The 72089-nt window shown below is 32.8% G+C and overlaps 1 protein-coding gene across 1 annotated transcript; it reads right to left on the reverse strand.

The window, feature by feature from the left end:
• Positions 1 to 7773: 7773 nt before the first annotated feature.
• On the reverse strand, positions 7774 to 10353 carry LOC112784113 (uncharacterized). The gene is made up of 9 exons (XM_025827232.3): positions 10098 to 10353; positions 9871 to 9969; positions 9258 to 9721; positions 9047 to 9113; positions 8896 to 8949; positions 8562 to 8630; positions 8424 to 8489; positions 8260 to 8328; positions 7774 to 8080 (listed from the first exon to the last, which is right to left on the reverse strand). Exons 1-9 carry the CDS (start codon positions 10206 to 10208, stop codon positions 7994 to 7996), a joined length of 1086 nt encoding a protein of 361 aa, XP_025683017.1. The 5' UTR covers positions 10209 to 10353; the 3' UTR covers positions 7774 to 7993.
• Between the last annotated feature and the right edge of the window lie 61736 nt (positions 10354 to 72089).

Raw genomic sequence — 72089 nt, forward strand, 5'->3', positions numbered from 1 at the left:
TCAGATTTGCCGATTTTTGTCTTAGTGACCATGTCGTTGACGTAAACCTCAATATTCTAACCTATTTGTCGGTAAAAAATCTTGTTCATGAGTCTTTGGTACGTTGCCCCTTCATTTTTTAAACTAAAAGACATAATATTATAGCAATAATTACCATATTCAGTTATAAAGGCTGTTTTGTCTTGGTCTGATGGATGCATAAGGATCTGGTTATAACCAGAGTATGCATCCATGAAACTCAAAGTGCCATAACCACAAGAGTTATCAACTAAAGTGTCAATGCAAGGTAAGGGGTAAGCATCTTTAGGGGAAGCCTTGTTTAGGTCAGTAAAGTCGACGCACATGCACCATTTACCATTATTTTTTTTACCATGACCACATTGGCTAACCATGTTGTGAACCTGATCTCTCGGATGAAATTTGCATTGATGAGCTTCTTAGCTTCTGTCATGGATTCTAAGCGCTTCTCAGTGCCGAGGTTTTGTTTCTTCTAAGATATTGGTCGGGCTCCTGGACTAATTGCCAGCTTATGAGTGATCATAGACGAGTCTATGCCTGGTATATCACCTGAAGTCCAGGCAAATAGGTCGGCGTTCTGGCGTAAGAAACTGAGGAACTGCTCCTTTTCTTCATCTTTGGTGGACGTTCCTACAAAGTTAAACTTCGTCGGATCATCAGTCAAGAGGACCTTTGTCAGTTCTTCATTTGGCATAGGGCGTTCTTAAAAGTCAGCTCTGGGATCTAGCTCGGCTAATGTTGGTTGTTCGGCATGTATGGAATTAACTCGTGCTTCTCTGTTTCTCTTGATGGGCTTTAAGCTTGTGTTATAGCATTGCCGAGCATCTTGAAGATCACCGTGAACTGTGGCCACTACATTATCCTGTACAGAAAACTTGACACAAAGGTGAATGGTGGAGACAATTGCAGCAAATTTATTTAAAAAAGGTCTACCTAATATCAGGTTATAAGGACTAAAACAGTCGACTACAAGATATTAAATATCTTGTGTCCTAGATAAAGGCTGCTCACCGAGTGTGGTTTGCAACCACACTGAACCCAAAACGGGAACCCGTTCTCCTAAAAATCCGACTAAGTCTCTAACAGATGGTTGTAGAATGTTAGTGCTCAACTTCATTTTCTCAAATGTAGCGAAGAATAGGACATCGACGCTACTTCCCGGGTCAAGCAAAACTTTCCGGACTATTAAGTCGCCCAACTGGATGGAGATGACTACAGGGTCATCTAGGTTGGTGTCAATGCAATTGAAGTCAGACGGATGAAATGTCATTTCCAGAATGTTCTGAACAGATTTAGTATTGGAAGTGGTGTCCCCAACTGCCAGCATAGCCCTGTAAGTATGCTTTCTAGCCGAGCTTGTATGTCCACCCCCAGCGTAACCTCTCGAGATACAGTTGATCATGCCTCTGGGTTGAGCAGGAGCCTTGTCCTTCTCCTTTGATGAGGGACCTGCTGTAGATAGGTCGGAGCTAGGGATTGTCCTCTTCTGGATATGTCCCGCAATGAATTTGTCGAGATGCCCTTATCTTGCTAGGCGTTACAGGAGATCTTTAGCAATCACACATTCATCGGTTGTGTGGCCATGTTTCTGATGAAAAGTGCAATACTTGGATTTATCAGTGTTCTTTGGTTCAGGAGGGCCTTACGGGGGAGGGTTGATCAGCTTGAAATTGAGAATTTCCTTAATAATGTCATCCTTTTTTGTGTTGAACTGGGTGTATGACTCGTAACGTGGAACTGGTTTAAAGGTATTCTTGGTGTCCCGAGGTTTATCGTCGTCCTTGCTTGTTGACGACTTATCTGCCTTTCGTACCTGGCGAAGTTCTTCAATGTCTATCTGGCCTTTGGCCTTCTCACAAAACTCGGCCAAAGTCTTCGGCTTAGCCATAGCGATGGTCTCCTGGAATTTACCTAAAGGCCACTTTTGATGGCGTGCAAGTGGACTTCAGGGTGAAGATCGGGAATTCTCATAGCCACCTTCGTGAAACGGGTGATGTAATCCTTCAGGCTCTCTTGGGGACCTTGCTTGATGGTAGTCAAATAATCGGAATCATGCAAGTATATTGCAGATGCTGCAAAGTGGTCCTCGAATTGCTTTGCCAACTCCTAAAAGCGTGAGATAGAATCTGCAGGCAAAGAGCAAAACCAGTCAAGTGCAGGACCATCTAAAAAAGACGGAAAACAACGACACAAAATAGGGTCAGATGCACCATTGACGATCATTATAGATCGGAATTTTCTGATGTGTTGCTTTGGATCCCCTAACCCATCATATGGGGTTAGAGTCATCGGAAGGGTGAACTGCCGAGGAAGTTGGAAATTCATAATGTCAGTCGTAAACGGTCTTGCAGAGTTGTCGGGTTCTGCTTCCTCGGCTTCAGGTCAGGCTCCATCATTCTGAGGACCCTTGTTGTCATCATTCCGAGGTGTCTTGGAGACATGGGTTGGCTCCGATTGATGCTCGTCATTCACTGGTCGTTCCTGATGGTCATTATTGTGTTCAAGGCGAGCGTTAGCTAATTGCGCAATTTGGTGCTGCATCCTTTGGTTCTCCTCCGCCATGCGTTGGTTTGCCTCAGCAATGCACTGGTTTGCCTCAGCAATGCGCTGGTTTGCCTGCTGAAGCTCGGTTACCATCCGAAGGAGCTCGGGCAGAGTGGGAGGAGGTGCATCAGCCATGGGCGAACACAGGGGTATTTGGGGTCTATAAAGAGAGGTATCTCAAGTTTCGAGCCCCACGGTGGGCGCCAAATGTTCTTGCCTGATCAGCCGATGTATAGCTCGTTCTCTGGTAGGTGTTTATTAACTTCCTGGTTGGATCACGATATACGTCGGGCACAGATGGAACAAGGGGGAGAGTACCTACAAAGAGTACTCTAACGCTCAAGTCAGCAAATTAGAATATTAATAAAAGCTTAATCTTGGAAAGATAGCATACCTTCAAAACTCTGATTGTTTCCCTTTACAACCAGGAGACGAGGACGACCGTTTTCTCCTGAGTTAATGACGTTCAGAAGAGATTAATTACCTTTCTGACATTACCGAATAAAGGTCATTTATAACCATAAATCGACAGAATTAGTACGTCGGTTACAATAAAGCCTGCCGAACTATAATTCGTAACTGACATATAACGGTCATATCAATAATAATAATATATCTGCAAAAGTGAAATACTAAGATAGCTTCAAAAAATTAGTTTCTTCACAAATTTACATATTCTTTGAATGTAAAAGTGAAAACATCAAAAATAAAAAATTATGAAGCATATGGATATATCGTTAAATTACTATATCCGTGGGTTTAATATATTTTGAATGCATTTTAATAAAAGGAAAAGTCTAGGCCAGCAACTTTATTAAATTTTGGCCAACATGTAACCAGTAAAAAAAAATGAGTAATCTCACACTATTGGATAAAATCTCACACCATTAAAAACATTATTGATGGTTACTTGATATCTTTTTATACACGTATTTGGATAAACCTAATTACTTGATGTGTATATGTTCAACCTTATGTTTCACTTATATTTTTAACATAAATTTAGAAATGGTATATTTATTAAAATAAAAAATATTTTAAATATTTTATATAATTAAAAAATATTTAAAAAGTTTAGAAAAATTTGTTTTACTTGAATTAAAATATTAAAATATTATTATAATTCTCTAAAAAATATTTTATGTTATATGTATATACGATATGATATCGCGTGTGTATCCATGCTTTATAGAAGGGAAAAAAAAAAAAAAAGAAAAGTACTTATTGTTACAACTCAATAACCCATTAAAGGTACTTTTATATTAACTACAAAAATTGAAGTCATATTCTTATAGAAATTAAAATAAGATTGTTGCATACTAAATTACTAATTGTGTTTAGCCATCTTGCAACCACATTTGCCAGAAATTAAAACGTTTAAAATTGAGTAAATTATTTTCTGGTGGTCGGTATATGGAAGCATGTGCTAAATTTACCAAAATGACACACATAATAGATTAAATAAAGTTGTTATATAGGAATTAGTAAATTTTTAGGCAGAAGGAGTCCTCACTTTTTTCTTTTCCCAATAAGTGGAGGATATATAGGAATGGAGGCAATAACGAGTCATGGAAAGTGTTATGTAAAATGCAATTACAGTAAAACAAGGATGAATAAACCTCTCTCTACTTGGCACTTGCACATGAATCTGAAAAGATAAAAACGAAGGAAAATGTATAGCTTAGCTTGTTCACGAAGACACATATACTAGTGCTTGAATAATTTTGGGACTTTATGGAGTCTAAAAATATATACTTTGGAGAGCTACTTAATTTTACTTTATTCTGTTTCTTTTGTGTTGGCCAACATGCTCATTAACATGAACCAGTCTCGGATTCCAATCTTATAAGTCACACAGATCTATTTACTTCAAGCCGTTTACATGAACATACACTACCTACATCTCGTACCTAGCGACCTTTTAGCTTTCGGTTGTTCTACTATGGAGTTTGTTATGAGAATTTGATTCATTGAGATGCATATTTTCTTGTACATACTTACACTTTTTTCGTATGTAGTTTCATAACTAGAAAATAAGATGGGATTATTTACTTTTTACAAAAAGGAAAAAAAGATATTACTTGACACCATTGATAAACATAAATTTACAAAACTCCTAGTGTTTCTTTGGAGTAGTCACGAAAACAGGGTTAATAGTGAAAGAAATTTGTCTCGAAAGATTATTCATTTTTTAAATTAGTCCTCTAATAAATTTTTAGTCATATTAGTTTCTAAAAGATAAAACATAAGTCAAATTAGTTCTTCTGTTAATTAAATGATAACGTGTCACGTTAAGTACTGCATAGCATGATGATATGATAGGTTAATATCACGTGTTATAAGATAATTGGTTGATATGTCAAGTCAGTGACATTTGGTATGTCACGTATCATTTGACATGTCATAAATTTATTTATAATTAAATTAGTTCTTGAAAGTACACATATAAATCATTTTTATCTCTAAAATTTTAAAAATTGATCAAATTAATTCTTATATAAATTTTTCTTATTTTTTTATAATATTAAATTTTTAATATTTTTTAATCCTACCCATTTTAAGCTTAATTATTTTTACACCATAATAAACAAAATTTTTTTCAAATAAAATAATAAAAATAATTAAATTGTTACAAAATTATTTTCTCATATGTATTTTTATTTTCAAATTCTAATTTTTTTGTAGTAAATTTTTTTATATAAATAATTTTATCAAACTATTATTAATTATATACTAAAAATTTTAATCTTTTGGATCTCATTAAATAAATATAGTAGTTATTTTAAATATTTTAATATTTTAGATTTCACTAAATAAATATAATAATTATTTTTAAAAAAACTATATTAAAATATTAAGATTCAATGAGTGATCCCACAAATAGATTTTTCAATTATTGAGTTTTACCATATAAATTAAATAATAATAAAAATTATAATTTTAAAAAATCTAAAAATTTTAAATTTTAAAATAACTATTATATTATTTAGTGAGATTCAAAATATTAAATTTTTAAATATATAATTAATAATAATTTGATAAACTCATTTAAATAAAAAAATTTATTATAAAAAAAACTACAATTTAAAAATATAAAATTTTAAAATACAAATGACACAATAATTTTTTAATAATTTAATTATTTATATAATTTTTATATAGATAGAATTTTATTTATTAAGGGCTAAAAAGTAATATTATAATTAGTAATATCAAAAAATATTTTAAATTTAATATTATGAAGAAAAATAAAAGAAATTCATATAAGGACTAATTTGATTAATTTTTAAGATTTTAGGAATAAAAATGATTTACGTGTGTATTTTTAGAGACTATTTTAAGTATAAATAAATTTTTTACATATCAAATGATACGTAACATGTCAAGTATTACTGACTTAACATGTCAATCAATCATTTTGTGACACGTGGCATTAACATATTATGTTATCATGCCATGTGACACTAAACTAACACGTCATCATCTAATTAACAGAATGATCAATTTAATTTATGTTTTATCTTTTAAAAACTAATATGACTAAAAAAATTATTTGATAATCATTTTAAAGAATGAATAATCATTCGGGACGAATTTGACGACTACGAAAACAATTGATAAAACACCACAGCATGTTAACATGCATATCTTTTGAAATTTTCAACTTAATAAAAACAATTAACATGATGCTTAATAGTTGAATTGAAATTTTATCAAGTACCACCATCACCAACACCGTAAAAGAGTTATCTACTTATTTACTTTTATTGGATTTTCCTTTTTCTGTTTTTGGTTTAATAGTTGTCCATTAGTTAAGCAGGTTTTATACGAATTATGTTTAAACCATCTAATTATAAATAATATAGTTATGTTAAATGCAACAAATTGAAATATATGATGACAAGAAGCAATATATCAGTATTTAACCTATTTCATGAGAAGTAAAGAAAATAAATTAACAGAGACGAAATAGACTATTCACAAATTTTATTGGAAGAAAATGAAAAGAAAAATTTTACAAGTAATAAGATATTTTATAAGAAACAAAAATTTATTTAAACCAAAATAGTAAAGAGGCTTTCCAAACTTCATATTAACAAGCTTTAATTGTAAGCCATGAATGAATGAATTTATTTTTTCGATTTTTTACGATATTTTCTAATTTGATAGAGACTAATTTGTCGTAAATTAGAGTTTTATTTAAAGATTTGTTATTAGCAAATAAATTGTTGCATATATAAGTTTAGTTTTAAATTATTAGTGTTTAAACGAATTAGTAAGCTAATTCCTAACCCCTAAACCAACTCAAGTATAGACAAAATAAAGAACAAAGATATACCAAAAAAAGTTGAAATAGCGCTAATGGTAGAAAAAATGGTAGAATCTCATCTTTGATACTTTGAACATGTATAAAAAAATGGTAGATGAGATAAAAAGTACACAGATAACATATAATAGAAGAGCCAAAAACACCATACATGAGATGGTAAAAAAATATCTGTGTCAACAATTTCACTGTAATCATAATACATGATAGAATGCAATGATTTTTTTTTTTTTTTGTCAAGGACTGGGTCGGAATAGTCCGACCCGACCGGGAACAAACCCAGAAGAAAGCAAATTGAAAACGACAACCACCATCATCTCCCATATAATTTGACCTTTCCCCCCTAATCCTAATACAGGTGACGCGCAAGAGAAGACCCTCTGCGGCGCGACGCTTGCTTCTGCCAACTTGGGAAGAGATGACACCGCTAGAGGATGCCAGAGAGAAGACCGATGTTGGACCGTTCTCACATGAGCTCTGATTCTGAGCTAATCGAAGAACGCTGAAACACGAGGATAACTTCCTGAAACAGAGGTGCCGCCTAACTCTAACGCCGCTTCATGGCACACGGGCTTCGAGGGATCCATTTTCGATAATCAAATTGAGCTTTTACACCTTGGAATCACCTACAGCCTCTCTTCACCGTGGCGCAATGATGTCGTTTCATCCATGTAACCCATCTCACATAGATAGATAAGGCTTTTTTGTTGTTGTTGTTGATATTTTTCTTCGATTTTTAGTTATGTTTTTGGATCAATCCAATCCACTAGAGCAGACAGGCCCAGTCCAATAACAGCTCACATTGCATCCGACCCATTTAACAATACCATGCGACCAAGAAATGAAAAACACCAAGCCCAAAAAAAAAATGAAAAACACACAAAAAAAAAGAACAAAGTATACTATTTGGTAAAGACAGTAGAGTTACAAATGAAAACTGCTCCATTTTTTCAATTAAATACGAGAAAACTGTAATCTATCTCGAGTCCTGATGACCCCCAATTTTTTTCCCTCTATATCCACTATAAATAAATTCATAATAAAGGGATGCATTGTTATGAGCTATATCAATCCCAAACTGAACCTCAAATGATAAATTACAATTTAGTATCTGCCATTTGCGAGTTGTCCATCCTGAAAGCCAACACCATCACCATCATTCTCTAACATTGATGATGCATCCACTATAGCCTGAAAAACAAAAGAATTTACTCAACATTATATTGTTGTAAACGTGAGATAGTGTGTGCTAGGCTTATTCCCTAACATTAACCAGAAAATGTCATATTTCATTAAAGCACATGCAGAAAACACAGGATATAATTTGCAGTTCATATATAGTTCGGAATCTATGGTGCTACAACACAAACCTTAAGTTCTTTTTCGCTGGTTTTAAGCCTTTCGGTGCACTCTTTTACTTGTACAAAACATTTATGCAGCTGAAATCATTTGCCCAAACCCAACATTAGAGACAGTATTCATAGATTTTGTTAGAAATGAGATTCCAAGTATTCTAAGATAAACTAGTTATTACATTGGTCAACTGCTTTTGACGATATGAAGTGTGTTTCTTTGCGTTAGTCAGTGCCTCCTCCAATTTCTGTAGGAAAATATCGTGTCAAAACATACAACAGATTTTATGATCAAAGACAGACAATTAGAAGAGATGTACCCTAGACTTCTTCTGTAAGTCCATAACAAGAAGTCTTTTCTCTTCCAATCTCTCTCCCATTTGCGACACCTGAAAACCAAGCAATTCCATTTTCCAGCATCATCAATCAATGGCATGTAAAACGGAGAAAAAGCTTTGTTGGAAGACTTTTAAAGTATATGATATCCTAACTCAGTATATAGTGATCTATGGAGTGCCCTTGTATGCATAAGCATGCACCTCCAGAAATGCAATAGTTCACAAAACAAGATTTGACTTTATCATTAGACAAATTTCAATGATCCCCCCCCCCCCCCTTCTTCTCTTTACTTTTTGTTCTAACAAGATTACAAACCTCCTTTTTCAGTTGATCGAGTTGTTCAGTTGATTGCTTTAATTCATCTTCTACCTGAAGTCCACATAAACAAGAAAAAGTTGGATAACAGAAACACGTATCGCAACAGGGCATCAGTCTATCTAAACAATTTATAGAATGCTCAAGTTACCTGATCACTATGATTGCCATTTGAATCTGATGAAAGATGCATGTGATGATGGTTATTAACATTCAAACTGCAGGAAAACCATCAATAAGTCAGGAGACAGGAAGGTGCATACAACATAAATAAATTAAGGCTATCTCTCATCAATCTGTCGACCACTAGATTAGTAAAAAAATCAAATGATGTCACTGGAAAAGGGTGGAGAACATCATACTCGTTGTTTCTCCTTGACTGTTCATTTTTATCTTCGTCAAAAATCTTATCACGATCACTGGTATCCATCCTCCTGTCTGTATTCAAATCAAAGCTGTGGTCTCCATCCATATCTTCACTATATGCCCTGCCATTATCTTGTCCGTTTCCTGCACGGTCATCCCCTCGACTCCAACCTTTATCTAAGGAAGGTTCTCCGGCATGATCATCATGATGACGATCATGCATATGCTCAACTCTTCTATCCCTATCCTGGTCAGGGTCTCGAGACCTATCACGTTCTCGAGGCCAATGGCCGTTCCTATTCCTGTATCCATCCCTATCATGATCATAGCCTCGGTCTCTATCTCTATCCCAGTCGACATCCCTCTCAGCAGCATGATGATATCGCTCTCTACTACCGAAATTTGATCTCCCACCACGAGTCCTCACCCCATTCACTTTAATGACACGCCCATCAATGGTCTGATACAGAGCATCACAGTATCAAAGGTCTACAACTCTAGAACACAACAATATAACCAGTACTGCTGCAGTTTCCTTTCACATTGGTACACTAGAAAACACTGAGAACGAAACATAGAAGGTGCATTTATTTAAGAGAAAGTGCATACCCTGCCATTCATGTCGTTGATGGCATTAATTGCTGACCTAGTATTCGTGAAAGTAACAAAGCAATAGCACTTGCCCCTAGTGCGATGCTCGTTGATAATCTGGTGAAAGGAAAAAAAAAATAACTTGAGCGTGAAAACGGGAACCGAATTGGCGCAATTTGCTACTGGTGAATGGAATCAGAAAAATATGAAGGTGAAAGAAACCCTAAAAATTGAGGGAGAGAGACCTTAACATCAAGGATGGCGCCATATAAATGAAAGACAGAGCGGATAGTTTGTTCGGAAGCGTCGTAGGGAAGACCCCCAACGTAGATGGAACTATCATCGTCCAGCGTCATCTTCCTCTTCCTCTTTCTCTTAATGGGTTCGCCTTTTTTGGAACCGGCTCTTAGCTGGGAAAAGATTGGGAGAAAGAATTCAAGAATAAGACTCGAGAGTAATCCTGGAAATTCACCTGTTTAAAGTTGGACACTTTATTGTTTTAAATTTTAAAATATAACAAATAATTCTTAATACAATTTGAATAAAATAAGAAATCTATTATATTCTATTATCTATTTAGTTAATATACTAAAATTAAATTTTCTCTCAACTAATAATGAAAAGGTGTCATTTTTTTTATGAATCTATTTTTTTTTTTAAATGATTGTACTATTTTTCTCTTTTAAATTTATTTTTAAAAAATATCTTTAAGTGATATAATTATATTATAATTAGTATTTAATGAATGATACATAATCTCTTTTAAATTAATTAATAATTAATATATTATTAACCTAATTATCAATCAAAAATATTTTTAACTATTTTAATTATATTGATTTCAATTATATTGATATAATTTTATTTCTTATTTATTATTTTATAATTTTATTAGTGACAAGTTATTATCTTAATGGTGACCTATATAATAATAATAATAATAATAATAATAATAATAATAATAATAATTGATAAAAAATTATATTTTAGAGAAATATAAATTGGTTAATAACCGATTATTAATAATGATAATTATATGATTAATTTTTAATAATTATTAAATATATTTAATATAAATAACCAAGTTTAATTAGCTAACAAATGAAAGGAAAGATTATTGCACGATTGTATAAGCAACAATATATATATATATATATATATATATATATATATATATATATATATATAGAATTATCATTAATATTAATAATGATAATTATCGTTATTATTCAATAATAATAATAATAATAATAATAATAATAATAATAATAATTTTTTCTTTTATTAAAACACTTATCCAACTGAATTAATATAAATATTTAATGAAAATAAAGGATAGATTTTTGGCTTGTAAGAGAATATAATTGAATACTTTTGAAGATTTTAAAGTTATGAGTAAATAAGTGATATAATAGAGAAATGCTTCTCAGCATATATTCTTCTTATATTAATATACGCATGCATGTTATCTCATTTTTTCTATAAATGAAAAATAACGTTTACCCGTTAAATTTGTTAGTTGTTCAACCGATTCATCTTATTTATTATGATTCATATATAATCGTAAAGATTTTTTTCCTCCATTAATTTTAGTAAAGAAGTTTATGACGTAAAATAAAATAAAATAAAGTCAGTATTTACTTTTTTTCTCAATATATTTATATTTACAGTAAATATTAAATGTAAAAAAAAGTAATATTAATTATTATCTTACAATTATAATTAAATTTAATATAATTATAGTAAGTCTCTATAATTATAGGAATTTATATATGTTACATATATAGCAACTATATTATATATATTTATATATCTCCTCTTTTATATATACTTAGCAAGTATATATATATATATATATTTTTTTTCTAATTGTGGCAAGTATTTCCATTAAAAATTCGTACCGTGTATAATTAGCGTGTGTGTGTGTATATATATAAGTCGTAATAGTGAATAGTTACAATTATTTATCATTTAAGAAATTCGTCTCTTTCTTTTTATTATTTTTCATACCTAATGGCTACTAACTATGATTCTATCAACAGTATTACCTACGGTAGATTATGTAATGAAAATGTATGGAAAATAAAGGCAAGGATTATAAGGTTATGGAAAGTTCCATCCAAATTTAACAAGAGTAAGATGGCTTACCTAGAAATGATTCTCATGGATGATAAGATAAGTTGATTATCCTCCATAATTTTTTCAAGTGATGCTAGGTCCAGTTTATAAATATGTTTTGTTCATATTTTAAGTTTATTTGATAAGTAAATTGTTGGACGGATCAAAGACAATATTTGATAAGTAAATTCTTGGACAATTTAATAGAGTTATAAGTGCTAATAGTCTTTATTTTTAATTTATTTTACAGTGTGATAAAATTCATTGTTCAATCAAGTATTATTTGGCAAAGATGTTTGAGAATGATCTGATCGAGGGAAAAGTTTATATCTTCTCAAATTTTCTGATTGAGGAATCAAGGAGAATTTATCTTTCGACTGCACATGTGTGTAGAATATCTTTTAAGAAAGAGTCACGTATAGTAAATACCGTCGATGGTCGTAAAATTTCCGACAATTATTTCAATTTTCTCAATCATGCTGATATATTGAGACAAACAAATGAAAAATCTAACTCATTTGGTACGTAGTTAATTTGTATTGTTATTATTGTGTTGTTCATTTATTTGTCCTTAATTTCATATTTTTAATTCATTTTTTTTCAATTAGATGTTATTGGATTCTTGACCGGAAAAAGAGAACTTATATCATGGTCAAAAATAGGAAAAAGTGGCCATTACATTGTGGTTAATCTCCATAATTTGTAGTATGTAAAGATTTAAAATTTTACTATTAGAATTTATTTTGTAACAATTGTCTATTCATATGCAAAATCTTTTATTTATTTTTTATATATTATTATTTAATTTTCTTAATCTTCGCTTTTATTTAGAAATGAAGAAAAAATAAGATGCACACTGTGAGATCAATTTGTAACTCAATTACTCAATTATCTACGTTATCACCAAGCAACTGAATACATACTTATTATCCAATTTACAAAATAAAACAAGGGCATTGGTAAGCATATTGATTTAACCTTTTATTTAACATATTTATTTATATTATATTTATAATCATGTTATAATTATTTTTATGAATATTCTTATAAAAAATGCTATTAATATTAACATATGATGTATTAAATAAAATATTTAATAAATAACTGTAACCTATAAAAAAAATAAAAATTAACGTAAATAGATATTACAAAAAATATATCTATAGAGTTTTTTTTTTTTTGGGATACAGTCGAAATTGACTCTATTTAGCCCAAAAACTCCCTAACCCATCCAAGCCCAATTATAAACAGAGCAAACACTCCCTAACATAACCATTAAGTGATTCAACTCCCTCACCTATCCTCATAATTCTACCTTCCCCTCTTCCCTTAAAAAGTCACGTTGTTGGGGTAGTAATTCCCCTCACTTACTCTTAGAGATTTAGCGGTCCATTTTTCCTCCAAAATGATTGCACTATTTCTCTCTTTTAAATTTATTTTTAAAAAAATATCTTTAAGTGATATAATTATATAATAATTAGTATTTAATGAATGATACATAAATATACTAATTTAAGATAATATCTTTGTTATAATTATTCTAATCTCTTTTAAAAAAATTAATAATTAATGCATTATTAACCTAATTATCAATCAAAAATATTTTTAACTATTTTGATTATATTGATTTCAATTATATTGATATAATTCTATTTTTTATTCATTATTTTATAATTTTATTAGTGACAAGTTATTATCTTAATGGTGACCTATTTAATAATAATAATAATAATAATAATAATAATAATAATAATAATAATAATAATAATAATAATAATAAAAGGATAGAAAGTTATATTTTAAAAAAATATAAATTGATTAATAATAATCGGTTATTAATAATGATAATTATATGACTAATTTTTAATAATTATTAAAATATTTAATATAAATAATCAAGTTTAATTAACTAACAAATGAAAAGAAAGATTATTGCAGGATTGTATAAGTAACAATAAATATATATATATATATATATATATATATATATATATATATATATATAGAATTATTGTAACACCCTAACTTTTAGCACATCATGATCGTACCAAAAGTAAGGCGTTACGGACCTGATTTTCTTTATTATAAATTTACTATTGAGCCTTTACGTCGATATCGTGTTTCAGTTTTTAAAAAAATTTCAGAAAAAGATTTTAGTAAATAAATTCACATAACAAAAGATCTTCAAATAATAATAATCACATAATTATTAATAATAATAGATGCTATACAATTAGATTCAATGTAAAACTCAAATACAATACCTATCCCTCTGGATAAAAATAAAAACTCTAAAGCAACAAGGACGAGAGAACTCTATAAAAACAACAGGAATCACAAGTAAATCTACTAATCGTCTGCAGCTTCTTACTGAATCTCCAAACCTGTGTCACTGAAAGGGTGGAAGATTTGGGGTGAGAACAAACCACACGTTCTCAGTAGGGAATGGGAATGCCGTAAAAGTAATGGAATAAAATGCAAATAATTAACTTTACTCAATAAAACTTTATTTTTATCGAACCCTTTGAAAATACTCTTGTTCTACTTTAACTAACAAATTACCTCTTTTTAAAAAAAATCTCTAAACTCAAATCAAATTTTAAATATAAAAACTAGTCACATTTTCTGTCTCTCAGTCACATAGTTAATCCTCAGTCAAATGTCAACTCGTAATCATTTTAATACACTCACAAACAAGTAGTGCAAGCAAGAGATTCAATTCAATGTACAAGTAAGTCACAACAAGACAAACACTACAATCACAAAGTAATAAGACAAGCAAGCGCAATCAAATGCAAATGTGCAAACAACATGATGCATGTCTATCCCTAACGCAGGCCATGAGCTCATGTGTCGGTTGCCTACCCGCTCCCGACATTATCCAGGCACAAGTCCCAGGTATGGCTTTCCAGATGCATCAGTGTGCTTACAAGTCGTACGGCCAGGCCGCATACAGTGTGACTTTCCAAATCAATAAGCGTACATCTGGAAAACAGTTCTCAGTGTGTGGGCGTCCCCACTTTACATTTGGCACTAAGGCCCAAACAATATCACATCTGTTCTCCTGTGACAGACATTTCATTAATTAATATATTCTTTAAATCCTTGTTCTCTGCTCTCCTGTGGCAGAGATTCCTTTTCTTAATAAACCAAGCTCAAATCTTTACTTAAAACAAAATCTCTCCTTAAAATATTGGGTTTAAAACATTATATTTTTCTTAATAAATCAAACTTTAAAATAGAGTAAATTTTTTCTTAACTAAATATATTTTAAATAATTTAATTTTCTAAAACCAAATCTTTTAAAATAACTTTTCAAATAAAACCTCAGATTTTATAAAATTTCGACGGCATTTTCTCTAAAATTCGGTCTAAACCACCCTTACGGGTTCCCTATTCCTCAACAATTCACCAGCCTTTTTCTCAACAATTCTCAAATCAGCGAAATTCTTAATAATCAGAAAACAGTCACATTCACAGCAATAATCCATACTCAATAACATTACTATTATATATATATATATATTTGCAATTATTCAATTAATTTTGTAGGCATTCTAAATTAAAAACGTTTATCTTTAAAAATAAATCCCCTACCTTCGTACGTAATCGAAATACTCGAAATTTCGGAGAAACTTTCTGACCGAGCTGCTGAAAAGAAAAACGTCTGGAATCCTCCGTGCCTCGTAGAACTCCAGTTGGCCAAGCTCAAGGGGTAGGAGAGCTACGTCACCGTCGACTTCCACCGGACAAAAGTAACGCCAACACGTAAAGGAGGAAGTTACAAACACTTTTACCGGATTAGATTTTTTTATTGGAGTTATGGATCGCAAGAAATCGAGGCAGGAAAGTTAGAGGGTTTTACGGTTCTCTCATAAAGCTTCGGTCAATCTTTTCTTTTTTTTTTTTTAAAAACTTTAATAATAATAATAATAATAATAATAATAATAATAATAACTAAATTAAATTTTATTTTATTAAATTAATTTTTGAAAACTTGGGGTCTTACATCCTACCCCACTTATAAAAATTTTCGTCCTCGAAAATTGATATAAGATAGAAAAGGTTTGCATCAACTTCACTTTCAAAACGTCAAAAAAAGAAAGAAAAAGATTTGGCATGTCCAGTTCGTGTGAAGGAAATCATATCTTATAAATGACAAGATATGGTCAGGAGTTATTCAAAACATATCTCAAGAAAGAAGTTCGAAACAAAATTTCTCTGCAAGCAAGCAAGGAAGAGATGACTTCAAACTACTTTAGCACGAATAAGGAGTATACGTTTTCCTAAAACTTTACTTCTAACGTTCTCAAACCCCATGATTCACGTTACCTATTACTTCTATCTCGTCTATGATAATCCATTAGTGTTTCCATATACATGAATCATTAGTATTAAGTTGGCTAGACCTAATACCATGAGAGATGCAATAGTTGACTAACAGAATTAATCAATAGACAATCATGCATTTGAAACTCAAACTCTTGTCAGTGGGACAAGTCCTACTGCATGACAGACACTCAGAGTATGTAGTAAAGCATAGTCAATCCATTCCCAAGGCTCTAACGGAAACGAACTGCTCTGATACCATAATGTAACACCCTAACTTTTAGCACATCATGATCGTACCAAAAGTAAGGCATTACGGACCTGATTTCCTTTATTATAAATTTACTATTGAGCCTTTACGTCGATATCATGTTTCAGTTTTTAAGAAAATTTCAAAAAAAGATTTTAGTAAATAAATTCACATAACAAAAGATCTTCAAATAATAATAATCACATCATTATTAATAATAATAGATGCTATACAATTAGATTCAATGTAAAACTCAAATACAATACCTATCCCTCTGGATAAAAATAAAAACCCTAAAGCAACAAGGACGAGGGAACTCTATAAAAACAACAGGAATTACAAGTAAATCTACTAATCGTCTGCAGCTTCTTACTGAATCTCCGAACCTGTGTCACTGAAAGGGTGGAAGATTTGGGGTGAGAACAAACCACACGTTCTCAGTAGGGAATGGGAATGCCGTAAAAGTAATGGAATAAAATGCAAATAATTAATTTTACTCAATAAAACTTTATTTTTATCGAACCCTTTGAAAATACTCTTGTTCTACTTTAGCTAACAAATTACCTCTTTTTAAAAAAATCTCTAAACTCAAATCAAATTTTAAATATAAAAACTAGTCACATTTTCTGTCTCTCAGCCACATAGTTAATCCTCAGTCAAATGTCAACTCGTAATCACTTTAATACACTCACAAACAAGTAGTGCAAGCAAGAGATTCAATTCAATGTACAAGCAAGTCACAACAAGACAAACAGTACAATCACAAAGTAATAAGACAAGCAAGCGCAATCAAATGCAAATGTGCAAACAACATGATGCATGTCTATCCCTAACGTAGGCCATGAGCTCATGTGTCAGTTGCCTACCCGCTCCCGACATTACCCAGGCACAAGTCCCAGGTATGGCTTTTCAGATGCATCAGTGTGCTTACAAGTCGTACGGCCAGGCCGCATACAGTGTGACTTCAAGTCGTACGGCTAGGCCGCATACAGTGTGACTTTCCAAATCAATAAGCGTACATCTGGAAAACAGTTCTCAGTGTGTGGGCGTCACCACTTTACATTGGCACTAAGGCCCAAACAATATCACATCTGTTCTCCTGTGACAGACATTTCATTAATTAATATATTCTTTAAATCCTTGTTCTCTGCTCTCCTGTGGCAGAGATTCATTTTCTTAATAAACCGAGCTCAAATCTTTACTTAAAACAAAATCTCTCCTTAAAAGATTGGGTTTAAAACATTATATTTTTCTTAATAAATCAAACTTTAAAATAGAGTAAATCTTTTCTTAACTAAATATATTTTAAATAATTTAATTTTCTAAAACCAAATCTTTTAAAATAACTTTTCAAATAAAACCTCAGATTTTATAAAATTTCGACGGCATTTTCTCTAAAATTCAGTCTAAACCACCCTTACGGGTTCCCTATTCCTCAACAATTCACCAGCCTTTTTCTCAACAATTCTTAAATCAGCGAAATTCTTAATAATCAGAAAACAGTCACATTCACAGCAATAATCCATACTCAATAACATTACTATTATTAATATATATATATATATATATTTGCAATTATTCAATTAATTTTGTAGGCATTCTAAATTAAAAACGTTTATCTTTAAAAATAAATCCCCTACCTTCGTACGTAATCGAAATACTCAAAATTTCGGAGAAACTTTCTGACCGAGCTGCTGAAAGGAAAAACGTCTGGAATCCTCCGTGCCTCGTAGAACTCCAGTTGGCCAAGCTCAAGGGGTAGGAGAGCTACGTCACCGTCGACTTCCACCGGACAAAAGTAACGCCAACACGTAAAGGAGGAAGATACGAACACTTTTACCGGATTAGATTTTTTTATTGAAGTTACAGATCGCAAGAAATCGAGGCCGGAAAGTTAGAGGGTTTTACGGTTCTCTCAATTGGTGTTAGAAATTTAATTGGGTGATTATTTTCTTCTATATTTTGCTTGTGAGTTATTGTGGAATTGTTTGACAATTAATATTACTTCTTAAAGGGTTGCTTGCATGTTCACTTTAATACTTTCAATAACATATTCACCATGCATGCTATGTGTTTGTGAAAAAGTCCGTATCGCATTATGCATTATTTTTATATTACTCTATTCTACTACTCTAATGCCTGTTTTTCACAAAACCCCTTTTATATTTTATTGATTAAATATAATTGTCAATGCAAATAAATTATTAGTTTGAAAGAGTTGATAATCTAACTTGCACATTTAATGCTTGATCTATGCTACTCATGGATTTGCCGGCATGCCAATAAACATCTTGCATTTAATAGCCATCACATGCACTTGCTATATTTCCATTGATGAACTTTTCACATGTAGTCATGATCATGTGTTAACGACATCCTTCTTTATCGTGCATTGATTATCACATATACCATCCTCTTCCTTGCTCAAACCCTTAGCTTTACTTATTACTTTCTTTTTCCCTTTTCAGGATGGCCACCAAGAAGGATAAAGAGAAAGCTACTCCCAAACCACCAGCAAGGAAAGGAACAAAAAGAGCACTAGTGGCAGAGCCATCTTCAACAGCAGTAAAGCCCTCAACAAAGCGAATCAAGAGGATCATCAAGGTCGATGAAAAAGAGAAAGCCTTTCCAGAAAAGGACACTGTGCGGTTCACTAACCGCTACTGTAAGCAGATGTTCCCTATCTTGGTAGAGAGGAATTATAATAATGAATACCTTCTCGTCCTCCCGACCAACATTGTTGAATTTGTTGAGCTCCGCATTGAGCGAAGACAATGAGGATTCCTACGGAGACATCCACAGCAGGTTAATCTATCATGGGTAGTTGAATTCTACTTCAATTTTTACATGCCAACCATGCAGTCTGTCTATGTCCGTCAGAAGCAAGTTCCCATAACAGAAGAGGCCATTCAATGAGCTTTAGATCTTCCCCCTGCTCCAGAAGGATTGGACGCATTCTAAGAAGCCTCATTCAAACGCCAGACATACCAATTTGACTGGGACGCCGTTCTCAGAGTTATAGCACAACCTGGCAGCAGATGGATCTATGGATACCATCGATCTCGACCTATGAGCATATTGGCTTCAGCACTCACCTTGGAGGCTCGAGTATGGGCACAGATTATGTCCCATTACGTCTTTCTAAGCACTCACGTGTCCTCCTTCACTGCAGACATGGCTGTTCTACTCTGGTGTATCCTTACAGACCAGCACCTCAATTTACCAAAACACATTCGGCATGCTATGGGACACGTACAGATTGCAGGCAACCTACCTTTTTTCGTCTTGGTTTCAGATCTAGTCTCAGCAGTCGGAGTCTCCTACAGAGCTGGGAATACCAAGGCCATGATTCTACGAGATGATCAAATAGTCCCTAACGGAAAATATATCAGACCTCCAGCAGCCACTACTAGCCGGCCTGCAAACCTAGTCGAAGACATTCCTTCTCATTCCACATCACAAGCACCTTCAACAAACCAACTGCTCCATCAGATACATGAGAGATTAGATCGGCTTGACCGGAAAGGAAAGTAAAGGGAGCGCCGTAACAAGCACCGATTTACATACCTCAAAGAGCTGCTTGTTGGTCACCACCCACCTAAAGAAGACCCAGACACCCCGGACTCCACTTCATTTACCAGCACAGGGAGTCATGACGGTCCCGATTGTGGAGATGCTGCTACCAGCCCCCTTTGTTCCTGACTAATGGCACTGAGGACAGTGCCAAGCTTTAAGTGTGGGGAGGTCGGTCAGTACCTGACTTCCGGAGGTAATTTCTCTTCCTTAACACCAATAGACTAGGATATTTATTTAATTTTTCTTTTGTTAGGATAGAATAAAATTGCATAGTAATAAGTTATTTGCATGCATGTTCTATTTGGTTAAAAAATAATAAGTTTTTTTTTAAGACCCCCTATTTTTGAAAAATTTCACTGATTTAAATCAAAACTTTTGTGTTAAACTTATTTGGAAGTTATATTTGGAACATAGTTAAAAGCTAGAACACACAACCTGTGAGACTTGAGCCTAATGACATGGTTACATTATTTAACCATAAAATTTTATTCTTGTGTATTTGCTTCTCTATGATTGTGATCTATATTTTGTTCCATTCTATATGTCCAATATTTAATATGTTATATGCATGCATATGATTGAGGTCATTATTTTATTAACTCACTTATCCCAAATAGCCTACCCTTTCAATCACCTTTGTTAGCCAATTTGAGCCTTTTAATCCAATTTGTTCTATATTTTACCATATTACTAGTCTTAAGCAGAAAAACAAGTAATACCCCAAATTGAATCTTTGGTTAGCTTAAGATAGAAATTGTGTGTCAATTAAGTGTGGGAAAATTGTGGGAACATGGGTTAACAATGGAATATGTTATGCTAAAATAATTGGAAAGTTGGGTACCTACTCATGCGAAACTAGAAAAAATTATAAATCCATGTGAATTGATAAGCTACGTTTATTTTATTTAAAAAAATATTCAAATAAATAAGTAATTAACTAAATGAATAAGGGGACAAAATTACCCAAATGCTAAGTTAGGTTTAATAAAAAAATCAATGCATATGTGATACAAGTTAAGAGAAAAGTTGATGCATGAGTATGTAAAACAAAAGTGGAAAAATTTTGGGTAGTTAAGGATGAATTAAGAAGAAAATAGAGTATGTATGTTAGGTAAAAGCTTAGGATAATCAAGAATTTAATTTATAGCTCACTTAGCCATATATATACCCTCACCTTTACCTTGGCCCATTACAACCTTGAAAAGACCCCATGATGTTTGCATTGGTACATTAATTACTTGTTGATTGGTTAGGTGAAGAACAAGGTTTAGAAAGCATGATTAGAGAAGAGTAGAATGATTATCCTATACAATAGAGAGACTAGAGTGCACATACACCATCAGTGATGGTTCAAATGCTTAATTCTATGTCCCTTGCTTTCATGAGCTGTCTTCCTACAAGTTCACTTGTTTTTACTGTACAATTTAAATTGTGAAATTTGAGTTTTTTTTTTTTGTCTTGAAGAACTTATTTATTTTTTTAACTAAGTAGACAAAATCATCTTATCATATAGTTGCATTCATATACATAGGTTGCATTGCATTGCATGAGTCTTACTTTTCCCTACTCATTTGTTTTATCTCCTTAAGCTAAGCATGAGGACATGCTAATGTTTAAGTGTGGGGAGGTTGATAAACCACTATTTTATGGTTTATCTTGTGTTTAATTGAGTGGTTTCATCAAGTCTTCACCCACTTATTCATACTAATTGCATGATTTTACATTTTCCTTCCTAGTATTGTTCTATGGTTGAAAACTTACTTCCTAGAGATCTTTAGTTAGTATATTTTAATTCTCTTTTATACCATTCGATGCCGTGATCTGTGTGTTAAGTGTTTCAGGCTTTATAGGGCAGGAATGGCTTAGAAAATAGAGAGGAAGCTTACAAAAATGGAAGGAACACAAGAAACTAAGGAGATGACCAGCGAACACCGACGTGCGCGCATGGCTCACGCGAGCGCGCGGAATGGAGAAAATTGCAGCAACGTGTGCGCGTGCCTGACGCGTACGCGTGGATTGGAGTCTGCACGAATGACGCGAACGCATGGACGACGCGTTCGCGTGACAAGAAAAATCGCTGAAGGACGCGAACGCATGGACGACGCGTACGCGTGACCTGCGCGATCTGCAGAATTAACAAAAAATATTGGGGGCGATTTCGGGCCGTGTTTTGACCCAGTTTTCGGCCTAGAAACACAGAATAAAGCCAGGGAACATGCAGAGACTCAACACACCTTTTTACACAACTTTAGACACATTGATACATTCTCATTAGGATAGTTTTATGTTTTTATATCTGAATTTAGAGAGGATTACTCTCCCTCTAGGTTCTCTTTACATTCCCAGTTTATTGCTTTTGCTTTTGGATATTGAAGAGTCATTACCTCCGTTGAAGATACTGTTCTAGTTTGTTTCTTTACTTACTCTTTTATTTATTCCATATTCTTAATTCTTGTTTAAAGTAGTAATTGGATTATTTTCATAGATTGTTAATGCAAAGGATTTTTTTATTTTTAATTAATTTTGAATCCCTATTTTATTTAATTCATCATGTCTTCTTCTTATATTTTTATGAGCGTTATATTCATGTCAATGGAGTAGATTCCATACTTGACATGGGGGTTGATTAAAAGGAGACACTTGAGTTGGAAGGCTTAAGTGTTGATTAAACTGGAAGTTGTTGGTTAGTTCTGTATTTACTAACGCTAGACCTTCCCAAGGGAGAGGACTAGGATTTGCGAATAAGAGTTAGCTCAATCACTTGACTTTTCTTTATTTAGTAAGGGTTAACTAAGTGAAAACAACAATCTTTTTAATGCTACACTTAAGAGACACCAACAAGGATAGAACTTTCCAATTAATCATTCCCCCAGTCAAGGCCTTTTATCTAGAATATTAATAATCATTCTTAGTTTTTATTACTTTAATTTACAATTATTTAATTACTCGTTACCCAAACTCAAACTCTCTTGAAAATTTCTAATTAATAAAATAGCATCCTTTCTCGCAACTCGTTGGGAGACGACCTGGGACTCATACTCTCAGTATTTTTCTATTCTAAATTTTTGTGACACTCTTCTAAATTGGTGAGGCGGATTTTAGCTAGTTAAGAGCTATACTCGCACGCTGTTCTATTATACTATAATCTCTTAATTGGCCTAACTTCTGCCACGCACCAAACTACAACTTATTACTCGGGAGAACAAGTTTTGATCCATTACCTATGACTCGACCAATAAAACTTATACCTTGGTCCAAAGAAATTATAACTCGGCCCATAATTCAAAAACATGATAACACTCAGTACAATGGCATAATGACTTCATCATACATCATCACCAGCAACTCAATGAAATAGTCAAAACAGATCACAAGAATATCACGGTAACCACAGTTCTCACCACAATCGAAGCTTTTGATTCGCTATCTGAGTATATTCAAAATGCTTAGTCTCTGTTTAGTCTATATAAGGTAACATTTGATTAAGATAAAGGACATATATGAAAATCTAATACTCACTTAAGTCACTCTCATTATTTCTTTTTTGAATTATTACTGACTTGAGTATCAGAATACCTTTTGCAGGTACCTACCCTGCCTAGTGTTCTTTGGATTCCAGTGTATAACTCATCTATAGAGATGACAGGACGACATTCCCCTTCTGTGATGAGCTATACCAAATATATATAGATCTTTGGTGATATCTCTCTCTATTTATTATAGACAAACAAGTAAACTTAGGTACCTCCATTCAATTCAAACAAATGATAAAGCACAGAATTCAATAAATTCCATAACATTAAAAAAAAAAGTTAGTAATTTTTTCAAAAGTTGCTTGGTGCACATGAGAAAGTGGATACATAGAAAACTCAAGGACAGAGAAGAACTCATCGAAAGAGCTCCAACAGTAGTAAAGGCAAAATATAGCCACCTAAGCATGGTAATAAAGGTATCTGTGTACAAGAAGATGAAACCGATAAAAATAAAAAAATATATGTCAAGAAAGAGGAAGAGGAAGTACAACATCGACGGAGATGATGTAGGGAAAAAAACACGGAACAAGGTGTTTTGTTCATGTTTCTTAGAAAATTTTGAGATTCACTAGTTATAATATTCCACAAAATATACTTGCTATTAAAATTATTTGTGCTACTATAATTAGCAATATGTCAAAAAAAAGTTTTTTTTTCACTTAGGAATATTTTTCTAAGTTTATTCGATGTTAATATCTTAGGATTTTAGGTATATAAATAATTACTTTCATAATGCAACGACTTCTTAAATTTAGTTGCTATTATATATTATGATTTCTACGTCACCTCAATGTAGGTATTATAGATTAATGATTAAATAATATTATTTTTTATGATATTTTAGTGTTAATTAATAAAATTATTTTTTAGTATATATTTTGTATTTTTATTTATTATATATTTTTAATAATATTTTATTATTTTGATAAATAAAAATATTATAAAATATTGACTTTTGAAAAAATAAAAAATATTTAAAATGACTGTTTTAAAATTTTCAAAATCTTAGGGACTGATTTGTTCATGTCGCACACGTGAACATTTAACAGCCATGTGTGCAAGTTAACGTTCCACATCAGCAGTCATTGTTAGTGACTAATAGGGGACTGTATTATCTACGGAAGTAAACGTTAAAAACTGTTTTGTATATTTTAAAATCTTAGGGACTAAAGTGTATTATTTTAAAAATTTCAGGGACTGACTTAGGTAATTACTTAAAATTCAATTTTACTTATGGACAATATTACATGGTCAGCAAATATTATTTTTTTTTGTCAGCACTTAGCCAGCAATAATTTACATCCATATTTACAGATATTTTACACATAAGTATATAGTTTGCACCTATATTTACTAGAATTTTACAACATGAATTAATACAGTTTGCATCCATATTTTTCAAAATTTTCACACATGAATTAGTAAAATTTATTTAGCAAAAATAATTTAGTATTTATACTAGTCAAATAATAACAAAAAATATTAAAAATTACTAAATCCCAAGAATTTTTCTTTACTTATTCCAAAATAATCAAATTTATATTGCTTTAAGAAAATATGATGATGATGATGATGATGATGATGATGATGATGATGATGATGATGATGATGATGATGATGATGATGATGATGATGATGATGATGATGATGATGATGATGATGATGATGATGATGATGATGATGATGATGATGATGATGATAGAAAATTACATTCCCCTCCCTTCTATTTTATAAATGTACATTCCCCTCTCTTCTAACTTTTAAAAAACCTCATTTTTAATCCATTTTAAACTTTTTGTGTTAACTAATGTTAACTGTATCTATTTTTTAAGAAAAAATAAATTATTTTTTTAAAAAATACCCATTAGTAAAAAGTTTATTTTTTATCATTAAATTTTGCTTACCAAAATATCATTTACTAAATTATTCTTTTATTGATTAAATTGTATTTTTTTAAAAACTTTAATAATTATATATTTTTTTCTTAAATACCATTCAATAATTTTTTAATTATTAAATTATAATTTTACCAAAATTTTCGTTAACAATTTTTTTTTTATATTTTACTATTAATTTTTCGATATCTATATATATTATTTTAACATTAAATAAAAAATTTTAGTAAAATTATTTTTCAATATCAATATATATTAATTTTTATATACAATAATAGTGGTAAGATTTTTTATTTAATGTTAAAATAATATATATTGATATCAAAAAATTAATAGTAAAATATAAAAATAATTGTTAACAAAAATTTTGGTAAAATCACAATTTAATAATTAAAAAATTATTGAAGGGTAGGTATCTTAAAAAAAATAATTTAATTATTAATTTTTTTAAAAGTATTTTAATAAAAATACAATTTAATCAATAAAAAAATTTTATTAAAAGGGTATTTTGGTAAGCAAAATTTAATAATAAAAAATAAAATTTTTGCTAATAGGTATTTTTTCAAAAAATAATTTATTTTTTCTTAAAAAATGGATAAAGTTAATATTAGTTAACACAAAAAATTTTAAATAGATTAAAGAGGAGGTTTTTTAAAAGTTAGAAGGGAGGAGAATGTATATTTATAAAATAGAGGGGAGAAGAGTGTCATTTTAGCATCTTGCAAGAGAGGGGAGTGGAATTTTCTCTAATAATAATAATAATAATAATAATAATTGGAAGCAATTTTTTTAATTTTCTTAATAAGAATTACTTGAGCATATTTTATTTTGATTTTCTTTAAAGTTTATTATGGTACTCAATATTTATGTGTTTTCTAGGACTACCTCATTAGTGATTATGTCACCAAACAGAATTTTAGAGTAAATCTAATTTTGTTTAAAAATTTAAAGGATCTACTTTATCGTTCTAAATTCTCAGATTTTATAAGTTAATGATTGAAAGTTACAAATTTTTTAAAGTCATTGGTTGAATCTCGAAAGACCAGTTTCCAACACTTTTACAACAATTTCCAATAAGCATAACTCCTAAAAATGAATAGCTTTTGGAATGCAACCAAAGCACACTTTTTACCAGGTGACTATAGAATTTCCAATCCAAAATTTAGATTGGTTTAAGTTGTGTGGACAACAACATAAAATAAAAAGTATTATTTTTTATGATAAAATTTTATCCATATATAGATTATTATCTATTCAAATTTACATGTATAATCTATATGAAACCGAATTGTTTAATTAGCTTATAAATCACCTGCTTTTCATAAAAAAATCAAACATATAAGCATCCAATTTCAAGAAATTAAACATTCACACATGAAGAACACAGTTAACCAATTTTAATTCAACCAAACTTTACCTCTTGTTACAGCCCTCAAAATCAGTTACACTTAGGTTTTTAGCTCACTTTTTTGTCTAATTTTCAATCAAAACTAACTTTAAAATTAAGATAAACGAATTATAATTTTAAGGCGAATTTAATTTCTTGATTAACTCATTCTTTTTAGTGGACTAAATGAGTCGGTTTATAAAATTTGACCTGTTTACTAGCCTTAATTACATAGGTGTTTGGTCACCTTTCCTAAGAGCAACTCCAACAGGTAAGAAGTTGAGACCCTATTTCTGACAGGAGGAGAAACTTACCGTTGAAGAGATTTGAGAAGGAATTCCTGCACAACTTTTGAGGAGAATGAGTCTCTCTGAATGGGGACTCATATTGTCCAATAATAACTTGACACTTGACAAGTTATTATAAAAATAAATAATTATATAAAATTTTAATTAATTAAATAATTATATTAAATAATTAAATTATGATTAATTCAGTAATAATTATAATAATTAATTAGATTAAATAATTAAATTTTTATTTAATTAATAATTTATATTAATTATTTATGTTTTTTTTGTATTAAGTAATTTTATAAATTAGTGTAATTCTGAATTATATATTTTGTATTTATTGTTATATATAAATTTTTTTAATATTAATATCTTTTAATAGTAAATTATTTTTAAATTTATAAATTTAAATAATATTATTGAAAAAAACAATTACATTAATTTTAAGTATTTTAATTAATTAATTAAGTGGGACCACAACAGGGACTAAAGTTAGTACTTCCTAATGGAGAAGAGAGAGATGCTTTGAGTTTCTATTTACTGTTTATAACGCAAAAGCTGATGTGGAGTTACTTTTTAGGACAAGTGGACCATAAATAGGGATTGGGATGAATTCTCTACTGGAGATGGTCTAAGCATAGCTTATCTCGTAGTATCTCATCGTAAAAAAAATAACTGTTGATAGGGTACACATACAATTTTGTTGCCGATACCTTACTATCGGCGCCACCACAAATCCAGTGAAATTCCATCTCCTGGAGCTCTTGAAACAATGCAATAGCAGCATCCTCTTTCAACATGTCCACGCGCAAATGAAAGACAGAGCGAATAGTTTGTTCAGAAGCGTCCTAGGAAAGACCCCAAACATAGATGGAACTATCATTATCCGGGGTCAACTTTCTCTTCCTCTTTCTCTTTTTTTTAATGGGTTCACCTTTTTTGGAACCGACTCTCAATTGAAAAAGATTGGGAGAAAGAATTCAAGAATCAAGAATAATTATGGAAATTCACTTTTAACACTTTATTGTTTTAAATTTTAAAATATATAAAATAATTTTTAATATTTATTTTATTAGATAATACAATTTTTTATTATTAATAATAATTGCTAATATAAAATATTACATGTACAATTTGGATAAATTAGTCTCTAAAATAAATATAAAACAATTTTTTAAAAATTTAAAAATATTACAATAGCTTTTTAAAAATTCTAAAAAATTTAAAATAGTTCTTTTGAATAATTTATATATAATTATTTTTAAATTAATAAATTTTAATTTCTAAAATTTTTAGTCTATTTATCTTAAATTCGATTGTTTATATACAAAAAATTTTAGAAAAATTATTATAAAAGATCGTTAAGAAGATTTATTTATTAAAAAGAACCGTTAATATAAAATTATTAAAAAATTAATTTTTATAATATTTAGAGAAAAAGTCTAATTTTTTTAGAGAGACAAATATATTTTTAGGTAATTTTTTTATTTATTTCTTTCTTATAAATATTTTTTTTATTCTCTATTATATTTAAATCCTTATTTACACATCTTCATCTATCACAATAATTTATTGTTAGTGAATCCCCTAATTTCTAATTCACCATTAGTGAATCTTCTTATACGTGTTTTTTCTTATTTGTTTATCTGCCGCAAAAAATTGCTTCTCTTGATCCTTGTATGTAACAATAATTATTGGTTTATCATAAACGCTTGTTTAATATATTTCTAATTTTAAACTAAAATTGTGTAATTCAAAAATAAAATTAAAAAAAAATAAAACAAAAAAATCTCATAAAAGAAAGACCTTCTATAAAATTTTCAATTAATATAATTTCATTACGAGTCAAAGATCCAATGAATAATTGTACATTAGTTAAAAATAGATAACTCTAATACTTCTATACTACTATTTTTTATGTTTCTATACAAGTAGATTCTATACTATTATTTCTTATGCTTTTATACATGTAGATTATATTAATGCACCAGGTTCGTTCGAGTGAAATTGATGTTGAAGTTGAGCAAGTCTTAGTTTAGATTTTTCATGTTCAATATCATCCTTTTTTAGTTTGATATCACCTTACTCAAACTCAGCTACCTAAAAAGTTTTAGAATTCACTACAGAAGGTATGGCATTGGTATATCTTGATAATGCATACAAATTTATATAATTTGAAAAAAAAATTAAACATAACATTATTAATAAAATACATCCAACAATTAAAGTTTAGAGTTTCACTAAAATTAAAGAAAACACTACTTATTTCAAAGTTTACTAACATTTCTCACTAAGTAGTTAACTTCAAATCATAGCTACTAACTCATTCACATTTAAGACTAAGAATTTTATTTTAAATCTGAGTTAGTTGTGTAATTAGCATGTTTTACTCATCAAAATTAACATGTTTTACAAATGGCTGAACTTAAATTTTGGTTAAGAATATTATCCTAAAGTTACCTAACTTATTAGGATAATAACTAGGTCCCAAAGACAAAGATAAGATGAAAATAAAATAATCAATACATAAGAGTGAAGAGTCGTGTATTGATGAGCATAATAGGATTCTATTAAACTCAAAATAAAACAACTAGACTTATAATAGAAGCATATACTATAATTGATCATTTAATAATATGCAAACAAAAATGATTTTTCAAACATAAAATAAACCTGAATTGCAATTGAAGCAACCATGATTATCTACTGCATTGAAATATTTATTAGACTACATAAAGTAATTTGAAAATTTTCTTATGTTAAAAAGTTTTTCATTTTCTAAATTTTGAAAACAAAATTATGAAGTTATAATCCACTATACAAATTAGACAAAGTATAAAACTATGCAAACTTTATGAGTAAGACACTATTTTTCAATTTAGATAAGAGATTATTGATACAAAAAAAAATATAAACATGATTGCAAATTTTAAATTCTCTCAACATAACACAGGATATAAGAGACCTTTCAGAATACTAGCTAAATTCTACTTTGACTTCGAGTCAAGTATCTGTTTCAATTTGTAACCAAGGTGAACAGACAATGTACTCAATAAAGCAAATTACTTTTTTTTTTTCTATAGCAAAATAAAATTAAAATGGAACATGATATGATCATTATAATTTAGCAGTTACAAGCTATAATTTGGAGATTAGGTCAAAAGAACGTTAGGGTTTTCATGGCTCATAGATAACCAACACATCACTCGATCGTTATACCTATAATTTGACCGTTATAATCTAGTCCATTTCGTATTACTCGATAACTACCACCTATTATTCAAAGAACAAATCTTGATTCATTGCCTATGACTCGACCAATGGAACCTATACCTCGGCCCAAAGAAATTATAACTCGACCCATAGCTCAAAAATATGATAACACTCATCACAACAGCATGATGACTTTATCACACATCATTACCAACAATTCAATAAAATAGTCAAAACAGATAATGAGAGAATATCACGGTAATCACAGTTCTCACCACAACTGTAGCTTATGATTCGCTAAAAGAGCATATTGAAAATGTTTAGTCTATATAAGGTAACATTAGGTCAAGATAAAAGATATCTGAAAACCTAATACTCACTTAAGTCACTCTCACTATTTTCTTTGAATTATTACTAATTTGAGCCTTGGAATCCCTTTTGTAGGTACCTACCCTGTATGGTGTTCTTTGGACGGAGTCCGACATATAACTCTTCTATAGAGAAGAGAGGACGACATCTCCCTTTCTGCGATGAGCTATATCTCGAATATATCTCTTAATAGAAAGAACATAACATATATAGGTCTTTGGTGATATCTATCTCTGCTCATCATAGACAAACAAGTAAACTTAGGTACCTCCATTTAATTCAAATAAATGATAAAGCACATAATCCATCAAATCTCATAACATAAAAAAAGCTAGTAATTTTTCAAAAGTTGCATGGTGTACTTAAGAAAGTGGATTCATGGGGAACTCAGGGACAGAGAAGAACTCATCGAAAAATCCCAACAATAGCAAGGCAAAACATAGCCACCTAAGCGTGGCAAAGACATCTGTGCATAAGAAGATGAAACCGATAGAAATGAAGAAGATATGTCGAGAAAGAGGAAGAGGAAGCACAGCAATGATGGAGATGGAGGAGGAGAAAATACAAAGCAAGGTGTTTTGTTCATGTTTCTTAAAAAGTTTTGAGATTTACTAGTTATAATGTTGCACAAAAATGCGTGTTGTTAAAACTATTTGTGCTACTACAATTAGTAATTATGCCTAGAAAAAATAATTTTTTTTTACTTAAAAATATTTTCTAAGTTTATTTGATGTCAATATCTTAGAATTTTAGGTATATAAATAATTACTTTCATAATGCAATGATTTTTTAGATTTAGTTGTTATTATACGTTACCTTAATGTAGGTATTATAGAATAATGATTAAATAATGTTATTTTTAATGATATTTTAGTGTTAATTAATAAAATTATTTTTTAGTATATATTTTGTTATTTTTGTATTTTTTATTTATTATATATTTTTCAATAATATTTTATTATTATGATAAACAAAAATTTTATACAATGTTAACTTTTGAAAAAAAATAAAAAACATTGGAAGGGACTATTTTGAAATTTTTAAAATTTTTTAAGGACTATTTTAAAATTTTTTAAACTTTTCGGAGATTGTTTTGTACTTCACCTTAGAAATTGATTTGTCTATGTCGCACATGTAGACACTTAACAGCCACATGTGAAGTTAACGTTCTATGTCAGCGGTCACTATTAGTGACTCATAGGGGACTGTATTATCTAACAGAAGTAAACGTTAGGAATGGTTTTGTGTATTTTAAAGAGGGGCTAAAGTGTATTATTTTAAAAACTTCAAGGACTGATTTAGGTAATTACTTAAAATTCAATTTTACTTATGAGCAATGCTATATAGTCGGCAAATATTATTATTTTTTGCCAGTACTTGACTAGCAATAATTTACACCCATATTTACAGATGTTTTATTAACAAGAAGCATTAATTTGTACCTATATTTACTAGAATTTTGCACACATCAATTAATACAAATTACATCTATATTTTTTAAAATTTATACATATAAATTAATAAAATTTATTTGACAAAGATAATTTAATGTTTATACTAGTCAAATAATGACAAAAAAATACTAAAAATTATTGGCTCCAAGAATTTTTTTTACTTATTTTAAAATAATCAAATGTATAGGCTTTAATAAAAAAATAGTTTAATAATAATAATTGGAAGTAATTTTTTTAGTTTTCTTAATAAAAATTACTTAAGCATATTTTATTTTTATCTTCTTTAAAGCTTATTATGGTACTCAATATTTATGTGTTTTCTAGGTCTACCTTATTAGTGATTATGTCACCAAACAGAATAATTAGACTTAGTTTAATAAATTTGTTTTAAAAAAATTATTTGTATTTTTTAAAATTATAAATATTTTGTGTTTGATACATTAAAAAGATTATATTTTTTTGTATTTTTAAAAGTTAAAAATATTTTTAAAAGCATTTAAAGACATATTTTTCAAAGCTAGCTTGTATTTATCCAAAATAAAAATTATAATATCATTTAATATATTAATAAATATTTAAATTTACTCTTAATTAATTTATTGATACTAAATTTCATTCAAAATAAATTTTTTTCTCTATTTATGTCTATTATGATTTTTTATTTCAAAATCTATTTTATCAAATACAGTCATTATTATTTATATTTATTAAAAATTATTTTTAATTTGATTTATAGATATTTTAAATTTTAAAAAAATTCAAACTAAGTCCTCAGCCCAACGTTTTTTTGAACTCTTTCTTGGAAAAATAATTTCATACTCTAGAACAATGAATTGAATAATTAGTATCCCTTTGGCAATTAATTTTGGTCAACTCTTTTTTTGGTCTAGGGTCAACCCCATATTTAGTGGTCAGAGTCAACTCCTTCGGTTGGCTAAGTGGCTATCATTTCGGAGCCGGAGCTGGATTCCCTTTTTTTTTTTTGTCCACGGTATCTCTCAACCCGACAGGTCAAGGACTAATTCGTCGCAGATCGAAGCTCTATTTAAAAGTCTACCGCTGGCCAATAGGTTGCTGCATGCACAAGGTGGGATTCAAACTCCCGACACTTGTTTGAGCGGACGAGTGAGTTGACAACTCGACCAATCCAAGTTGGTTCTGGATTCCTTTTTTAATATTGCCGTATTAGTTCATTTTTTTTTTTTGGTGTACATATTAGTTCAGCTTTTATCATTGTAACCAACTAACATACAATAACTTTGAGATGGAGCCCAGTAATACATGGTCCAGTATAAGCCGATTGAAAATTGTAGCCCAATGAGAGCATGATTGGCAAAACGTTGGTTTTATGCTTGTTACGAGATTAACAAAAAATCAGCTAATAATTCGGTATAAAAGGGTTTGTATTCTAAACACACATTCACTTTATTTATCTTAAATTTCTTATGCTATTTATATATATAAAATATTCTATAAACATCAAAAATCAACTATCAAATTAATTACAATATATTTAATTATTTATACCTATTGTTTTATACATTCTTCTTAATAAGTTCATATTTTCATAAGGTCTGCAAAAATAAAACTCGTCTACTTACGGAAAGTAATCACTAATCATCTCTTTATCCTTTATTACAGGATTATGTGAGTATCTACCAAAAGCACTTTAATACTCAAATTAACTCTTGTATTTTTATGTTTGTTCGGATTTAAGGAATTTACTTTTCTTTCCTCTTCTTATAGAATAACTACCTTCCATTAATCATTTTGGGTTTCAATTGCTATTGTAATCGACGTATAACTAGGATTTATAAAAAAAAGACTTGTTATACATACAAATCTTTTTTGCATACAAGTTTATATAAGTCAGTCAAAATTCAACAAAAATCATTTTCAATTCAAAGAATGTGTAAACACGCGCTTCCTTAATTTTGAATAGCACAAAATGAGAAACAGTTCATCTTCAACGTTTGTATTCCACATTCTTTTTCATGCTCCTTTTCCTTCTTCTTCTTCTTCTTCTCATTCTTCTTTGCATTTCTCCTCATTTTTCTTCACATTCTTTCTTTTCCTTCCTCGCGTTTTCATCCTCACGTGGTTCTTTTTATTGTTGTTACTATTGCTGCATTTTTTCTTCCTCTTCTTTCTATTGATTTTGCAACATTTATATATTTTGTTTCTTCTTTGTTTGATTTTTTCTCCCAAGAAGAATTATAAAAAAACGAAATAAGAATATGAGGAAGAAGAAGCAATAGAAGATGAGAAGGAAGAAGAGGAAGAGTTTTAAATTATGCAGAACTTATCAGAATAAAAATACACCTAAATATCTTTGTGTTACACCTAAATTTGCTGCAAATACAGAAAAATATTTCATCTAACACTGCATGTTTTTTCTTCTTCTTTTTTCCTTATTTCTTTCTTACTTTTTTAGTTAAATAAATGTAAGTTCATCCTCTTCCAAGTAATTTTGCAGCATTATGTATTTCTTCTTCTTCTTTGTTTGATTTTTTGTTTTTATTCTTGTTAAGAGAGTTGAACAAGAAGAAACTTGAGAAGGTAAAACAAAAAGAAAAAGATGAATAAGAAAAAAAGAAAAAGATGATGGTGATGATGATAAAAAAAAAAAGTAATAGAAGATGAGGAGGAGGAAGAGAAAATGTTTTGAATTATGCAGAACTTATCAGAATAAAAATACACCCAAAATTCCTAAAATACACCCAAATATCTTCGTGTTATACCCAAATTTACTGCAAATACCTAAAAATATTTCCTCTAATGCTGTAATTTTTTCTTCTTTTTTTTCTTATTTCTTTCTTTTGTTTAGTTAAATGAATGTAAATTCATCATCTTTCAAGTAATTTTACAGTATTATGTGTTTCTTCTTCTTTGTTGTTTGATTTTTTTATTTTTTTTCTTGTTAAAAGAGTAAAACAAGAAGAAACTTGAGAAGGTAAAACAAAAAGGAAAATATGAATAAGAAAAAAAGAAGAAGAAGATGGTGATGATGATAAAAAAAAAGAAACATTAGAAGATGGGGAGGAGGAAGAAGAAGAATTTTTAATTATGCAGAACTTATCAGAATAAAAATACACCAAAAATTCTTAAAATACACCCAAATATCTTCGTGTTACACCCAAATATCTCCGTGTTACATCCAAATTTGCTGCAAATATAGAAAAATATTTTCTATAATGCTATATTTTTTTCTTCTGAATTGAACCACACTTCAGCCACTTGATTGAATTTAAAACAATAAAAGGAGGAGAAGAAATTCCAATGAAAAAAAGAAGGAGGAAGAGGAGGAAGAGGAAGAGGTGGTATTAATGATGACGATAATGAAAAAAAAAGAATAACGAAGAAGAAGAACATGCAGTAATAAGAAGAAGAAGAATGTGTAGAAGAAGAAGAAGAAGAACAACATAAAGTACGTGAATATAAATGACTTATAAAAATTTGTATAGGAAAAACGCTTGTATGTGAAGAATAATTCTTATAAAAAAATGATTGTTTCTTATCATAACATATTTATAATGATAGAATCGACTATTTTAATTATGTTTTATTTTTTGGGTGTTAGACCGAGTTACTTAGGAACTGGTCATAAAGTAACAATCTATCATTAGAATAATTACATTAGACATAGTAAAATAATTAGATATTTTATAATACATTTTTATGGTATCCTCAAACCTGATAGGTTAAAGGTTAATCTGTTGTGGATCTGAACTTCATTTAAGGGTCTACGCTGGCCAATGAGTTACTGCATGCATAAGATAGGATTTAAACCCCCCGACACTTGGTTAAGCAGACGGGTGAGCTGACCACTCAACTAATCCAAATTAGTTTTATAATACAATTTTACTAAATAACTAAAAGGGAGTCTAGCTAATTCTTATTGGGCTCGACTCCAAAGTCCATTACATAAAAAAAAATAAACATCTCTTAACTACCTATAGTTGTCCTAATTCACCCTAATTTAAAAATTACGGTTGACTTTTGATCTATCCTATTTATACCACTCCTCCTATCCATGACAGTCGCGCCACTAAGCAGCCTTCTTCAGACGTTGTTTTTGTCGCCATTGACAATCCCAATCAGTGCTATCGTCGCTTTTATTCGCGAGCAAACGCGCATCTTTAGAACCGCATAATAATATAATTTTTTTAATACTAAATATGTATCTCTATACAGTAATTATTTTTTTATGCTTATCCAAATTATTGTATTCAAATATTTCTATTCCTAATATGTATAAAAGAATTTTGACTAATATGAAAACTTGTTATTGGTAAATAAAATATTTTAAAAATTTTGTATTTTTAAAAATCAAATATTCATTAAAACTAATAAAAAACAATCCATAATGCATGTTTAGCACTACTTAACCTTAGAAATGAAGTGGCATCCTTTCTTTAAATTTATAACTAAAATATAAAATGAAATAACTTTTCACATAAAAAAATAGTATGTAGTCAACAATTACTTTTCTTTTTCTCCTTCTCGTGAAGGAAAACACAAAGTCTCTCTAAAGGTCACTGTCGCGGTGGCCCTCCCCTGTTCCTCTTCTCTTTAATTTCTTTCTCTTTTTCTTTTCTCTTTCTATCCTGCCTTATCAACATGATTCTAAAAATCGAATAGGATTGGCCGATCAAATCGGTTTAACCAAAAACCAACAATAAAAATGGTCTGATTCAAATGCTTGAAATCAAAATTCAAAAATCAGTAAATCGGTCGGAAATTGGTCAGTTGAACTAGACCAGTAACTGACCAATTCTTAAAAACGACGCCGTTTTGCTTAATTTCAAAAAAAATAAAAAGAACCCCACCCCACGCATGACTCACGCCCCCTTCCCCAAACACACCCCTCCTTCATGTGTCACTCTCACTCTCACTCAGCATAGCAAAAAAAGTAAACTCATTCTCTCTAAAGAAACAAAACCCAAACCAAATCTTAACTTTTGAATTTGGTTCCGCCGCCACCGTTTGTGGCTGTTGGCGTCTCTGCGGCTTCCTCCTTCTTCCTGTCCTAACCCCAAGCTCTATTTTACCTCAGCACGTCGTCCATCCATCCGTGACTTCTCTGTTTGAGGTGCTCACCGTCGTGTCGTCGTCGTCTCTTCGCAGTCGTCTGTCGCCGTCCGTCTTCCTCTGCGATTGAAGGTCAGAGACTCAGAGCTCACTTGTTCTTTATTTTTTAAATTTTTTAGGGTAAAGTATCGTTTTTGTCTCCAACATTTGAGGTAAGTTCTAAAGTTGTCCCGAACATTTAAATTGTCCTATTTAAGTCTTTAATGTTTCAAAATTGGCTCAATATTATCCTTATACAGAATTGACGGCGGGACAAAATTGAGACAATTTTGAAACGTTAGGGACTTAAATAGGACGAAAATGTTGGGGACAAAAACGATACATAGAAATAAATTTTAATTTATTCTTCAATAATATCAATTTTTTACGGTACATAATTATTCAATTATTTTTTAACCACATCTAAGTAAATTACACTTAATCACATTACTTTTATTCTAAACAAATTTATTTTTTTTATTAATTTTACTCGTAAAGAGTTTTGCTCATCATGAAATATTTGTAGAATGACTAGTACATATACTTGTGAAAAAAAATGATACATATATAATAAAGTATAAATTGTACCTTTTGTCTCTAATGTATCGAAATTTTTTAATGTTTAATTTATTTAAACTTTATTTCTAATTTTATTCTTCAATAATATCAAAATTTTATGGTAGTTACTTATTCAATTATTTTTAATTTTATTTTTAATCACATTATTTTTTTCTAAGTGAATTTATTTTTGATTAAGAGCAAAATTAAAAAATAAATTAAATAATTATTTATCGTAAAAAAATTAAAATTATTGAAGAAAAGATTAAAATTTATTAAAAATTAAAATTATTGAACTTATTGAAAAAAGTTTTTTAACTTTGTTAATAAATTTTAATCTTTTCTTCAATAACTTTTTAACTTTTTTACGTCAATTAATTAGTTAATTTATTTTTTAATTTTGCTCTTAATAAAAAATAAATTCACTTAAAAAATGATGTAATTAAGAATAAAATTAAAAAATAATTGAATAACTATGTATTGTAAAAAATTGATATTATTGAAAGATAAAATTAAAATTTAGGGTAAAGTATTAAATTGGTCCCTATGTTTAAGCGTATTTCTGTTTTGGTCCTTAAGGTTTAAAGTATTCTATTTGAATCCAAAAAAGTTTCATTTAGCATCAATTTAGTCCCACAGTGAGGTCAAAATTAAATAATTAACGAAATATCCTACATAACAATAGTATAAGAACACAATCGATAATCTGGAGAACAAGTACAAGCTCTACAAGTACAAAATCAACCGTTGATACATCAATACATTTATTTATTATTTTCTTTAGTTCTATAGAAAATATTTTATTTATATTATAAAAATAATAAATAAATGTATTAATACATCCACGGTTGATTTTGTGCCTCTAGAACTTGTACTTGTTCTCTAGATTATCGATTTTGTTATTGTGCTGTTGTTATGTAGGACATTCCATTAATTATTTAACTTTGACCTCATTGTGGACTAAATTGATGCTAAATGAAACTTTTTTGGATTCAAATAGAACACTTTAAACCTTAAGAACTAAAACAGAAATACGTCCAAATATAGGGGACCAATTTAGTATTTTACCCTAAAATTTATTTCTATGTAACATTTTTGTTCCCAACGTTTTCGTCCTATTTAAGTCTCTGACGTTTCAAAATCGTCTCAATTTTGTCCTGCCGTCAATTTTGTTAACGGATCCCTAACCGCAGGACAACATTGAGCCAATTTTAAAATGTTAGGGATTTAAATAGGACGATTTAAACGTTAGGGACAACTTTAAGACTTACCTCAAACGTTGGGGACAAAAACAATACTTTACTCAATTTTGTATGCTTTGTTCAAAAATCATTGAATGATTATTGAATATCTTTTGTATTTCTATTGAATGATTATCTTATTAATGATTATTGTTAGCTCTCTGCTACTGATTTGTGTTTTTTATTTTGTGACTTTTTTGGGTTGTGATGTGCTGCTTTGTGTTTACTATTTTCCTCTCTTAACGCAGAACATGAAGGAGGACTATGGCCTATTCGTGTGCCCTGCAACGTAGTTCTCGCTGAGTATGTTTGGCAATAAAAGCACCGATTTTAAGGAACTACTGTTATTGAGGTATAATATTTTTTAATTTAATTGTAGATTCAATATGAAGTATGAACTATCATCATTTCCCATCTCATCTTGTTAATGTTTCGTGCAGCTTGGTGTCGGAACTTCCTTGCCTGGTTTGGTTGCAGAAAAAGTTGGAGCCAATGTTACTCTTACTGATGACTCCACCAGATTAGAGATTTCAAATTAAGCTGAGTATGATTTTAATAAACAAATAATGACTGAGTTTTATTTATTTATTGAAATGGATGCTTCTTGTTTTTGGAATTTGCAGGTGCTTGAAAATATGAGATAGAAGAGTGTGTAAGTGTGTAACTCGAATAAAATCGAGTGCAATATGAGCCTTTAATTGAGTAGTTAGTAATTTAGTCACAAAATGTAGTGAATTGCGTAACATGCTTTCTAGTAACTATTATCAATTTACTTGTTCATTTTACAATTGCAATTGTGATCTTTTCTAATTATTAGAAAAGCAATGCACCCTTACATTGATCTAGAACTGTTAGCAATTAAACATATATAATCCAGAACTTGCTCATGGTATTTGTGTTATTTTCCTTTGAAGGATCCCAAGAGATACCCAACCGGTATTATTTAGGGCAAATGATGGATCTAAGAAATTTATGGATTTGGATTTGGAATTTATTCCTATGGAAAAAATTATCAAGAATGATGTAGAGAGTTTGAAGAGAAAAGGGTTCATTTCTTGAATGATTATTGCTTCGGTTATTTGAAATTTCAAAGTTATAACATTAAAACGATTTTTTTTGGTTGAATCACAGTTAGATTGGTTGGACCAGTAAATTAGTAAACCAGTAATTAGAATAGTTTGATAATCGGTCCGGTTCTCAAAATCTTGCTTATCAACTATTATCTTCCTTATTTTTTATAGTTATAAACTTATAATTTCACTTTTACTCTTTACCTGTCACATCACTCACCACCACCACTCTCCTACCGTCCACACCTTCGCCGCTGTCCATCTCTTCCCTTCTCTTGCACGCCCCTTTTTTCTGATTGTGGTTTTTGTTCTTTTTTTTTTTTTCGTTTTTCCTTTCAGAAATTTAGATATGAGAATTTATAATAATTTTTTGTGGTTGTTCTCTCTCTTTCATGGTGTATTAGTTCTTTTTTCATGGGTGTTTTGGAAATAATATTATAGGAATGGGATGAATATAATAAAAAAAACTTTTCATTTATGAAAATATTTTCAAATTCAAAAAGCTATTAGACTTATTCAGAGAAGAAAAGAGGATATTTTTCTGTATTGCAATATTTTCTGTGTAATTTTAGAAATAATAGAAATTGTAATTTGATTTTATTTCTGTCTTATAAAATTTTTTGTAATCAAACTCTGTGTCTCCTCTCAGATCATAGTTTAAGATAAAAATAATCCTTTTTTTTCTTTAGTTTTAGATCTTATGTGTTTTCTATGATTTACAAGTGCCACTCGGCTATTTCTTTAAATAAAAGCTTTTTGTTGTGATGAGGATAGGATAAGAATGGATGTCCATTTATGGGTTGTTGTGACGAGGATAGGATAAGAATGGATGTCCATTTATGGGCAACCCATTTTCTATGTTGAAAGAAACAAGTCCTTAGGATGAAGCAAAATAAAAGTGGTTTGAAAAACAAACTTCTGTACGCCTATAAAAGCATGATCTTGAGACAAGGGAATATACACAATAAAAATATAAAATATTTCCTCTCTCTACGTACAAAGTTCTTCTTTATCTTTTCTCTTCATATACTACAACATATAATATTAGCAGATATATTAATCATCTTTATTATATTGAGATAGTAATCATGGTGAATATTATTATTAGAGCTATCTAATTATATTTCATTATTTTATATTATTACATCTTCCTTATTTATATTTTTTACAACACGTTATCAGCACGAGATTCTGATAAATTTTTGGAAGACTCAGGTAACAAATTTTTATTATGTCAAAACTCTCTTATCTTGAATTTAGTGCTCTTGATATATCTGGAAACAATTATTTATCATGGATATTAGATGCTAAAATCCATCTTGATTCAATGGATCTTGGAGATACCATTAAAGATAAAAATAATGTATCCTAGAAGGATAAAGCCAAGGCCATGATTTTCCTTCGTCGTCATCTTGACGAAGGATTGAAAAATGAATATGTCACATTAAAAGATCATGTAAATATGTGGAAAGACCTTGAAGAAATGTACAATCATCAAAAGACGGTGATACTTCCTCAAACCCGATATAAATGGACGCACTTGCGTCTACAGGATTTTAAATCTATAAATGAATATTGTTCAACAATGTTTCGAATCACCCCACGAATGAAATTATGTAGAAAAAAGATAACTGATAATGATATGTTAGAGAAAACTTTCTCAACCTTTCATGCCTCGAATATGCTCCTGCAGCAGCAGTATCGAGAAAAAGGATTCAAAAAATATTTTGAGTTAATTTCTTGCCTTCTTGTTGCTGAACGCAACAATGAGTTGCTCTTAAAAAATATGAAGCGTACCCAGTTGGCGCCGCCCCATTTCCTGAAGTAAATGCGGCAAACTATTACCCCAGAAGAGGTAAATGTCAAGGTTTTAGTGACAAAAAAAATTATGGAAGGAAAATGAATTATGTTCACAAGAAAGGATCTCACCAGAAATGGGATAAAAAAAAGAAATATTGGGCAAAATAAATCAACAGAGGATAAATGTTTCCGTTGTGGTTGAAAGAACCATTGGTCACGTACCTACCGTACCCCAAGGCACCTAGTCGATCTTTATCAAACATATTTGAAAAAAGACGACAAAGAAAAGGAGATAAATTTCGTTTCAAATGATGCTGAAAATTCCACCACTCATTATGATGTATCTGATTTCTTTGAGGATCCTGAAGGAAATATTGGTCATTTGATCAATGATGGAGTAGTTTAATATGTGAGATTATTAAGTATTCATGTAAATAAATAATGTAAAGAATTTCTTGTCAAGTTTTATTTTCTATGCATATGAATTTCAAGTATAATGTATATAAATAATGTTTAATAAAATATTTATGAATTTCAAAATTATTGAATGTGTCAAGATAATAATAATAAAATTTTTAGTATATACTATACTTCTTAGAAAAATATTTTCAATCAAGGAAATAATTTTATTGCGTAAATATTTCTACTCATTTTATTATTATTTGTCTTTGAAAAGAATGGCAAGAACATATAGTGAAGATGTTTGCCTTGCGGATAGTGCAAGTTCGCACACCATTCTCAAAAGTAATATATATTTTACCCATCTTGTGCTAAAAGAAAAATATGTTAATACTATTATTGGCTTGGGCAATGTGATAGAAGGCTCTGGAAGATCTATAATTTTCATTCCTGGAGGAACAAAATTCATAATTAATAATGCACTACTATCTACCAAGTCTTTGAGGAACTTGTTGAGTTTCAAAGATATTCGCCGAAATGGATATCATATTGAAACAATGAATGAGGAAAATCATGAGTACTTATGTATCACAACTCATGATTCAAATAAAAAAGTTATATTAGAAAAGTTGCCCTCACTTTCATCTGGATTATATTATACCAAGATTAGTGCAATTGAATCACATGCCATTGTAAACCAGAAGTTTACTAGCCCAAATGAATTTATAACTTGGCATGATCAATTGGGTCATCCGGGAACAACCATGATGCGCAGAATTATTGAAAACTGATATGGACATTCACTAAAGAACTAGAAGATTCTTAAATCTAGTGAATTTTGTTGTGCTATATGTTCTCAGGAAAAATTAATTTTAAGGTCATCACCAGTAAAGATTGGATTTGAGTCCCCTGAATTCCTAGAAAGGATTCAAGGCGATATATGTGGAAATATTCATCCACCATGTGGATCTTTTAGATATTTTATGGTCCTAATAGACGCATCTTCGAGATGGTCACATGTGTGCTTATTGTCTTCTCGCAACCTGGCGTTTGCGAGATTACTTGCTCAAATTATTCTATTAAAAGCACAATTTCCAAAAATCCAATCAAAGCAATTCATCTTGATAATGCTGGTGAATTTACTTCCTAAACTTTTGATGCTTATTGTATGGCTAATAGAATAAGTGTTGAACATCCAGTAGCTCATATTCATACACAAAATGGATTAGCAGAATCTCTTATTAAACGCCTCCAATTGATTGCTAGACCCTTACTTATGAGAACAAATCTCCCAACTTCGATTTGGGGGCATGCTATTTTACATGCTGCAGCACTTATTCGTTTGAGATCAACGAGTTACCATCAGTTCTCTCCTATGCAATTGGCTTTTGGCCAGCAGCCAAATGTTTTTCATTTAAGAATATTCGGGTATGCGATTTATGTTCCCATTGTACCACCTTTTCGCACCAAAATGGGACCCAAAGAAAATTGGGAATATATGTTGGATATGATTCTCCCTCTATAGTGAGGTATCTTGAGATACAAACGGGAAATGTATTTAAAGCCCGGTTTGCAGATTGTCATTTTGATGAATCAAAATTTCCAACATTAGGGGGGAGAGAATAAGATTCCTGAAAAGGAACTTAATTGGAATGCATCATCTTTGGTTCATTTAGATCCTCGATTAGGACAATGTGAACTAGAAGTTCAAAAGATTATACATTTGCAAAGAATAGCAAATAAATTGCCTGATGCATTTTCCGATACAAAGAGGATAACCAAATCTTATATACCAGCGAAAAATGTCCCAATTCGAATTGATGTCCCAGTCGGACGAATTGCCATTGAAACAAATTCACGCCAGAAGCGTGGCAGGCCTGTTGGTTCCAAAGACAAAAATTCTCGAAAAAGAAAAGAGGTAAATATCATTCCCGTTGAAAAAGACATAGTAAAGACACCTGCAGTTGTTCAAAATTCTGATATAATTTTAACGCCAAAAGACATTCAGGTACCTGAAAATTGTGAAAATGACGAGATCTCGATAAATTATTTCTTTACAGGAGAGAAATGGGACCGAAATAAGACAATTGTCAATGAAATATTTGTATATAATGTGGCATTGAATATCATGCATGAAAATAAGGATCTTGAGCCAAGATCAGTCGAAGAATGTCGACAAAGGAATGATTGGCCAAAATGGAAAGAAGCCATGAAGGTTGAGTTAGACTCACTTACAAAAGGTGAAGTCTTTGGACCTGTATTCCGTACACCAGAAGATGTAAAACCTGTTAGATACCGATGGGTATATGTGAGAAAACGAAATGAGAAAAATGAAGTTGTACGCTACAAAGCTCGACTTGTAGCACAAGGTTTTTCACAAAGGCCTGGTATAGATTATGAAGAAACATATTCCTCTGTAGTGGATACAATAACATTGCGTTATTTGGTCAGTTTATCTGCATATCATAAATTACATATGCATTTAATTGATGTGGTAACAGCCTATTTATACAGATCATTAGATCGTGATATCTATATGAAAATTCCTAAAGGACTAAAGATATCTAAACCACTCAATGAATATTCACAGGGGTTATACTCGGTTAAATTGGAAAAATCTTTATATGGTCTAAAGCAATCTGGACGAATGTGGTATAATCGTCTTACTGAGTATCTGACCAAAAACGGATTTAAGAATGATGATATCTACCCATGTATTTTCATAAAGAAATCTGCATTTGGATCATTATAATTGCTGTGTACGTTGATGATTTAAATATCATTAGGACTCCTGAAGAGATTCCAACAATTATAAAAACTCTAAAAGAAGAGTTTGAGATGAAAGATTTTGGAAAGACTAAATTTTGTCTCGACCTACAAATCGAGCATACAAAAAATGGGATATTTATTCATCAAACAACATACACAGAAAAGATCTTGAAGAGATTTTATATGGATAATTCACATCCATTAAGTACCCCAATGATCGTAAGATCTTTGGATGTGGAAAAGGATCAATTCCGTCCTAAGGAAGAAAATAAAGATATCCTTAGTCGTGAAGTACCATATCTTAGTGCCATTGGAGCGCTAATGTATCTTGCTAATAATACAAGACCCGGTATATCATTTGCTGTGAATTTACTAGCAAGATATAGTTCCTCTCCAACCAGAAGACATTGGAATGGAATCAAACAAATCTTTCGATATCTTCATGAAACGGTTGATATGGGATTATTTTATCCCTATGGATCCAAGTCACAACTAGTTGGCTATGCAGATGCAGGATATTTGTCTGATCCACACAAAAGGAGATCTCAAATGGGATACCTGTTCACATATGGTGGTACAGCTATATCATGGAAGTTCACGAAACAGACGATAGTAGCAACCTCCTCTAATCATGTTGAAATACTAGCGATTCATGAAGCAAGTCGTGAATGTTTTTGGCTCAAGAGTTTGATCCAATATATTCTGTCATCATGTGGACTGATTAATCATAAGATAGCTCCAACTGTCCTGTTTGAAGATAATACAACATGCATTGCTCAACTTAAAGGTGGATACATTAAAGGTGATAGAACAAAGCATATTTCTCCCAAATTCTTCTTCACTTACGATGTTCAAAATCAAGGGACAATTGATATCCAACAGATCCACTCAAGTGACAATCTAGCAAATTTATTCACAAAGTCACTTCCAAAATCCTCCTTTGAAAAATTGGTACATCAGATTGGGATGCGCCAATTTTGAGATATTAAATGATGTCAACAAGAGGGGGAGACTGTACTTTTTTTTCCTTGGTCAGATTTTTTTCCATTGGATTTTTCTTGACAAGGTTTTTAATGAGGCCGTCCCTATCACAAAGGATATTGTACTCTTTTTCCTTCACTGAAGTTTTTTCCCATTGAGTTTTTCTTTAGTAAGGTTTTAACGAGACATAAAACTAAATGGACATCCAAGGAGGAGTGTTGTGACGAGGATAGGATAAGAATGGATCTCCATTTATGGACAACCTATTTTCTATGTTGAAAGGAACAAGTCGCTAGGATGAAGCAAAATAAACGTGGTTTCAAAAGCAAACTTCTGTACGCTTTTAAAAACATGATCTGAGACAAGGGAATATACACAATAAAAATATAAAATATTTCTCCTCTCTCTACGTACAAAGTTCTTCTTTATCTTTTCTCTTCATATACTACAACATATAATATTAGTAAATATATTAATTATTTTTATTATATTAAGATAATAATCACGGTGAATGTTATTATTAGAACTATCTAATTATATTTCATTATTTAATATTATTACATCTTGGTTATTTATTTATTTTACAACACTTTTCTTTTTTCCAAAAAAATTACTTTTCATATAAAGATGTAAAATATAAATATATATTACAAAAGCACTTCCACATAGTTCTACTGTTATTTATGCCGCTGATCAACGGTCAATCTCTCTATAAGTCTATAACTATATATAAGTCTATAACTATATATAAAATATTCAAGTTATTATGAGATCGCTAGTTTCGAGTAAGAGAAAAAAATTTCTTCGTCCATTGAATGTATATTGACCATTGAGTAATAATAATCTATCTTTTCTTTTACGTCAGAAATGAGTCAAATGACAAGGTCAAGAAGAGGCCAATAGTTTGACCTAATAATAACCAATAACCAACACAAATGCAATGCTTTTCATTTTAATTATTCAAAAGTATGCAATCTACAAGAATATCCATGACGATATGGATTAATGATTGTATTTCGTAACATATATATGGATGATAGATATTGATTTTTTTCGCATGCACATGCATGTTCCCTTTTCTTTCGCTTTCTTCTTGTAAAGCATAACACAAATATTGGCTGTTAATGAATGAGGACAAAAAGTTTAAAAGATGAGTGCATTTAGCGGTTGTCTTTTATATAAAATAAATAAATAAATACACATTATACAATATACTTATTCCTCTCTATCTCTTAATGTAATGACATGAATGATGATGCATTCATTGATGGTGATGCTGGTGGGGGCTCTGTGCCTTTAGAACGTGATAATGTTGTGGTTGATCGATGATCAATGAACTAAAAGTGACTACAACTAGCAATGCAACTTTAATTTGATGCAATAGCAGGCAAACGTACATTAATAGAAACAACAACAGTTGTTACATTAAGTGTGTTTCAATAATAATACATCATAAATATTATTTGTATACTAAAATTAGCTACTAAAATTAATCATTATGTATTTGTGTATAAATATATATATTGTAAACACATTTTTAACTTGTATTTTGTATTCTAATATGTATTTTATATTAGTGATTGATTTTAGTTGCTAATTTTAATATATACTTAATGTGTTAAATACCAGAGTAAATCGAAAAAGAAAAATGAAAACTGAAGTGAATTCGAATGAATGCAGAGAGAATTCTATAGCAGAACCTTTGATACTGAAACAATGTGAATGTATTGTGAATATTACTGATACTAGCTTACAATCTCCATCATAGAGCAAGGATATATAGAGAGCTGATGCACAATGTGTTTAACTAATTTCAATAATAGACTTAAAGGCAGTTACAACAGAAATAATACTAGAAGTCTTGAATTTTTTGTTGACTAAATAACTACCTCAATTTGGTTCTTATATATACTCAACACTCTCCCTCCCTTTAAATTCATGGTCGATAAGACCCTGGGTTTGATCCTAAAACGTTTGAAATTATGAAAGGACAAGGGCTTGGTGAAGAGACGAGTAATCTGATCAATTGGTGGGATATGAATAACAGCTAGTTGAATTTATTCTTTCTCTGACTGAGTACAAGTCTAGATCAAAATGTTTGATCTTACTATGCAGGATGAAATTTGCTATAAGATCATCACTGTATTGATGTTATCACTGTAATAACTAGAATTTGAGAGAATTATTGAATTATGAGTTCATTGAATATGTTTAAAATTCATCTTATGTCAGTTTCTATTGCTGTAATGCTTCGAAATTCAGCTTTAGCAATGAATTTGCTAACATAGTGCTGTTTTCTGCTTGCCCATGAGATCTAGCTAGTGCCAAGATAAACATAAAAGCGTGATGATATAGATCTTCTATCATCAATGTCCAAATCTTAATCAGAATCTGTAAAGATAAAGAGTTTAAAATCAGCATATGGTTGAAATAAAATCCCTTGATCCTTGATATCCATCAAGTATCGAGAGATTCATCTAACACATTTCCAGTGAGACAAGAGAGTCTTATGCATATATTGTGAGACTTTATTCATATCATATGCAATGTCAAGACGAGTTAGAGTTGCATATTGTAAAGTCTTTATTATAGAGGTGACATTTTTGGTGGACATAGAAAATCCGTGGCTAAGGTGGCTAAGGACGGAAATCCAATATGATTACAACATGTGGCAGGACATAGGGTAGAATACCAAAGGATTTGAACCCATTTAACCATGGTAAATTGACTAATGAAAGTACAGTAAAAGATTAAAGATTTAAATCAATAAACATAAGTATTAAATATTTTTTTTTTGGTTGTACACAAAAAAAAGAAAGAAAAAAAAGAAACAGAAAAAAGAAAGAAAAACAACTAGCGGAGAGAGAACAGAAGAAGGAAGCTAGGCTGCGTTGCGTCGTCGTTTAGCAGAATTTGTTGGAGACGAGCGGTGGACTCCGACCACACTTTTGTTGGAGATAAGTGTGTATGTCCAACAAAATATTATCATGAATTATTATTATTATTATTATTATTATTATTATTATTATTTATAAGAATAAATTTTTGTAATTTATGATAGTGTTCTTAATTAAAATTAGAACGCATAATTACAGTAGGGATTATAATAATGAGATATACATTTTTTGAGTACTTTTAATTTAAATTGTTCTTAACCGTAGAATCATTAAAATTGGGACATTAGTGATTCGGGTAGATTTTATATATATAGTCTTCATTGGATGAAAATTAATAGATCTCATTTATTAAATTATATATATATGGTATATATAGAGATATGACCATTGAACTGGTTCACTTTAAGAATTCCTAATAGTTACTGTTACTGTATATTTGTCAATAGGATATTCTTATTATGATGAACATAATATTAGAATTTTCTTTTGACCTGTGACTATCATAGTAATTGAAAATGTATTTACTATACTTTGATTCCGGATACCTAATACCCTACGGTGCTAGTTGAATGGACATTGGGTATGATTTAAATACTTGTAGAATTAATAATTAGTCAATATAGAATCCATCAACTATGGTAATGAGTTTGAGCTCTATGATTATAATAAATAAAATAAACAATGCCTTGCCCTAGGGGTTTGAATGAATTAAGAAATGAGTTTCTTAAGTCATTTATAATTCATTATAATAATAGTAACAAGTTAGAGTTTGATAATCAAACCGTACTCTAAAAGTTAGCCAAGAGCTGAAAAGATGGAAGGAATTATATTTTTTGTTCATATTGGAATAACTTTTAGAGTACGGTTTGATTGTCAAACTCTAACTTGTTACCACTATTATAATGAATTATGACTGATTTAAGAAACTCATTTCTTAATGGAAAAGTATATGGAACCAAGTATAACCAGCCAAGAATTGAACAACACAATTAATTAGAATTATTTTAATTAATTTTATTCGATTATAGTTTAAAATATTTGTTATTAATTGCCTGATATCCCTAAAGGAAGCTTTGAGTGATACGTTCAAAATTTTCACAGGAATCACGAAATTGGTTGCAACAACGTCCGAGTGTTCACCCTTGCTCTTTCTCTACGGCTGTGCACAAGTCTTCACCCTCGCTCTCTCTCCATGGCTGCGTTGCGGCCTTTCACTCATCAACTCATCAATTGTCCCCACCCTCTCCATCAAATCATTCAACCCGTGGCTGCCTAATCGCCTCTCCCCGGTGCGTGCTGCCATTGGCGGTGACGTTCATGCGCGTGGTTCAGGTGGTGTTTCCGACTCGATAATGTCCCCGTTCTCTCGCAAGGACAATCACGCCGAGCCTTTCATTTACAAAGAAACTGCCATCGCGGTGCAAGGCTTCCGCGAGAGAGCATCGTCGATGGCCTTTTCAATCCCGAAAGGAGGATCGAATAGCACATTGATCAATTCAACGGAAGGTAACGAAAAATTGAGTGTGGGTGATGTTGTTACTCAAGAGGGGTCTAAGGTATTTTGTAGTGGCTGGTCTTTCATTATAGGAAATTTTATGACAATGTGTTATGTAAATGTTTTTTGTTCATGCTAATTAGATGTTTTTTAGTTGATTTTTTTTTTGGAAAATCTATTACAGTTTTGTGGTTTTTTGAAAAACTATTTTGCTTGAGAATAGTAGGTGATGCACTATTTTTTGATATTTTTTATTGAAGTGGTTCATTATATGGTAATGAGCTTAAGTTGATAAAAGTTTTTTTCGATGTCTTTGATTGAAGGTTGACGAAATTACTGACGTCATTGTGATGGAAAAGGATGAGTTGGAATTGAGACATGAGATTTGAATTAATCCTTGTTGTTGGTTACCACATTATAGTTAGTTCGTTCATGCTAGTTTTAATTGGTATTGCTATTGAAACATTTGGTTTTGTGAATTGCATTACAGTTGCCGGATCATAGTGGGATATGTGAAGAGGAAATCCCAATCATAGGAATGTGTTTTGATTCGTTGCCTCTGGCACAGAAATTTTATGCAAATTATGCAAAGAAAGTTGGGTTCGTAACTAAAGTCAGGAACACGAATTTCGACAAGACGAAGAAGAAATCAAAGATACCCATTAATCAAGCTATTCACTGCACCCGAGAAAGTTATCGGGAGTCTTGGGTGAAAGCAGCAACTCGGGCAAACAGAATAATAGCCACCAGATGTAGAACAAGGATGTATGTCATGTTGGACAGGGAGAAGGAAAGTTGGATTGTGTCTAGATTAAAATTGAGGTATTCCCACCCCTGTTCGACTAAGAAAGCGGTCCACTATCATGAGTACAGAGAGTTGACCATGCATGCTAAGTGCGTCATTACAGACAACGACGAGGCTGGCATAAGACCCAACAAGACGTATCTAGCACCGGCTAACGAGGTTGGTGGGTCTTCAAACCTGAGTTTTTCAGAAAAAGATGTCAGAAATTACATCACAAGCAAACTCCGATGTGCTGACGAGAATGCGGACTTTAAGGAGATGATGAATTATTTCGTTTAAATGTAAGAGATTAATCCCAACTTGTTTTATTCCATAGATGTTGACGATGTTAATAAGTTTAGGAGTGCACTCTGTGTAGATGCAAGGTGCAAGGTTTCGTATAAATATTATGGAGATGTGGTATTGTTCAACACCACGTATAGAAAAAACAAGTCTGTATACTTTTAGGTCAATTGCAAAAACATTTTTTTTAATTTATTTTTGTGTCCATCATTTGTTGCTAGTGTTTTCGCATGCATGGTCTACCGTTTGCATCCTTTGTCAGTGTCAACCACCATGGAAAGTCTACTCTTCTTGGTTGTGCTTTACTTGGGAGCGAGGAGATCCCTAATTTTGAGTGGGTGTTCACGCAATAGGTGAGATGTGTGGGAACTGCGCCAAGGGGGGATCATCACTACCAGTGCAAGGCCATGGCCGGTGCTATTAGGAAGGTTCTATCGGATACTGTCCACCAATGGTGCATCTGGCACATACTGAAGAAGTCACAATTCAAGCTTAAGGGTTACACTAGGTACAGAGAATTGAATGCTAAGATGAACCATATTGTTTGGAATTCTCCTTCTGCTAACTCTTTTAAAGTTGATTGAGCTGGATTCATCAAAGAATTTGACCTAGGTCATAACAGATGGTTATCAGGTCCATGACCGTTAACTTAACACCCGTTTATTTGTTGCATATGGTTTATTTATTCACTTTTGGTAGTTTTTCTGGTTTATCTTGGTTGTAGTGTATTTTTAGGAGTGTGGTCGATGTTTCTTTTTTACCTACCCAGTGCATGTTCTTTTCAAATAATAAACGGATGATTTCTCTCGTTAGGAAACTGGATTTTTTTGTTTGTTTTGTCGGTTCTTTGGACGTGGTCATCCTATTGTGTCTAATCGATACTCTTATTCTTTTTTTTTATGTAGAACTTTATGCCAATCGATGAAAGTGGGTTTTAATAATCTTCAAGGGTGAATTTTGGGCTGACATGAGGAGTACACAGAGGAGTGAAAGTATGCACGCATTTTACGGGAGTTTATGCATTGCAAGAGTGGTTTGGTTCAATTCATCCATGAATACGACAATGTACTTGGAAATAAAGAGCAAAAGGAGCTGGAAAATGATGTTGCAGACTTCAAATGAGTCATCCCATGTATAGGCAGCACAGGCATCGAGAGACAGTTTCAGCGGGAATACACCAGTAATAAGTTCAGGGATGTTCAGCTGGAGTTAAGGAAAAGAGCTGATTGCATTGTTCGGCCAACTGAACAACATGGTGATTCTATTTCTATTAAAGTGGACGAGCAGAAGATAGTTTAGAAGAAGACTGTGTACCGTACTTTCACAGTATATTTTGACCCATTGAGTCATGAGGTTCGTTGCGAGTGCAACATGTTTAAATCCACCGGTATATTGTGTTGCCACACCCTTACTGTGTGGTTATACTACAAAATTGACAGAGTACCGAGCTGCTATGTTCTTCCTCGATGGAGTAAGAACGTCATGCGCAAGAACAGCTGCATTAGGAGTAGCCATGATGTGGCTCGAACTGATGAAAGCCACAACCTGTTCAGGAGTTTGTGTTTAGAGTTTCATAACGTTGCTCAGGAGTTCATTACTTGTGATGAGGAAGTAGCCATCTTGCGATCGGCTCTTTGAGACGCAAAGTCCATGTTGACTGATTACCGTGCTAACATGCATTCCACCACTGTTTCTATGACTCAGAATACCATGCCCATAGAGAGCACAAGTAGTGCTATTGTACATGACATACAAGGACCCTCAAGAGTTACAACTAAAGGACGGCCGAAGAGTAAGAGGTTTGGAGCAGATTTAGATAGGTCAGTTAAGAAATCGATGCAAAAAAGGTAGAAAAAATCACATCCGGTATGTGCTCGAATGAGGGATACTTCATTATTTTGTTTGTGATGGTGTTGTTGATTTATATATGTTGTTTTTGTTTTGGTGTTGTGCCTTTTGTAGGATGTTGTTGACCTTTGGATAGATAATGATTATGATGCGTCTGTCAAGAAAGGATTTGAGGATTCTACTTCTTGGAATGCATCGGATGGTGGTGGATTCATGTCCTTGCTGAACTCTTTTGAGCATAGCTAGTTATACTTTCGTTAGGTTGTTGGTGTGCGAAATCGTGATCATTCCTTCCTTGGTAACGGCGCTAAAAACTCAATACGCACGTTCATGATATTATATCTGTCTCACAACTTCGTACAACTAACCAGCAAGTGCACTGGGTCGTCCAAGTAATAAACCTTACGTGAGTAAGGGTCGATCCCACGGAGATTGTTGGCTTGAAGCAAGCTATGGTCACCTTGTAAGTCTCAGTCAGGCAGATTCAAATATATTAAGAGATTATAATGGACAAAAATATAATTAAAATAGGATAGGGATGCTTATGTAATTCATTGGTGAGAATTTCAGATAAGCGTATAGAGATGCTTTTGTCCCTCTGAACCTCTGCTTTCCTGCTGTCTTCATCCAATCATTCCTACTCCTTTCCATGGCAAGCTGTATGTTAGGCATCACCATTATCAATGGCTACATCCTGTCCTCTCAGTGAAAATGGTCCAATGCGCTGTCACTGCATGGCTAATCATCTGTCGGTTCTCGATCATACTGGAATAGGATCCATTGATCCTTTTGCGTCTGTCACTACGCCCAGCACTCGCGAGTTTGAAGCTCGTCACAGCCATCCCTTCCCAGATCCTACTCGGAATACCACAGACAAGGTTTAGACTTTCCGGATCTCAGGAATGGCCATCCATGGGTTCTAACTTATACCACGAAGATTCTGATGAAGGAATCCAAGAGATACTCATTTAATCTAAGGTAGAACGGAAGTGGTTGTCAGGCACGCGTTCATAGGGAATGATGATGACTGTCACGATCATCACATTCATGTTGAAGTGCGAATGAATATCTTGGAAGCGGAATAAGCTTGAATTGAGTAGAAAAACAGTAGTACTTTGCATTAATCTTTGAGGAACAGCAGAGCTCCACACCTTAATCTATGGAGTGTAGAAACTCTACCGTTGAAAATATATAAGTGATAAGGTCCAGGCATGGCCGAATGGCCAGCCCCCAAAACGTGATCAAAGGATCAAAAGATAATCCAAAGATGTAAATACAATAGTAAAAAGTCCTATTTATACTAAACTAGCTACTAGGGTTTACAGAAGTAAATAATTGATGCATAAATCCACTTCCGGGGCCCACTTGGTGTGTGCTTGGACTGAGCTTGAAGTTTAGACGTGCAGAGGCTTCTTTTGGAGTTGAACGCCAAGTTGTAACGTGTTTTTGGCGTTCAACTCTGGTTCGTGACGTGTTTCTGGCGTTTAACTCCAGACTGCAGCGTAGAACTGGCGTTCAACGCCCTTTTGCGTCATCTAAACTCAGGCAAAGTATGGACTATTATATATTTCTGAAAAGCCCTGGATATCTACTTTCCAACGCCTATTGAGAGCGCACCATTTGGAGTTCTGTAGCTCCAGAAAATCCACTTTGAGTGCAGGGAGGTCAGAATCCAACAGCATCAGCAGTCCTTCTTCAACCTCTGAATCTGATTTTTGCTCAAGTCCCTCAATTTCAGTCAGAAAATACCTGAAATCACAGAAAAACACACAAACTCATAGTAAAGTCCAGAAATGTTAATTTAACATAAAAACTAATAAAAACATCCCTAAAAGTAACTAGATCCTACTAAAAACATACTAAAAACAATGCCAAAAAGCGTATAAATTATCCGCTCATCACAACACCAAACTTAAATTGTTGCTTGTCCTCAAGCAACTGAAAATCAAATAGGATAAAAAGAAGAGAATATACTATAAATTCCAAAATATCAATGAAACATAGCTCCAATCAGATGAGCGGGACTTGTAGCTTTTTGCCCCTTGAATAGTTTTGGCATCTCACTTTATCCATTGAGGTTCAGAATGATTGGCATCTATAGGAACTCAAAGTTCAGATAGTGTTATTGATTCTCCTAGTTCAGTATGTTGATTCTTGAACACAGCTACTTTATGAGTCTTGGCCGTGGCCCAAAGCACTTTGTTTTCCAGTATTACCACCGGATACATAAATGCCACAGACATATAATTGGGTGAACCTTCTCAGATTGTGACTCAGCTTTGCTAAAGTTCCTAATTAGAGGTGTCCAGGGTTCTTAAGCACACTCTTCTTTTTGCTTTGGACCTTGACTTTAACCGTTCAGTCTCAAGTTTTCACTTGACACCTTCACGCCACAAGCACATGGTTAGGGACAGCTTGGTTTAGCCACTTAGGCCAGGATTTTATTCCTTTAGGCCCTCCTATCCACTGATGCTCAAAGCCTTGGGATCCTTTTTATTACCCTTGCCTTTTGGTTTTAAGGGCTATTAGCTTTTTGCTCTTGCCTTTTGGTTTTAAGAGCTTTTGGCTTTTTCTGCTTGCTTTTTCTTTTTCTTTCTCTCTTTTTTTTTCGCTATCTTTTTTTTTCTGCAAGCTTTTGTATTCACTGTTTTTTCTTGCTTCAAGAATCATTTTGATGATTTTTCAGATTATCAAATAACATGTCTCCTTTTCATCATTCTTTCAAGAGCCAACATATTTAACATTCTAAAACACCAACTTCAAAAAGACATATGCACTGTTCAAGCATTCATTCAGAAAACAAAAAGTGTTGTCACCACATCAAAATAATTAAACTAGTTTCAAGGATGAATTCGAAACCATGTACTTCTTGTTTTTTTGAATTAAAAACATTTTTCATTTAAGAGAGGTGATGGATTCATAGGACATTCATAACTTTAAGACAAGGTTACTAAATACTAATGATCATGTAGTAAGACACTAACATAGATAAGCACTTAACATAAAGAAAATGAAAACAGAAAATTTGAGAACAAGGAATGAGTCCACCTTAGTGATGGTGGCGTTTTCTTCTTGAGGAACCAATGATGTCCTTGAGCTCTTCTATGTCTCTTCCTTGTCTTTGTTGCTCCTCCCTCATAGCTCTTTGATCTTCTCTAATTTCATGGAGGATGATGGAGTGCTCTTGGTGCTCCATCCTTAGTTGTCCCTAATAATTGTGTAGAGGAAAATGTATCCCCTAAGGTATCTCAGGGATCTCTTGATTTGTAGTCAAATATTCTACCACTGAGCTATAGACCCTTGAGATGAATCTCTCCATCTCTTATGACTTGGAGGTGGAAGCTTTTGTCTTCCCTTTCCTCTTTCTAGAGGTTTCTCTAGCCTTAGGTGTCATCAATGGTTATGGAAAAACAAAAAAAAGCTATGCTTTTACCATACCAAACTTAGAATGTTGCTCGCCCTCGAGCAAAAGAAGAAAGAATAGTAGAAGAAGAAGAAGATATGGAGGAGATGGAGGGGTGTGTGTATTCGGCTATATGAGTAGGCTTGGGTGGGAAAGAGATTTTGAATTTTGAAGATAGGTGGGGTGTATGGATGTGAGTGGTGAATGGAAAACAGAAGGGATGACTGTGAATGGAGAGAGAGAGAGGGTGATATAGGATTATTAGGAGGGAAGGTGAGTGGAGGTATGTGGGGATCCTGTGGGGTCCACATATCCTGAGGTGTCAAGGATTTACATCCCTGCACCAATTAGGCATGTAAAATGCCTTTGCATGCATTTCTGGCGTTTAGACGCCAAAGTGATGCTTGTTCTGGGCATTCAACGCCCATATGTAGCATATTTCTGGCATTGAACGCCAGCTTCATGCTTGTTTCTGGTGTTCAGCGCCAGCTCCATGCTCTGTTCTGGCGTTGAACGCCAGCCAGATGCTCCTTACTAGCGTTTAAACGCCAGTAAGCCCTTCCTCCAGGGTGTTCTATTTTCAATGCTGTTTTTTATTATGTTTTTGATTTTTCAGTAGTTTTTGTGACTCCACATGATCATCAACCTAATAAAACATGAAATAACAAAGAGAAAATAAAATAAAAATGATTAAATAACATTGGGCTGCCTCCCAACAAGCGCTTCTTTAATGTCAATAGCTTGACAGTGGGCTCTCATGGAGCCACACAGGTGATCAGGTCAATTTTATAGACTCCCAACACCAAACTTAGAGTTTGGATATGGGAGTTCAACACCAAACTTAGAGTTTGGCTAAGGCCTCCCAACACCAAACTTAGAGTTTGACTGTGGGGGCTTTAGTTGAATCTGTACTGAGAGAAGCTTTCTATGCTTCCTCTCCATTGTTACAGAAGGAGATTCTTGAGTTTTAAACACAAGGTTGTCCTCATTCAGTTGAAGGATCAATTCTCCTCTGTCTACATCAATCACAGCTCTTGCTGTGGCTAGGAAGGGTCTTCCAAGGATGATGGATTCATCCTCATCCTTCCCAGTGTCTAAGATTATGAAATCAGCAGGGATGTAAAGGCCTTCAACCTTTACCAGCACGTCCTCTACTTGTCCATAAGCTTGTTTTCTGGAGTTGTCTGCCATCTCTAATGAGATTCTGGTAGCTTGCACCTCAAAGATTCCCAGTTTCTCCATTACAGAGAGTGGCATGAGGTTTATCCCTGACCTAAGGTCACATAGAGCCTTCTCAAAGGTCATGGAGCCTATGGTACAAGGTATTAAGAACTTTCCAGGATCCTGTTTCTTCTGAGGCAATCTCAGTCCAGATCACTCAGTTCATTGGTGAGCAAGGGAGGTTCATCTTCCCAAGTCTCATTACCAAATAATTTGGTATTTAGCTTCATGATTGCACCAAGGTACTTGGCAACTTGCTCTTCAGTAACATCCTCATTCTCTTCAGAAGAAGAATACTCATCAGAGCTCATGAAGGGCATAAGGAGGTTCAATTGAATCTCTATGGTCTCTAGATGAGCCTCAGATTCCTTTGGTTCCTCAAAGGAAACTCCTTATTGATCACTGGACGTCTTAGGAGGTCTTCCTCCTTGGGATTCACGTCCTCCCCTTCCTCCTTGGATTCGGCCATGATTGTTATATCAATGGCCTTGCACTCTCTCTTTGGATTCTCTTTTGTATTGCTTGGGAGAGTACTAGGAGGAGTTTCAGTGATCTTCTTACTCAGCTGGCCCACTTGTGCCTCCAAATTTCTAATGGAGGACCTTATTTCATTCATGAAACTCAAAGTGGCCTTAGATAGATCAGAGACTAAATTTGCTAAGCTAGATGGATTCTGCTCAGAATTTTCTGTCTGTTGCTAAGTGGATGATGGAAAAGGTTTACTATTGTTAAACCTGTTTCTTCCACCATTATTAAAGCCTTGTTGAGGCTTTTGTTGATCCTTCCATGAGAGATTTGGATGATTTCTCCATAAGGGATTATAGGTGTTTCCATAAGGTTCACCCATATAATTTACCTCTGCTATTGCAGGGTTCTCAGGATCATAAGCTTCTTCTTTAGAAGATGTCTCTTGAGTACTGTTGGATGCAACTTGCATTCCGTTCAGACTCTGAGAAATCATATTGACTTGCTGAGTCAATAGTTTATTCTGAGCCAATATGGCATTCAGAGTATCAATTTCAAGAACTCCCTTCTTCTGAGGCGTCCAATTACTCACAGGATTCCTCTCAGAAGTGTACATAAACTGGTTATTAGCAACCATGTCAATGAGTTCTTGAGCTTCTGCAGGCATTTTCTTTAGGTGAATGGATCCACCTGCAGAAGTATCCAATGACATCTTAGCTAATTCAGATAGACCATCATAGAATATATCCAGGATGGTCCATTCTGAAAGCATGTCAGAAGGATACTTTTTGGTCAGTTGCTTGTATCTCTCCCAAGCTTCATAGAGGGATTCGCCTTCCTTCTGTCTGAAGGTTTGAACATCCACTCTAAGCTTACTAAGCTTTTGAGGAGGGAAGAACTTGGCTAAGAAAGCCGTGACCAGCTTATCCCAAGAGTTCAGGCTATCTTTAGGTTGAGAATCCAACCATATTCTAGCTCTGTCTCTCACAGCAAAAGGGAAAAGCATGAGCCTGTAGACTTCAGAATCTACTCCATTAGTCTTAACAGTATCACATATTTGCAAGAATTCAGTTAAGAACTGAAAAGGATCTTCAGATGGAAGTCCATGAAACTTGCAGTTCTGCTGCATCAGAGAAACTAATTGAGGTTTCAGCTCAAAGTTGTTTGCTCCAATGGCTGGGATGGAGATGCTTCTTCCATGTAAATTGGGATTAGGTGCAGTAAAGTCACCAAGCATCCTCCTTGCATTATTATTATTTTCGGCTGCCATCTCCTCTTCCTGTTCGAAAATTCCTGTAAGGTTGTCTCTGGATTGTTGTAATTTAGCTTCTCTTAGTTTCCTCTTCAGAGTCCTTTCAGGTTCAGGGTCTGCTTCAACAAGAATGTTCTTGTCCTTGCTCCTGCTCATATGAAAAAGAAGGGAACACAAAATAATAATAGGGATCCTTTTTACCACAGTATAGAGGTTCCCTTGTTGTTAGTAGAAGAATAAAGGGAATAAGAGTGAAGAAGAATGGATAATCCAAACACAAGGGTGAGGATAGGAGCAGTGATTTGAGATGAAGAGAAGTGTTAGTAAATGAATAAATAAATAGAAGGAGATGGGAGAGAGGGAATTTCGAAAAATAAATTTTGAAAAAGAGTTAATGATTTTCAAAAATTAAGATAAAATTAAAATTAAAATTAAAAATTGAAATAATTAATTAATTAAAAAGAATTTTTGAAAAAGAGGGAGGTATTTTCGAAAATTAGAGAGGAAAGAGTAGTTAAGTGGTTTAGAAAAAGATAAGAAACAAACAAAAAGTCAATTAGTTAGTTGAAAAAGATTTGAAAATCAATTTTGAAAAGATAAGAAGATAAGAAGTTAGAAAAGATATTTTAAAATCAATTTTTTTTTTTGAAAAAGATATGATTTGTAAAGATATGATAGAAAGATATGATTAGTTTTGAAAAAGATTTGAATTTTAAAATCAAAATTAATGACTTGACTCACAAGTAATCACAAGATATGATTCTAGAACTTAAAGTTTGAATCTTTCTTAACAAGCAAGTAACAAACTTGAAATTTTTGAATCAAAACATTAATTGTTGATAATATTTTCGAAAATTATAAGATAAAATTAAGAAAAAGATTTTTGAAATTTTTTTTTAAATTTTCGAAAATGAATAAGAAAAAATGAAAAAGATTTGATTTTTGAAAAAGATTTTGAAAAGATAAGATTTTTAAATTGAAAATTTGATTTGATTCATAAGAAACAACTAAATTTTAAAAAGTTTTGAAAAAGTCAACTCAAATTTTCGAAAATTTATGAGTGAAAAAGGGAAAGATATTTTTTTGATTTTTGAATTTTTAATGAAGAAAGAGAAAAACATGAAAAAGACTTAATGCATGAGAATTTTTAGATCAAAACAATGAATGCATGCAAGAACACTATGAATGTCAAGATGAACACCAAGAACACTTTGAAGATCAAGATGAACATCAAGACTTATTTTTTTTAAAAATTTTTAATGCAAAGAAAACATGCAAGACACCAAACTTAGAAATCTTTAATGCTTAAACACTATGAATGCAAAGATGCACATGAAAAACAACAAAAGACACAAAACAAGAAAACATCAAGATCAAACAAGAAGACTTACCAAGAACAACTTAAAGATCATGAAGAACACTATGAATGCATGAATTTTCAAAAAATGCATAAATTTTTTAGAAAAAAAATGCAATTGACACCAAACTTAAAAATTGACTCTAGACTCAAACAAGAAATACAAAATATTTTTGATTTTTATGATTTTATGATTTTTTTTGGATTTTTGTATATTTTTATTTTTATTTTTATCTTTTTTTCGAAAAACATATAGGAAAAAGAAAATAAGAAATTCAAAATTTTTAATAAGAATCCCAGGAATCTTTCAATGTTGGCCTAAAGCTCCAATCCAAGGGTTGGGCATGGCTTAATAGCCAGCCAGCTTTAGGATATAAATCAGGCATGCAATAGCTGATATTCCAATTAACTTGCCTCTATGCTGATGGTTGGAAGCCACAGTCCAAAAGAATTAGACATGGCTTTACAGCTAGCCAGCCTTCAACATGCTTCATGAAACACTAGAATTCATTCTTAAAAATTTAGAATAATTTTCGAAAACAGATGAGAAATTTTTGAAAGATTTTTGAAAAATTTTTAAAAATAAAACAAAAAGAAAATTACCTAATCTGAGCAACAAGATGGACCGTCAGTTGTCCAAACTCGAACAATCCCCGGCAATGGCGCCAAAAACTTGGTGTGCGAAATCGTGATCATTCCTTCCTTGGTAACGGCGCTAAAAACTCAATACACACGTTCATGATCTTATATCTTTCTCACAACTTCGTACAACTAACCAGCAAGTGCACTGGGTCGTCCAAGTAATAAACCTTACGTGAGTAAGGGTCGATCCCACAGAGATTGTCGGCTTGAAGCAAGCTATGGTCACCTTGTAAGTCTCAGTCAGGCAGATTCAAATATATTAAGAGATTATAATGGACGAAAATATAATTAAAATAGGATAGGGATGCTTATGTAATTCATTGGTGAGAATTTCAGATAAGCGTATAGAGATGCTTTTGTCCCTCTGAACCTCTGCTTTCCTGCTGTCTTCATCCAATCATTCCTACTCCTTTCCATGGCAAGCTGTATGTTAGGCATCACCGTTGTCAATGGCTACATCCTGTCCTCTCAGTGAAAATGGTCCAATGTGCTGTCACTGCATGGCTAATCATCTGTCGGTTCTCGATCAAACTGGAATAGGATCCATTGATCCTTTTGCGTCTGTCACTACGCCCAGCACTCGCGAGTTTGAAGCTCGTCACAGCCATCCCTTCCCAGATCCTACTCGGAATACCACAGACAAGGTTTAGACTTTCCGGATCTCAGGAATGGCCATCCATGGGTTCTAACTTATACCACGAAGATTCTAATAAACGAATCCAAGAGATACTCATTTAATCTAAGGTAGAACGGAAGTGGTTGTCAGGCACGCGTTCATAGGGAATGATGATGACTGTCACGATCATCACATTCATGTTGAAGTGCGAATGAATATCTTGGAAGCGGAATAAGCTTGAATTGAGTAGAAAAATAGTAGTACTTTGCATTAATCTTTGAGGAACAGCAGAGCTCCACACCTTAATCTATGGAGTGTAAAAACTCTACCGTTGAAAATACATAAGTGATAAGGTCCAGGCATGGCCGAATGGCCAGCCCCCAAAACGTGATCAAAGGATCAAAAGATAATCCAAAGATGTAAATACAATAGTAAAAAGTCCTATTTATACTAAACTAGCTACTAGGGTTTACAGAAATAAGTAATTGATGCATAAATCCACTTCCGGGGCCCACTTGGTGTGTGCTTGGGCTGAGCTTGAAGTTTACACGTGCAGAGGCTTCTTTTGGAGTTGAACGCCAAGTTGTAGCGTGTTTTTGGCGTTCAACTCTGGTTCGTGACGTGTTTCTGGCGTTTAACTCCAGACTGCAGCGTAGAACTGGCGTTCAACGCCCTTTTGCATCGTCTAAACTCGGGCAAAGTATGGACTATTATATATTGCTGAAAAGCCCTGGATGTCTACTTTCCAACTCCGTTAAGAGCGCGCCATTTGGAGTTCTGTAGCTCCAGAAAATCCACTTTGAGTGCAGGGAGGTCAGAATCCAACAGCATCAGCAGTCCTTCTTCAATCTCTGAATCTGATTTTTGCTCAAGTCCCTCAATTTCAGCCAGAAAATACCTGAAATCACAGAAAAATATACAAACTCATAATAAAGTCCAGAAATGTGAATTTAACATAAAAACTAATAAAAACATCCCTAAAAGTAACTAGATCCTACTAAAAACATACTAAAAACAATGCCAAAAAGCGTATAAATTATCCGCTCATCAGTTGTACATTTTTTTGTGTACGTAGTTTCTCCTATATAGCTAGATTTCATGGTTTTTCTGACACAAATGCGTTTGACGTGACTATTTTCACTGTCACTTGCATAGATTCTGTTGTGATATATTCAATAAAAGGAAAAAAGGACAAGTGTGGTTATCTTTTATCTAATTATTAATTATTATAGGTTGTGATACTGTTCTGGTGTTAAGATATTGTTAGGTTATTGAAACTGAAGTTCCAATATAGGCAAGGGTGTGTGCCAATGTGTTCTGGTATCTTGCATGGGAAGAAACGGATCAATTTGTTTTTATTTCTTCAAATTTTTGCTCGAAGAGTAATGGTTTGGTTCATAGTTCTGAAAATCAAACCGGACCAGCCGGTTCAATCGAATTAACTGAAAACCGGTCATATAGTCAGTTCGGTTGACTCTAAAAATCGTCTCGCAAAAAACCAGTGAGAGAACCGACTGAACCGATAGTTAACCGGTGAACCGTCAGAATCAGCCAGGTTTTTTAAGAATTTCCGGTTCAAGTCTACCCTCAAAACGTCGCCGTTTAAATATTATATATATATATATATATATATTAAAAAAACACCTAGAACATTGAGGGAACCCTAGCCGCTCCATACCACCATCCTATCCCTCTCTTTCTCTCCGAAAACTCTGGAGACTAAAGTGAAGAGCTGACAAACGGGTTTCTTTGCTAGTAAAAAATTCACAAATAAGTTTTCGTTGCTAGTATAGTTTCTAAACCAACAGAGAATTCTTCCGTACAAAAGTTTTGGTTGTCACTAAAGCAAACCCAATAAAATTGATAACCGAAGTATTTAAACCTCGGGTCGTCTCTCAAGGAATTGCAGGGAAGTATAATTTATTATTGGTTATGGAAAAAGTATCTTTTTGGGGTTTTTTGAAATAGGGAACAAGGAAATAAATTGGCAAGAAAGTAAATTAATAATCATGAAAACCCTTGCAAGGTATGAGAACTGGAAATCCTATCCTAGTTATCCTTATCAATTGTGATAAGAATTGTTCATTACTCCCACTTAGTTAACCCTTACTAAATAAAGAAAAGTCAAGTGGACTAATTAATTTGATTCCTGAAGTCCTAGTCAACTCCTAAGGAAAGGCTAGCTTTAGAGGGCTCCAAATCAACCAGCAAATTCCAATTATTAATCAACAAAGGAGTTTGATAACTCAAGTGTCACCAATTACTCAACCAAATCCAAAAGGGGAGAAATCTAAATTAAATTGAAAGCATCAATAATATAAATTGAAGAAAGCAACCATAAATCTGAAATACCTCAAATTATATTAAATAAAGAAATCAAATCTAACGTGGAGTTCATAAACCAAATTGGGAAAATAAATAAACTAAAGTAATAGAATAAATAAAAGTAGAAGAGAAATTAAATTAAAGGAACATTGAACCTGGAATGGAGAAGAAATAATCCTAAAACTAAGAGAAATCATAATTCCTAAAACCTAAGAGAGAGGAGAGAGCCTCTCTCTCTATAGAAACTACATCTAAAACCTAAAATTGTGAATAATGAGAAGTTTTCTGATGATTCCTTCACTCTTTAGCCTCTAATCTGTATTTTCTGGGCCGAAAATTGGGTCAAAAATAGCCCAGAAATCGCTGGTTGCGAATCTTAATACGCTGGTTTTCCGTCAATGCGATGTGTGCGCGTGATATGACTCGTGCGCGTTGCCTAGCTGTATGGCCACTATAGAAAATTATATATCATTTCGAAGCCCCGGATGTTAGCTTTCCAACGCAACTAAAACCACCTCATTTGGACCTCTGTAGCTCAGGTTATGACCATTTGAGTGCGAAGAGGTCAGGGTTGACAGCTTTGCAGTTCCTTCAATTTCTTGTATTCCTTCCACTTTTGCATGCTTCCTTTCCATCCTCCAAGCCATTCCTGCCCTATAATCCCTGAAATCACTTAACGCACATATCACGGCATCGAATGGTAATAAGAGAGGATTAATATTAGCAAATATAAAGCCAAAGAAGCATGTTTTCAATCATAACACAAAATCAAGAAGGAAAACGTAAAACATGCGAATTGTATGAATAAGTGTAAGAATAATGGATAAAATCCACTAGATTAAGCATATGATAAACCCTAAAAATGGGGTTTATCAACCTCCCCACACTTAAACATTAGCATGTCCTCATGCTAAGCTCAAGAGAACTAAAAGAGTGAAGAGGAATGGTAGAGAGTATGAAATGCAACCTATCTATGTGAATGCAACTACATGCAAAATATTTTTACCTACTTGGTCAAAGTAAATAAATCTTTCAAGAACAGACATAAACTGGATTTCACTAATTCAAATCATAAAATAAAGTACAAGCAAACTTGTAAGAAGAAAGCTCATGAAAGCCGGAAACAAGGAATCGAGCATCGAACCCTCACTGGAAGTGTATACACTCTAATCGCTCAGGTGTTTAAGGTTCGATTCTCTCAATTCTCTACTAATCTTGCTTTCTAAGACTTTCTCTTCTTCTACCAATCAACAAAGAATTTAATGCACAGATACACATATCAAGAGGTCTTTTAAGGGTTGTAATGGGGTTAGGGTCAAGGTAGGATTGTATTTGGTCAAGTGGACTAAAATCTGAATCCTTAATTAACCTAAACTTTTCACCTAACTTAAGACAATCCATGTAATTACAATGCAAAATCTAACTGCCTATTAACTATGTTTACAACATATTCATGCATCCCAACTTTAGTACAACTCATATTCATTGCTACCAACATTTACTTTGGGGCATTTTGTCCCCTTTTTGTTATTTGCTCTTTTTCTTTTCTTTTTTTTTTTCATAATTTTTCTTTCTTTTTCTTTTCTCAAGGCATATGATTAAGGTATTGAATGCATGAAAATATTCTCAACATTCTTTCACATTTTCAGAAAATTCTAACATACTCAATTCTCAAACCAAATGTTTCCAAACCCAATTTTCCCACACTTAAATCATAAGCACTATCGCTAGTCTAAGCTAACCAAGGAATCAAATTAAGAACATTATTGTTTTTCGCTTAGAGTTAATGATGTGCTAAAGTAAAGAATAAAAGGGGTAAAATAGGCTCAAAGTGGTTTGCAAAGGATAATGAAAGGTTAAGGCCATATGGGTATGTAAGCTTAGTGAAACAAGGCCTCAATCACATAAGTGCATGCATACATTAAACAATGGAAATATAGAATTAAGCAAGACAAAGATCACAATTTAGAGAGAACAACACACACCAAAAATAAAATATTAGTTGATAAAATGCAACCAATCAAATAGGCTCAAAATCTCACTGGTTTTGTGTGTTCGAGCTCTAAACCATGTTCCAAAATAAAATTTCTTCAAACAAGTCTAACAAAAAAATTTATTCAAATTAGTGAAATACTCTAAAAAGTTTCTTGAAAAAGTAAATATTACTTCAACCAAGTAGTTGGTAAAATATGCACAAAATGTAACAAACTGCAATTAAACATGCAAATGCAACAACTAACTACAAAGAAAATTTAAACCTTGGTGTTGACACTGGAAGGTACTAACCCACGGAGATCGGTATCGACCTCCCCACACTTAAAGATTGCACCGTCCTCGGTGCATGCTGAGATGCGTAAGTGGGCGGGTTGCTCCAACTGATGCTCTTTCTTTAGTGGATTATGCAGATGGACTTGTTGTTCGTCCCATTTAGAAACTTCTCCTTTTTCTTCTCGGTGGCCACCCTGAAAGAAGAGGAATAGGAGGAAAAGTAACCCAGGAACAAAGATAGAAAACAAATAAAATATGGGTAGGTTTATGCCGAATAATGAGGGTCTCAATTACATGGTAGCTACAACATGCAAGTGAGAAAACAATAGAAGCAAATGTCATATCAATAGTGCAAAAAGTGCAATAATGGGGAGAGAGTATGGGTAATGAAAGACAATATAGGTGCATGTCAATGCAAATGGAATACAAGTATCATAAAAAAAATTAGCATTGACCTATAAATAATATTTTCCAACAATGGAAACAAGTTACGAAGCACCAAAAGAAAGCAAGAGAAATGCATCAGTGGAATAAGGACATTTAACACCAATAGAAAAATAATAAACATAGAAAAGAAAATAAAAACATGCATACAGTTAAAATGCAATGAATGAAAGAATGTAAATGTAATGAGGAGGAAAGAATGAGAAAGGAGAGAGAAAAGGAGAAGAATGGAATCTGCGAAGCGACGCATAAGCGTCGCCCACGCATACGCGTGGGTGTGCAAAAGAAGAGGTGACGCATAAGCGTCGTCCACGCTTACGCGTGGGTGAGCAAGAATCCTAGTGACGCGTAAGCGTTGGTCACGTGTACGCGTGACTACTGGTTGTGCTAAACGCACAATACCAGCACCAAGGCAACACAACTCTCGGCCAAATCACCCATTGACGCCGATCTGGCGATCCACGCGTACGCGTCGCCCAAGCGTACGTGTGGGTTGGCTCGTGTGCAAGGCACCCTTCCTGCACAGCTCAGGCGTAACTTTCTGCAAGGTTTAGCGTCGCATGTGACGCCACGCGCACGCGTGGGACGCACTTTTCTTTCTTTCTTTCTTTCTTTCTTTCTTTCTTTCTATTTTATATATATGCAGAATGCAGAATGCAGAATGTAAAATGCAGATGATGATGCAGAATTTACGAGTTAACACTGATAAAATTAAAATAAAATAAAACTAAGAATAAAAAGAGACGATCATACCATGGTGGGTTGTCTCCCACCTAGCACTTTTAGTTAAAGTCCTTAAGTTGGACATTTGGTGAGCTCCTTGTCATGGTGGCTTGTGCTTGTACTGATCCTTGAATCCCCACCAATGTTTGTAATTCCAATGGCCTCCGAGATCCCAAACTAGGCGCATACAGCCGTCAAGCAATCTAAAGTAAGTGGCAAGGCCCCAAAAGTGTTGATTGTTGGAATGAATTCCGGGGTCCCAAACCTTGCTTTTGCACCCATCTTCATAGGTGATCATTATTGTTCCAACCGGGTGGCAGGCAATATGAATTCTCACTGAAGCTGCCAAACAACTTCCTAGACCTATTCAATCGAGCTCTACACCAACCTTCGCATTTCAACTTGGAGCATACAACCATATTGAACCTTACATGACAACGCCAACTACTAACCATCTTTCTCTTACTCTTAATGCCACAAAGAGCTCTAAGCTGACCATCTGTCTCAAGGAAATCATATTCAAGTGGAATGAGAAAGCTAAGGGATATGAATTTTACCCACTTAAATGTTGTGAAGGATGATGGCGACTTAGGTGGAGGGGTCTCCAACAACTTTGGTAAGGTGATTTCAAGCTCCACTCCCGTGTGTTCTTTCTTGATAACTTCCACCTCTTTGTAAGCTTCTTCAATTTCAAACTCTTCCTCTTGGTAGCTTTCTTCCAATTCAATCTCTTCTTCATTGCTTACCAAGGTCATAGGAGGTTATGCTTCTTCTTCTTTAATCTCCATCTCTTGATCAACCTCTTCCAAGTCTTCAACCATGATATGCCTTGGAGGTTGTACACCCTCCTCAACATCAACATTAAACACCTTGGAAGGAGGCTCTATGACTGGACTTTTCCATGGTGGTTCTGCATCTCCGAAGTCTGCAACCGCTTCTTCCTCTTTAATAATTGCTGCTTTGTCCAGTTGTTTTAGTATAAAATCGTACTCCTCCTTGATGATTTCCTTTCCATGACAACTCCCTTCAACTACTCCTTCATCTTCAAGGGTCCCTCCTATCTCCACATTTTGGGCCTCCTCTTGCTCTAAGACAAAATCAGACTCCTCCTTGATGTCTTCCTTCACTAATTCTTCAACCAGTCCTTCGACTTCAAGGGTCTCTACTACCTCCACCTGTAGGGCCTTCTCTAGCTTTTTATGAAGTATGAATTGGTGAAGATGATCCCTTCTCTCTTGTTCCATGTCAATAGCATGACTGGGATCATCTTGCTCTTGGATTGATGGATGTGGGTGCTCTTCCATGGAGGGTGGTGATGGGATGGGAAGATCATTATGTGGTTGAAAAGGAAGCACACTAGAGTTTGAGGGTTGAATATTGGAGGTAGAGGGTTGGTTCATGTGGGATATAAGATTTTGGAGTGTCGAGGTGAGACCAATGATGTTAGAGATGAATGTGTTGTTATCCAATGGAGGTTGGGGTGGATAAGAGGGTTCAATTGTTGGGAGAAAGGGCTCATAATACGGAGGTGGTTCTTCTTGATAAGGATATAGAGATGGTGAATATTGAGGTGGTGGTTCTGGGTGTGGTTCATGTGGTGGTTGGTGTGGTGGATAAGGATTAAGGTCATATGGAGGTGAATGGTGGAAATGGGCTTGTGAGTATGGTGGTTCAGAGTTATGTTGAGGAGGGGGTTCATAAGCATATGGTGGGGCTTGTTGGTAACTACAAGGGGGTCCACCATATTCATCATCTTGGTACACATCCTGGAATGGCTCTTGACCATAGTAATTTGGTGGAGGTGGTTTGTCACGAAAGGGTCCACCATAACTATTGTCTTGGTATGCATCACAGAATGGTTGTTGGTTATAGCGCATTGGAGGGGGTTGTTGCCAAGAAGATTGATCAAATCCTTGTGGCACCTCCCATCTTTAATTCTTCCAACCTTGATACCTGTTCTCATTATAGCTTCCATTCCTTACAACAACATTGAAACCAAACTTAAAGCCAGAGGGGTGAGAATTCATAGTAGCAAAAGAAATAAAAACTAATAGAAATTAATGAAAATAAACTCCTAAAACTAGAAACACTAACAAAGAAACGAAAAAGCAAATATTTACAATAACCAATAATAAGGCACAAGTTTGCAATTCCCCGGCAACGGCGTCATTTTGACGAACGGGTTTCTTTGCTAGTAAAGAATTCACAAATAAGTTCTTGTTGCTAGTATAGTTTCTAAACCAACAGAGAATCCTTCCGTACAAAAGTTTTGGTTGTCACTAAAGCAAACCCAATAAAATTGATAACTGAAGTATTTAAACCTCGGGTCGTCTCTCAAGGAATTACAGGGAAGTATGATTTATTATTGGTTATGGAAAAAGTATCTTTTTGGGTTTTTTGAAATAGGGAACAATAAAATAAATTGGCAAGAAAGTAAATTAATAATCATGAAAACCCTGGCAAGGTATGAGAGCTGGAAATCCTATCCTAGTTATCCTTATCAATTGTGATGAGAATTGTTCATTACTCCTACTTAGTTAACCCTTACTAAATAAAGAAAAGTCAAGTTGACTAATTAATTTGATTCCTTAAGTCCTAGTCAACTCCTAAGGAAAGACTAGCTTTAGAGGGCTCCAAATCAACCAGCAAATTCCAATTATCAATCAACAAAGGAGTTTGATAACTCAAGTGTCACCAATTACTCAACCAAAGCCAAAAGAGAAGAAATCTAAATTAAATTAAAATCATCAATAATATAAATTGAAGAAAGTAACCATAAATCTGAAATACCTCAAATTGTATTAAATAAAGAAATCAAATCTAACATGGAGTTCATAAACCAAATTGGGAAAATAAACAAACTAAAGTAATAGAATAAATAAAAGTAGAAGAGAAATTAAATTAAAGGAATATTGAACCTGGAATGGAGAAGAAATAATCCTAAAACTAAGAGAAATCCTAATTCCTAAAACCTAAGAGAGAGGAGAGAGCCTCTCTCTCTAGAAACTACATCTAAAACCTAAAATTGTGAATAATGAGAAGTTGTCTGATGATTCCTCCACTTTGTAGCCTCTAATCTGTGTTTTCTGGGCCGAAAACTAGGTCAAAAATAGCCCAGAAATCGTTGGTTGCGAATCTTAATACGCTGGTTTTCCGTCAATGCAACGCGTACGCGTGATATGACGCGTGCGCGTCGCATAGATGTACGGCCACTATGGCAAATTATATATCATTTTGAAGCCCTGGATGTTAGCTTTCCAACGCAACTAGAACCGCCTCATTTGGATCTCTGTAGCTCAAGTTATGACCGTTTGAGTGCGAAGAGGTCAGGGTTGACAGCTTTGCAGTTCCTTCAATTTCTTGTATTCCTTCCACTTTTGCATGCTTCCTTTTCATCCTCCAAGCCATTCCTATCCTGTAATCCCTGAAATCACTTAACGTATATTTCACGGCATCGAATAGTAATAAGAGAGAATTAATATTAGCAAATATAAGGCTAAAGAAGCATGTTTTCAATCATAGCACAAAATCAGGAAGGAAAACGTAAAACATGCGAATTGTATGAATAAGTGTAAGAATAATGGATAAAATCCACTAGATTAAGCACAGGATAAACCCTAAAATTGGGTTTATCAAGAGCCCAGCCCCAAACCTCCTTGGAGCAGCACCCAGCCACCATCCACTCTTCATCGCCGAACTCTTCTCCTCGGCAGGTGGGTGCTGTCATAGCTCAACATTCCTCTTCTCCTCGCCTATTCTTGTCGTCTGCTCGTGGTTGCTCAATCCTCATCTCTGGTGACGTTCCTCCCTCGCATTAGCTTGGTTCCTCCCTCGCATCAGCTTGGTTCCTCCCTCGCAAGATCTGCTCGGAGCCACTGTCGTCATCAAT

The sequence above is a fragment of the Arachis hypogaea genome, chromosome 20 (genome assembly GCF_003086295.3).
Source record: "Arachis hypogaea cultivar Tifrunner chromosome 20, arahy.Tifrunner.gnm2.J5K5, whole genome shotgun sequence".
NCBI classification, from domain to species: domain Eukaryota; kingdom Viridiplantae; phylum Streptophyta; class Magnoliopsida; order Fabales; family Fabaceae; genus Arachis; species Arachis hypogaea.

Bases quoted from the DNA above. Each gene is read 5' to 3' on its own strand.
- LOC112784113 (XM_025827232.3), bottom strand. From the start codon at position 10,208: ATGACGCTGGACGATGATAGTTCCATCTACGTTGGGGGTCTTCCCTAC. The intron at 9,970-10,097 runs GTCTCTCTCCCT...TCCTTTCACCAG, and splicing joins GCGCCATCCTTGATGTTAAG to ATTATCAACGAGCATCGCAC. The intron at 8,950-9,046 runs GTAACTTGAGCA...TGTGGACTTCAG, and splicing joins ATGGCAATCATAGTGATCAG to GTAGAAGATGAATTAAAGCA.